We start from the raw sequence: 72,089 nt of genomic DNA on the forward strand, positions 1-72,089 counted from the left end.
TAAACACACATACACATACACACACACACAAAACCCTTTCTCATATATACACATTCGCAAGCACGCACCCTTTCATATATACACCCCACATCCCCACCAACCTCTAATAAACACACACACCCAACCACCCTCTCATATATATGCATACATACACACACACACATCCCACCACCCTCTCATGCACAGACACCACCCCACAACGCTCTCATACACACACACACTCACCCCTACCCCATCCTCTCATACAGATACTCCCACCCTCCCATACAGACACTCCCACCCTCCCTCTCATACAGATACACACACTCTCATACAGACTCTCCCAACCTCCCTCTCATACAGACACACACCCTCCCATACAGACACTCCCACCCTCCCTCTCTTACAGACACACAATCTCTCATAAAGACATCCACCCTCCCTCTAATATATACATACACCATTTCATATACACACACACATACACCCCCCCCCCTACCCTTTCATATGCATACACACCCTCTCATACACATTCACAAAGTCTCTCACACACAGGCACACACTCTCACACACACATTTTGGACCTTTTCTCTGGCTGCACAGCAAGGCCTTTTCTGCCGCTGACTGCAGGGAAAACGCTGGCAGCACCTCAGACCCTTTCCTGCTGCCGGCTGCAGGAGAAACACTGGCGGCACCACAGTGACTTCTTTGGCCGCTGGATCAATCTTCTGCTGGTGGGGAGTGGGAATCCTGCAGCACATCGTAGTTCCACTCTACTGGGTCCTTCTTTTTGCTGGCAGGGAGTGGAAACCCTGCCAGCATGTTGCTGCCCCACGCTGCCAGCACTGCAGGTTTTCCTGCCATCAGAGTTTGCCTGAATGAAGGGTGAGGCAGCTATGGCAGGAAGGTTTCAGGGGGCAATTTTGCTGCCTCAAAATCTTGCTGCCTGAAGCGGGTGCCTCACCCTGCCTCATTATAGAACCGCCCCTGAAGGTAGGACCTAAATGTCAAGAATTTGGCATAGTAGATATTGAGGGGCTCATCTCCTTCTCTGAAGAGTCAAATACAATTTATTTTTTTTTAACTTAGGATTGACAACGTATTATGGAACAGATTTTCAAAAAAGCCACTGAGTTGCAAGTTATGTAACTATCGTATATCCAGCTGAGGTTAAGCACATTTTCAGCTGCAACCAAGCCAGCCAGGTCTTGGCTGAAAATTGGCTTCAATCTAGCTTAACTGTCAGGCTTGGATGTAGGCACATACGTCCTAGGCAACTGCCTACAGCTCCAAATTTCCATAGGCACCGGAGTGCTGCCATTACTGTGTCACTGATCAGGGCCTGCAGCCACGACACTGCCCCTCCATTATGCCGCCTGCCCCAGTCCCACAGCAGCAGCAGGAGCAGCAGCAGCCACAACTTCAGCAAAGAAATTCAGCGCAGGGCCTGCGAGCCCCCCCAGCACTTCAAAGGGCCTACAGTGTCCCGCCCCTTGCATGGGCTTTCCATGGGATCAGGAGGCTTGTTCGGAAAGGAGGGCCATGCAGGGACTCTGAGCGCTGTAGGACTCTCAGGCTCTGTGCCACTGCGAGGCCAGCGCTGGCAGGGAAGGCAGCGGTGGCAACTCCAAAATGAGGATTTTGAGGATGCTGGAAGAGAGAGGGGAGGATCTGGACAAGAACAATCAAGGGGAAAGAATCCCCACCCCCACCCCCAATTACCTATGGGTGCCACATAATAAAGCCGATTATAATGTAGCTAGTCAGATTTAAATCAGTTATCCGGCCCCACAGAGGTACTGTAGCTGGGTTAATTTAGCTGGCTAGCACTTACATTTCAATGCTAGCCAGCAAATTATCCCCCCCCCCCCCCAAGCATTGAACCATGCTGCTTACTTTGCGAGAGGGTGAAAAGCTCTGAGGTTAGGCGGAGTCAGGGAAATGAGGTCTCTTGTAATCGTACCTGTAACCCCCCCACCCCCCCCCCCCCCACTCATCATCCGTTACCTGGGAAATGAAGGAAGCGTGGGCTGTGCAAGGGACAGGTCTTGAAGAGAAAATAAGGGGTGCCTAGGAAGTGATGTTAATCACTGGAAAATGAAAGGAATCCCTTCATCAGTCATACTGATGCTGCCAGGGACGTCATCCACCTCAGAAGCTGCAGTCACTTGCGCAGATAGTTGGATGTCAATGCAATCTACAAGAAATGTCACCTTTTAGTTATTTTCAATTTTCGGCCACTCTCTGGCCGAGCATCAGTCACTATCCGGCTGCGTATCAGCAGTTATCTGGCGGTCACGTGATGCGGTGACGCCGAGCGGACGCTCCTGCTCTGAGCTCTGCGCCTCGCCCTCCCTATATCTCTCAAAATCTCCGCCATCACGCTGATGCTCACTCAATCCACTTGCGGACCTCTCTGAACAAATGTCTATTGATCATTTTATGCTGAAAGGGACGACCACCATGCCTCTGAAAGGGGGAAAAAAAGACAAGCTGAATCCCGTGGGTTCCAAGATGGCGGACGGACCCTCGCGGCCTGCAACACCGAGCTCTCCGGCGCCCGCCCCTCCAGCCCATGATCTTACTACAACGGTCACCAACGCAGTAGTTGCGGCCCTGGACGTTAGATTCACTGAGCTATCCACACAATTTAAAGATCTGAAGGACTCTCTCTCCGAGGTCATTCCGCGGATTACAGCAGTGGAAGAGCGAGTCTCCGCAGCGGAGGACGGCCAGATTATTACTCAGAATAAGGTAAAAGAGCTGGAACAAGTCGTCCTAAGTCAGGCCGATAAAATCGACGACTTAGAAAATCGCGCCCGCCGCAATAATATACGTCTTGCGGGGTTTCCAGAGGAGGCAGGGGAACAGAATCTGGAGGGGCTGCTCGAAACTTGGCTCCCTGAGGCCTTGGGGCTTACAGACATGGGGTCCTCCTTCCGTATTGAAAGGGCGCACAGACTGGGGAGAAGGAGAGACGGAGATCAACGGCCCCGGCTTATTATTGCTAAAATACTCAATTGGGCGCAAAAGCAAAAAATCATGCAGGCTTACAGAAACCAACCGGCATTGAAATACAAGGGGGCGGATATCCGTCTCTTTCAGGATTTCTCTGTGGCCTTGGCACAGAAACGGAAGTTGTTCAGCCCTATATGCACTGACTTATACAATAAAAACATTAGGTTTCAGCTTGTGTACCCGGCGACATTACGTTTCAAGCATGGCGGCCAGGACCGCGTTTTCACCGAAGTGGCTCCTGCAAAGACCTATGTTGCTACTATTGACTCCTGAGGCGTTTGGGGTCTCTTAAAGTTTTTTTTTTTTTTCTCTACTCATCTGCCGCCAGTAACGCTACTCATCTGCCGCCAGTAAATCTTCTGTACTGCATCGACACCTTCATGGAGCGGAAGGATGTAGGGCTGTCATCTCCCAATTAAATAAAAAACAAAAACAAAAAACAAAACAGGGATGGGATCCATCAGGTCTAGAGGACACATATAAAGAGCAGGTAGTAAAATACTGCACGGAGCGGCAGTAGCCACAGAGGCATTCACGGAGCGGATGCCAGTGGCCAGTGGTAGGTGTCCATATAAAGAGCAGGTAGTAAAATACTGCACAGAGCGGCAGTAGCCACAGAGGCATTCACGGAGCGGGATGCCAGTGGCCAGTGGTAGGTGTCCACCTTCACGGAGCGGAAGGATGGAGGGCTGTCATCTCCCAATTAAATAAATAATAAAAAAACCCAGGGATGGGATCCATCAGTTCTAGAGGACGCATATAAAGAGCAGGTAGTAAAACACTGCATGGAGCGGCAGTAGCCACAGAGGCATTAACGGAGCGGGATGCCAGTGGCCGGTGGTAGGTGTCCACCTTCACAGAGTAGAAGGATGAAGGGCATCCATCTCCCAATTAAAAAAAGAAAAGAAAAAAAGAAAAAAAAACAGGGATGGGTTCATGGGCTTATAGGTATTACCAATTATTAGGCTTTTCAATATTTGATGATAGTTAATGTGACTTTCAAGGCATTCTTCACTTTCGGTGCATGTCCGGCATGACTCCTTGCTTCAATGACAGGGGAAAAGAAAAACTGATACTTCACACATTTCCAGCATTGCCCTCTGCTTCATGGCAGAGAGCTATGCTGCCGCTTACCCAACTAATCAAACTTAATATTTCACTTGGAAGCAGCTCCAGCACTGCTCTCTACATTAATGGTGGGGGTGAAAAGGGAATTAGAACATAAGGTTACTAAGAGCCAAGAGAAACAGTTAAGTATGAGAACAAATGTGTGAAGCTTGCTGGGCAGACTGGATGGACCGGTTGGTCTTCTTCTGCCGTCATTTCTATGTTTCTATGTTTCTATGACACTGAAGAGTTTGCCTGATTTCAACCGTTTTGGAGGCTCGTGACGTCCTGACCATCTTACCAGACAGGTTCTATGGAGCTACTCCACGGCGTCAGTTCAGCAGCCGTCTCTATTCTAGGGCCAGATCAGCGATGGACTGTCCTAGGGTTAACTCTTTACCAGGACTTTTCAGTTCTGCCTTATTTCTATGCTGTGCTACTGCCACTCTATGGATGTCTCAGTATCGTTTCTTCTTGCTGAACTCCTCCCATGTACCGGGCTCTCGAGCCTGTCTTCAGGTTGGTTAGATTGCTGGCAGGAGCGATTGCAGTGGTGATGGATTGTGTGCATCAGTTGGTACGGCTCTGTTAACAGGCCCATAATGTTTCCTTGTTTATCAACGGAGGTTCTACTGTCAATGTTGTTTATTTTTATCATGAGGTTTCTGTGGGGAGGGCGGGGCGCGTCGCATCTATAACGTGCCCCCACGCATTTGTGCCCCTAGAGTGTTTGGGATCATAAATGCGGACTGCAGGACACCAGAAGTTTGGGAATGGGGAGGGTTGGGGGGGGACTTGGGGGGTGGGTTATTCTTCACAGCAAAGCAATTTTCATTACAGACAGAGGCACTATGCATCTGACGTTAAGTTCGGGGCAGGGGGAAAGGCCAAGAGCGCTTGTGGCGCCCACGTGGTTTCTCTATTTTCCAACGGAGGGCTCAGGCTGGGGAGCCATCCGTTTACTTTCTGGATATACACATTATCTATTCTTATCAGTATATACCAATGGCTAAGTCTGGGGTAAAACTGGCGAGTCTCAATGTTAATGGCCTAGGTCATCCCATTAAGAGAACTAAAGTTCTACAACACCTTAAGAAGTCAAAGGTACATATTGCGTGTATACAGGAAACGCACTTAACTGCCATAGAGAGTGTGAAACTTAAAAGAGATTGGGTAGGCCAATGTTTCTACTCGCCGGCGGCTGGGAAAAAGGCAGGTGTGGCAATCCTTTTACATAGGAACCTCTCCTTCCAATTAAACCATGAACTGGTGGACCCCGAGGGTAGATTCATAGTTATTGTGGGAAAACTGAATGGGAAAGATATCACGATAGCCAATATTTATGGCCCAAATTCTCCCTCCTCTTTATTTTTCACAAACCTAATTAATCTTCTTCTTACCCACAAGGAGGGAGAGTTACTTTTGGTAGGTGACTTTAATGCCGTTCATGACCCTTCTAGAGACCGTTCTAATCCAAAGAACACCATGCAACGGGCCCCCCAAAAGACTAGTATCACTCGGATATGTAACTCCCTAAACTTGTTGGATTATTGGAGGGTACTTCATCCAGAGGAACGAGACTATACCCATGTGTCTAAGGCACATCGTACACTCTCTCGCATAGATTACATATTGGGATCTGAGAGATTGTTCCCCTTTGTTTCGGCGGCGGACATAGGCACTCCAGGGGTGTCCGACCATGCCTTAATTTGGGTGGCCATAAATTGGGATACCACAGTCCCTCGGTCTGCATGGTGGAAATTCCCCGCTTATATGAAAGCTGACAAACCCTTTCAGGAGTATCTTAAGACTAAGTGGGTCCAATACCAGGAGTTTAACTCCCAACACAGAGATAATCCTGCCCTATTTTGGCAAACGGGCAAGACTGTCCTGAGAGGGGAAATAATATCCTTCCTTCGCCATAGGAATAAGGTTTTAAATGCAGAAATTTTACATTTGGACGCACAACTTAAAACTGATAGAATGCTCCTCTCCCGCACTCATACTCAGGCACAGTGGGTAAAATACCATGATACTTTGGGAAAGCTACATGCCCTGATCCACCAAAGAGCTGTTAAGTTTCTGCATTATAAGGAACATTCCTTCTTCCGCTTTGGAAATAAGGCTGGGAAAACTTTAGCGAACTTGGTCCGAATCCGACAGTCAAAAACCTTTATTGAAAGGTTAAAAACCCCTGAAGATACTTGGGTACATAGCGGCGAAGCGATAGTGGAAGTATTGCAAAAGTTTTACAACAACCTTTATGCGGAGGATAGAGTGGGAGGCCCCAAGGAGGAAGATGAATTTTTTCGGTCTCTCCAACTTCCCACCCTCACTGATCTTCAAAGGGATCAATTAAATGGCCCTATTACTTCCTCAGAAATTTTGTCTGTCATAACAAAAAGTAAATCCGGAAAGGCGCCTGGCCCGGACGGATTTGCCTATGATTTCTACAAAATCCTAGGTCCCGAATTAGTAGATACCTTGCAGTCCTTTTATTGCAATGCCCTCTCCATTGACTCCTTTCCGGCTGATTTCAACAAGGCCTATATTACGGTATTGCCAAAACCGGGAAAGGACGTGAGTCTCCCTGCCTCTTATCGACCCATCTCTCTCCTGAATTGCGACCTCAAGCTGCTTGCTAACTTGTTGGCGTGCAGGCTGAGTCGGGTATTGCCGGGCCTCATCTCTGCCCCTCAAGTAAGATTTGTTAAAGGGCGCTCATCCAGTACACACATAGCTAAACTGCTTACTGCAATTCAACATTGTCAAATCCATTCCATCCCTGCAATGGCTGTGAGTTTCGACTCGGAAAAGGCTTTTGATAGGGTATCCTGGGGTTACCTGTTTTCGGTATTACGCAGATACGGCCTTCAAGGACCGATACTCACATACATCTCACTTCTTTATAAACAGCCTACCTCTCACATTCTAGCAAATGGACATATCTCTCAAGCGTTTATTCCACAGCGAGGCGTTCGTCAGGGCTGCCCCCTTTCTCCCCTTTTGTACATATTAGCGATAGATCCCTTGCTGAGGAAAATTAATCTAGACCCTATGATTCCAGGTCTGGAGTGCAAGGGACATATTTTTAAAACAGCAGCCTTTGCTGATGATATATTGATTTTCCTTACGAACCCACAGCAAGGCTTGCCAAGGGTATTGTCCCACCAACTCTTCTATGGTAGTTTCTCCGGTCTTAAAATAAATACAGATAAATCGGAAGCCCTGGAAGTTTATGGAAATCGCCAGCATGCATGGGGCACATCTTTTCCACTCAAATGGGCCTCGGGCCCCATAAAATACTTGGGGGTACTGATTTCTAACAGGCTAGATTCCATATATAATCTGAATGTACTACCCATGCTTAAAAAGTCGAAGCAAAAATTGCATCAATGGCAGGGTCTCCCCCTTACACTAACGGGACGGGTTCACTTGTTGAAAATGATGGAACTCCCGAAATGGGTATATCTACTCCAAATGTTGCCCATCTGGCTCACACGTCATGACATCTTGCAATTACATAGAGCCATTCGCATGTTTTTATGGAAGGGCAAAAGATCCAGGCTAGCGCTAAATTATCTTATAGCAGTTATCTGGCAGGTTAGCTGGAGAAGTAGATGCGTCCCAGAACACCCCATCCCGCTCCTCACTTAGCTGGACAACGTTTTAGTTAGATAAAAAGTTATCTTTCTGTGTGGCGGCTGCTAGCCGCAGCCGAATATTCAAACAGCGCCACTTAGCTGGATAAGTCAGACCTTTTCAGCTAAATGGTGCCGAATATCTGCCTCACTCTTATTATTATTTAGTAATAATTACTTGTGTAGCACATACAGTAAGAGAAAGTCCCTTCAGCTTGGAGCTTACAATCTAGCTAAGACAGAAAGGCAAGACACAGGTAGCAAAGGGGCTTAGAGTTAAAGCAGTGAGGCCATGATTAGGAGGAACTAAAGCAGGTGGGGTAATAGGTGGGATTAATCGAGGAAGGGGAAACGGTCATTGAGTGAAGCTGCAAGGAGTCGGGCCTCTTAAGAGTCTCCACAAGCAAAACAGTCAGTGGAGGGGATGGATAGGACTGTGAAGTCCCTCCCAAAAGGTTAAAGCCTCACTGTATTCTTACACTCTGAACTGACACCCGTAGGTTTCTCTGCAATCCTGCACAATCCACTGTTAAATCGGCAAGTAAAACTCACAAATTATCAGCCGAAAATGGCACCCAGCAATGACTGCAAACATGCTGAAATGTCAAGCCGAACTGTCTGCCTCCCCTTCTTATGTCTGAGTGTTGCTTTGACCTTCAAATTCCCACATGGCTCTTAGCCATGAGACATTGCATGTACTGTGCCTGAGACTTTACATCTCTCACCTCTAATGTATAAAGGAATGATCCGGAACTTCTTTCAGCTGGCGTAAGTGAGGTGATGTGGGGGAGGAGGTGGAGAATAGGTTGGTGCCTGTGTTTTCCCCAGGGGTCCTCTAGATGCATGCCTAAGATGTCCTTCATTATAAGAACTAAATATGAACGATTTACAAATACATTGGTAGTTAGCTGATGGATTATGGTGTCATATTGCTGCGCGTACTGCATCCCTATTTTGTCCATTTACACATGCCTGTCGGTATGTACTGTACATGTATTCCTACAGCTTGACCTGTCAATAACCTGTGAGCTAGCCAAGTGATATTTTTACTTCTTTTTCAGAATATTGACGTAAGATTTATTACTTACCTGGCTCTTCACAGTGCCCTTGATTCACTTAGGGAAATTAGTATTTGTACATATTTGTTGAATTTTCCCTTTCTATTATGGATCTTACAATTCTGCTGATAAAACGGAGTTGAGATATATGCTATAATACTTTAATGCAGTTGCACTGTATATAGACAATCATGATGCTGATTTTCCCCACTGATTGCTACAGAGCAGGGGAGACAGTATGCAAATAAGTCTGCACTGAGAAGGAAGTGCGAGCGAGTGTTTGGGGTTTTTTCGTTCTTATATCGTGCTGATACCATGGTCCAAGTACACCATGTGTATATCCTCCACATTTTTCCATGTTGGACCTGCATCATCGGAGTGACTTTGCATGTCAGAAAAGGGTAATGCATACTTTAATGCATTCCACACCTCAGAAATGAGTTGGCTCCAAGTGCCTCATGACTTGCCCATCAATTGTCCATTTGCTATTATTCGGCTTGCTGAGGCCAACATTTCCAAACTCAGAATAGGATATAAAATATTTGTTTGACCTTTTCAAACAGCTGTTTCACCATAGACTCCTTTCTGGGTTTTAAATGGGTGAATCAAGTCCCCTGTTCGATTTTCCCAAGTCTATTCTTAAATGGTAAAGTCTGATGAAAGCTTCAAAACCATGGAAAAATCTTACACTGCGCAAAAGGCAGACTATCAAATATCTATACATAAATAAATAATATAATGTAGTATAATGCCTGCCCATTTATATTAATGCAAAGAATTATCAGTGATGTGATTTTTAACGGTGCAAGCAACCTTGGGATAATAAAATAATCAGAATTCTCTGAGCTTCGTTAAAATCCAGTGACACTCACAAAGCATGGTCAAGGACAAGCATCCCTCTCTCCTTCCCAGGAGAGAGCCCTGCTATAGGAGGATTAGTGTTTGGCATTTTGTATTCATATGAGTGAAACAAAGTGAAACAGACAAAGCATGTTTTATTCAATAACAGTGATGCCTGTGATCTTATTGTTTACATTCATAACCATAATCCTCCATAATCCCAGCCCTGACCTGAGCCTCAGGAATACAAATCTTGTGCTCTTTCATAAAAGATAGAGATGGCCGCTTGAATAGAAGGTTACCGAATCCCCTTTGCCTCATTTGCATAAGCAAACCCCTCATTTCAGGACAGACCTGCAATTCACAGGTAACACTACATGGCACTGCACAGAGACACCAGTTTTGATTCTCAGCTCATACTCCTGCTGCCTATGCTGGTTGGGTCTGGACTGGTACAGAGACTGTGTTCAGGGCCTTTGGAGTGACTACCAAGCAGTCACAACACTGACAAGCAATGTCAAAATGTGTAACTGGACAAGATACAGAAAGATTGGTCCTCCCTACAGCTTTGCCCTGCAAGCTAAACTATCCTCTCTTGAGAGTCGGAGCTTCTTGCATGGAAAATTAGTTGATATCAGCCAGCAGGGGGCAGCAAACCATACCCATAGCTTACATATGAATACAGCCTCCAATAGCAGATACAGATTAGAACAAAACCAGGGAACTGCGGCATCCTACCTATGCATACTGGTGCAAGGTGAATAACGCTCAATCTGCACAGAAAGTCAGTCTATTGTACTGTAAAGCACTTTAATATCACAGCTAAATGTAAAATGCATATAACCTAATTATTTTATTTTTATTATGCCAAATAAAATGTCAGCCAATGACACTATTTGATTACTGACCTTTTATTGGTAAAAGTAAAACCTTAACCAATCTCAAAGCTGCTGGTTCTTAAAGGTACAGAATAGGGCTTTCTTCATGCCACCAAAAAGCGTAGTCTGCAGCTGACTCCCCCCCCCCCCCCCCCCCTCCTCCTCCCAGCACCAGGCTCTAGTTGTCTGTCTGCCTTCTCCCAACTCAGTAGCTGTCTCTCACACTGCCTTTAACAGTCTCTGTCCCGGAGGCTTCTTCTTCCCATGGCTTCAGCAGGAGAAATAAAAGCAGCATCTGTCTCTCTGAACAAGCTGTGCCCCATCAGAGGCAAGAAAGCATTGCGGTAGTTAGGCACTGACAAAAAAGAAATGGAGACCGGGGTTTTTATAGAGAAAGGAGAAAGTTAAAAGGAGATGCACTATAGGTTGTTAAATCATCTAATCTTTAGTGAATGGAGCAGGCAAAGGGAAGAAAAGGAAATCAGTAGCAATAACTTTTCTACACTTGCTCATTCTACGGGGAATTTAACTTCGCTTACTAATTCCTGGAAAAAAATGGAACAATGCAGAGCACTGAGGAAATGTAGCCAGTTAGGGGTCCTGTCACAGGTGTAGTCATGCAGTCAGTCAAACAAGTTACCTTACTTCCATCCTCCATCCCACAATAAATCCCCCAAACACAAAAATAAATAAAAACCTTGGTGAAAAGCAGTAGCTACTGCAACTGTGTATTAGTTTTGAGGTGTTGCTGGTTCTTTAACTTTGTGTGGCGGTCAGGACCTGAGGTGTTTATTTTGGTAGTGCAGGGCACACATTATTTTCAAGTTGGTAGTGCAGATGCACCACCTTGCACTAATGACCTTATGCCCCTTGCCCCTTGTTCCTTTGACTAACAGATCAGGTACTGGTGTGTTCACAACATAGTTGTACATTACCGCCTCAGCTACGGATGCTTGTGTTTGACTTCTGACATCCATGCTCATTCAAAATATGGGACAGAAGGCATGCGCCATAGAATAACACACGCTCCCAGCTTCCTCAGCTCAGCATAGTTTTTTCCTTTGCAATTTTCTTATGGCTCCACTATGCCATTTTTCCCTGATACTCACCCACTGCAAACCTTTAAAAACATGAAACCCACTGTCCTCATCTACATTCTCCAGCAACCAATCCATTCTCTTTTCTGTCGTGTTGGCAGCTCTGAGCTTCAGCGCTTTCTCCCTCTCATCCAGCCATCACCACTCTCCCTCAGAGTACCTCATGCCCATCACTGTCATCACACCTTTGCTCCTCTCCTATGTACCCTTCTTCTCATCCTCCTCCTCTCAGCTGGAGATCCCAGTTTCAATCCTGGTTCTTGAAAGCAAGATTCAACCCATCTGCAACAACAACCCATTTACCCCTCCTATCTTATGCCTACCTCTCTCCTTCCTCCTTCTTCCCTCCCTTTTTCATCTCTTTGGAATACCCATTTAAGTTCAAACACAATTGCCTGCATTCATGACCTCCTTTGTCTCATTTCCTTCATGTTCTTGCTCTTACTGAGACCTGAGGACTCTGCTTCAGTTGCTCCTTCCTGTCATGGAGGTTATCATCCCTCCTACAGGCCACAGTGATAATACTGGGCTACTGCTGTAACTTTTATCCACGTCGTTCTCCTCAATACTACTCCTTATGTTCCTCTGAAGTGTAGCCGGTCCCCTGTTTGTGCTTTTTACATCTTCCAGGCGTGCTACAGTTACAAGAGTTCAAGTCCGATGAGGGGGGTGGGAATGTTAGCTTCCTGGTTCCTTGGCACGGTCACTAGCTCTTGATTACCCAAACTCTCACTCCAGCTGGATGATGTCCACCAAATGCGCAAGGGGCCATAATAAGAGCAAGTAGGTAAAAACTAACAAAAGGGTTAAGGAGCAATCAATCAACCAAATGTTCAGCTATACAGCAAAGAGGCACTAGGAAAATAACCAGAATCCCGGATAGTGTTCAAAATAACAGTTTACTTTAACTTGAACATGAGTATTCAGGCCAGAACTGAAAAAAAAATCAAGAAAAGCATAAACAATATTAGTGATGAAAACCATAGTTTCCTTGCCCATTCCAGATCTCCTTACAGGTCTCCTTTTTCCCACACCAGCATCCATGTCGAAGAACCTCTTGAAGGGTAGGGAAGTGGAGTGTACTTCCAGCACGCTCAGATTAAAAGTGGGGAAAAGATCCCCAAGCTCAAAAAAAGTCCAATTGGTCAAAAACTCTCAAACTGTAATCCAACTCTCCAAAAACTGCAGGTCTTTAGCCAAGAGTCCCAAATTCTTCTCATCGTTGCTGTATTTGTTTGCTTAGGCATTAAGATCTTTCTGATTCCTGCTTTTCAGGATCCCAAGGAAACACCCTTCCCTCAAGCCTGAGTCCATCTTCTCCCAAAAATGTCTCTTCTCTTTAGGCCAAAATTCCCAACTGATGATCAAGACCCCCAGGGATGAGGAAAAGATCCAATAGACAAGTTCCTTCTTCTAACCCACAAATCTCCAACCCACTGAAAACTGAGCATGCTCCAGGGGATTTTATATTTTGCTGTAGACTTTCCCCCAAAAAGGTGGGGTTATGGCAATGGGAGGAGTCCCAAATATCAAAGCCCCCCTCCCAAGCACCATTGCTGGAAAAAGTAATTGGGAGCAAATGTTAGTGCCTGGCAAAGCCCTGTCGCAGAAGTTCATATTATTCATTTATTCACTCTCTTATCCATCTGCATAGCTGTTATCTATCATCTCACTGATAAATCCCCCTCCTCTTTCACTGACTTTGACTCTTGGCTTTCCTCCTTCTTTGACTCATCTTCCTCTTAGGGTAATTTAATTTCCATATTGATGATCACTTTAACTCCTATGCATCAAAGCTACTTGCCTTAATATCCTCATTTTTCCTCCAGCTTTGCCATACCACCTCCAATCACTAGCTAGGTCACTGCCTTGATCCAGTCCTTTCTTCCATCTCCTCTCTGTCAGGCTTCTCCACCTTAGTTTTTCCCCTCTCTAATCTCCATCTGAACCTTTGAACTCAATCTTCCTCTCCCCCTCCAGTCTTGCCCTGTCGCTGCTTATACCTTTAAGAATCTCCAGTGCATTGACCTTTGCATCCTCTCCACTACTGTCTCATCTCACTTATTCGCCAATACTTTATCATTTCAAATGCATGCTCACCTTCTTCTTTTCTGCTATTGCATTCACTAAGAAAGATTACTATATACATGCTGACTTCCTGCATTTCAAATTCATGCTCACCTGCAGCAGACTGTTATTGCATTCATTCAAAAAATCCACTCTGTCCATTGGACAGATGCTTTTCCCTCCAATCTTCATAAGAACATGCCATACTGGGTCAGACCAAGGGTCCATCAAGCCCAGCATCCTGTTTCCAACAGTGGCCAATCCAGGCCATAAGAACCTGGCAAGTACCCAAAAACTAATTCTATTCCATGTTACTGTTGCTAGTAATAGCAATGGCTATTTTCTAAGTCAACTTAATTAATAGCAGGTAATGGACTTCTCCTCCAAGAACTTACCCAATCCTTTTTTAAACACAGCTATACTAACTGCACTAACCACATCTTCTGGCAACAAATTCCAGAGTTTAATTGTGCGTTGAGTAAAAAAGAACTTTCTCCGATTAGTTTTAAATGTGCCACATGCTAACTTCATGGAGTGCCCCCTAATTTTTGTATTATCCGAAAGAGTAAATAACCGATTCGCATCTACCCGTTCTAGACCTCTCATGATTTTAAACACCTCTATCATATCCCCCCTCAGCCATCTCTTCTCCAAGCTGAAAAGTCCTAACCTCTTTAGTCTTTCCTCATAGGGGAGCTGTTCCATTCCCCTTATCATTTTGGTAGCCCTTCTCTGTACCTTCGCCATCGCAATTATATCTTTTTTGAGATGCGGCGACCAGAATTGTACACATTATTCAAGGTGCAGTCTCACCATGGAGCGATCCAGAGGCATTATGACATTTTCCGTTTTATTCACCATTCCCTTTCTAATAATTCCCAACATTCTGTTTGCTTTTTTGACTGCCGCAGCACACTGAACCGACTATTTCAATGTGTTATCCACTATGACGCCTAGATCTCTTTCTTGGGTTGTAGCACCTAATATGGAACCTAACATTGTGTAACTATAGCATGGGTTATTTTTCCCTATATGCATCACCTTGCACTTATCCACATTAAATTTCATCTGCCATTTTGATGCCCAATTTTCCAGTCTTACAAGGTCTTCCTGCAATTTATCACAAACTGCTTGTGATTTAACTACTCTGAACAATTTTGTATCATCTGCAAATTTGATTATCTCACTCATCGTATTTCTTTCCAGATCATTTATAAATATATTGAAAAGTAAGGGTCCCAATACAGATCCCTGAGGCACTCCACTGCCCACTCCCTTCCACTGAGAAAATTGTCCATTTAATCCTACTCTCTGTTTCCTGTCTTTTAGCCAGTTTGCAATCCACGAAAGGACATTACCACCTATCCCATGACTTTTTACTTTTCCTAGAAGCCTCTCATGAGGAATTTTGTCAAACGCCTTCTGAAAATCCAAGTATACTATATCGTCTCTTCGCTATACTCATGCCTTTCCTCCAACTGCCTCTTCCTCCTCTTGCTCTCCTTCACTCTCTACCTAGAGATTGACTGGTTTCCTTCATGACAAGGTTTGTGAGATTCATACTGAGTTCTTCACCAGACCCTCTCCACCTTCACTTCAAGCTTTTCTTCCCTTGGCTTCTGTTATGGCTTGTGGGTTTCGTGGATCCTTGGCCTGATGTGAGAGTTGTTATCGCCTGTGGGGAGGAGCCCCACAGGTCCACACCATCGAGAGGCGAGGTCAGATACAGCTGGAGCTCTGGGAGAGAATCTGTGGGAAGGTCCCAAGGAGCAGGGTGAGAGACACAGCAATGAGGATCCCCACAGTAAGCAGGTTGGGCTGGAGAGCAGTACCTGGGTGGAGACCTCTGAGAGGGTGTCGTTAGGCAGGCCAGAGGAGAGGGAAGTGCGAGGCAGGAAGGGCAGGAGGTATATTGTAGAGGCAACCCTGAGGGGCGGAGCTGCGTAGCGAGGAAGGTACTGATGCGATGATGTAGGCTAACCCATGGAGCAGGGAAGCCCAAGTCTGGTCTCCAGGTAATGACGTAAACAACCCTGAGAAACGGGGAAACACCGACAATCACCGGTATTTGAACATAGGCACTCCCCGAGGAGCGGGGAAACAAAGACAGTCTCTGGAGTAGAACATAGGCACTGCTCTGAGGAGCGGGGAAGCACAGACAGTCTCTGGTGTAGAACGTAGGCACTGCCCCGAAGAGCGGGGAAGCACAGAGATAGGTCTCCCAAGTGGTGAGACCGTTCCCAGAGGCAACTCCAAGGAGTGGGAAGCTGGCGGGTAGGACTCCTGGAAGGCGCAGGGCTAGCCCGAGGAGTGGGGGAAGCCAGGAGACCGGGTCGTGAGACAGCGCACACAGGCCCCTGAGGAGCAGGTACCTGAGCCAGGGTCCAGAGTCCAAGAAGGGTCTGAGACAGTCACCACAAGTCCGAGGAGACAGGAGCTAGTAGAGTAGCGATGGAACTCGTTGCCAAGTTGGCTAACAGGGAGCTTAAGAACCCTAACCCAGTGATGTCACGGAGTCTTCTAGGATTGAACGGGATTATATGGATCTTTCTTTATATTTTTCAGAGAGCGTAACTGATACCTGAAACATCGGGGATTTGGAGTACTGTTTGAAATAGTAAAGTCTGGTATCTGAAGTTGGTTGGGATTCAAGGAGAGTTGAAATTTGGTGGGTAGCTGTGGCTGTTCTGTGATAGTCGGTGTGGTGATTGGTATTATATAAGATATATATTGGAGTACATGTGTTTAATAGATTTCAAGAATAATACAGATATTGTTTTACAGTGAGCAGCATGAAGTAAGGTGTAAGGGGAGTCTCCGGAAATGTTGGTGAGGTTATTTTTTTTGTGTCATTGTATTGGGGAGAAATTGACTAATATGTATTTTTTAGATGCTCGGATTTGAGAGAGGATTTTGTGATATACCATGAAGTGGGTACAAGTTCCCCTGAGGAAACCCTAGTCGGGTGAAACAAGGAACCTTGTTGAGACCTACAGCTTTTCAACAGTGAACAAGCAATTATTAATTCATTGGTTGGAGTAAAAAGAATTAGCATTATATATTGAAAAATCCAATAACACAATGAGCATTTGAATTTTTTTACGTGGTTTTATGGGGTATTTAAGTGGTATGAATGTGTGAATGTGAGTGTATTTATTGTTATTATAGGGGTGTTGGGGGTGACATGTCCGGGGGATAAAATAAAGCAATTAAATATGTTGGAAAGAATTGATTGATTCTGTATAATTATTGATATGCTTATGATATATGATGTATGATATGGTATAATTATACAATATGTATTTGGTATGTGGGGTATGTGCAATATAATAAAAATGTATTTATGATTTATTATTAAAACTAAAAAGTTTTGATGAGAATCTATGTATTAATTGTAGTACAGAAATATAATGGTAATATTGATGGAAATAGGATGATGTATGATGTAATGATTCCCAGAGTGATGTTTAGGATATGTTAGAAACATATCCAGCTAACTTAGCCAGGATATTCAGTGGCACACACTGAATATACCCATATAAATTTTAGTTAGCTGGATAAGCTTATCTGGCTAACTTTAAACCTGCTACTCTAACACAGTGGTTCTCAATCTTTTTTCGGCCGGGACACACCTGACTAATGGTTCTCACATGCGTGACACACTGAACATGTGACCATCAAGGGGCTATATTAAAACATACACTCTGCATCCACGGGAACCCCCTCAACCCCCAACAATGGGTCAGAACAGAACTAGGTCATTACCCATACAACTCACCATACAAAAAAGATGTTCTGGTAACATCTCAGTAAAAGCAAAACAAACTCCCTTTACTACCAGGCACAATAGCCTTCCTTTTGAAAAGACCACTAATGCATATCCTATTGAGAAAACACAACAAATAAGATTGATCCAATGCCTACATGCTAGTAAAATACCTCACCTTGGTCACACACAAAGCCGACCTTCACCAAGGACAGAAAGACCACAAATTATAAATATGAAGACAGAAACTGGAATGGAAAACCAAAAAAGCCACTCTGCATGCAGTGCAAACCTGAATCTGCAATAATGCATACAAACTAATCTGCACAAAGTTACACCTGCAATTTGGCATGCACTCCAACAGTAACAACCCTATCTATGAAAAGGTAACACTATAAATATTAAACCAGGCCCTAAACACCAATATACTTCCTATTAGGAAAACAGAATAAGCCAAGCTGCTAGAGAACCCCATGCAGAAATAATTGTAAAACTATACTAATAAATGTTTCAAAACAGCTGATGAACAGAGTAACATCCAACTATTAAAAACTCATAAAAACTATTCAAAAATTGTCCAAATACCAATTAAATATTTCAAAACAGACAGATTTCATAATAGCCAATAATTAAAATGGCAGTCAATCAAGAAAAATAAACTTTAAAAGCCACCTTTACTTACCATCTCCAGCAACTCTCCTATGCCTTTCTCTTGCAGGCCAAAAACACAAGCAGCAGGGCCCACAACCAGTCACTCATGCACACACCAGTCTGTAGATCTGAGTAATGAAGCTGTAGTCAGTTGGTAATCTAAAAGGCAAGTTTTATTAATGAAAAGACAAAAAGAGGAAGAAAAAAAGAGGAAGTTAATTTGTTCCGGAATAGCGAGCAATACAGCAAGGGTGTCAGCTCTAAATCTATTCAGTGTTACTGCGCTGGGCACTGCTTTTTAAACTTTATATTGTGTCCAATAAGAATGCTTTCCCTGTTCCCTCTGAGGCCGCTTCGGAGTGGGAGAGAATGAGAGCCTCTGTGTGAGTGTGTGTATGAATGAGATAGCATATGGGGAGAGCCGGTGAATATGTATGAGAGACAGAGAGAGAGATAGCATGTGAAAGTGAGAGCCATATGTGTGTGTGAGAGAGACAGCATGTGAGAATGGACGCTAGTGTGTGTGTGAGAGAGAGAGAGCATATGAGAAAGAGAGTGCATGCAAGAACCTCTGTGTGTGAGAGAGAGCCTATGTGTGAAACAACATGAGAGAGCGGGAGTCTATGTGTGAGAAAGTATGTGAGAGTGAGATCGTGTGTGTGTGAGAGAGAGAGAGAGAGACAGACAGTGTGTGAGAATGAGAACCTGAGTGTGTGTTTGAGAAAAGAAGGGAAGGTGGAGAGAGAAGAAATAGGGGGAAAAAAGCGACCCTTTAAAAGGAATTGGTAAAAGAGTGAGAAAGGGAATGTGGAAAACAAAGCCTGGAACAACTGATTAGAAAAATAAGATCAGACAAGAAAGGTAAAAAAAAATATATTTTGAATTTTTAGTGATTGGCATATCTTATCTTTGTGAATATGCATTATATATTTGTATTTTGTTCTTTCTTTCAATATTCCACTGTTCAGAGTCTGGTTTCTCAGGCTTTCCATTTTATTTTTGTCTGTATGTTTCTGTTTCTAATTTGTTGTCCCTTATTCTGTATTAGATAAGGGTCTGTCTGTGTTCTGCATGTGTAACTGAGGTGCAGTATTTCTGCTGGCATATAGTTTTTCTGTTGGGCTCTGTGGCAGTATGGATTGTTCTGTTAACCCCAGTAGGTGGTGTATTAGTGTTCTAGGGCATGGTATAATATTTGCATTGCTGTTGTGTCATAGATATGGCTGCTTTATTTGAGTCCGAAGATAGTGGTGGTATGGTATGGCAAGGTTCTAGGTGGTTTTTTTGTTTTTTTGCAGGGGTTTGTGTTATTTCTCAAAGTACTTGGCAGTGAAGGGTTTGCAGTTACTAAGATGAGTGTGAGTGTGTGTGTGTGTGGAAGAGGAGGAGAACTGAGTGAGTCTGCATATGTGTGAGAGTCTGGGGAGTAAACGAGAGGAATGAGAGTGAGAGTGTGTGTATGTTTGTAAGAATGAGCATGTATGTGTGTGAAAGAGTATGAGTGTGTTAGTGTATGTGAGAAAGTTTGTGTGCATGCTGCTACCAATGTTCCCTCTAAGGACTGGGTTGCTGTGAGCATAAAATTGACAGGCTTTTTGCATCAAAGAAAGTAGTGCTCACAGGGTAATGAAACAAAAAATCTTTGCACACAGCAACCCAATCCTTAGAGGGGACATTGGTGCCAAACATGCCGCAGCACAAACAGCTCACAGATACCAAACTCATTACAGCCTCTCTCTTCATTGTGTACTCCTGGGTGCTTAAAGGGTCACAAAGCATGTGAGCTTTGCTTCGCCACTCACCAATATGTCTTGGCATCCTTTCAAACTAGGGGCCAGTGCCCCGCGTACTAATTCCTTAGGATGGCACTGCTCATTGGGATTACTTTTAAAGGAGGTACTTAATCTATTTAATAATAACATCCTGAATTGCTTAGTCACTGATTTACTGAAACAGGAGGCTAAAACAGTTTCAATTAAATAATTGCTTTCTATTTTTGTTTGCATAATTAACCACCCTCATATGTGTGCCTCTGTCTGCTGCTATGCTCTTGGTACTTCCTGGATGAGAAGTTCGCATTTGTCGTATTCATGCTGCTGTTGATTAGTAGCTTGAAAGCTGATAGCTTCCTGCACTAATTGGATCATTTACTTTTCTTTGTTTTTTAAATTTTTTGCCATATGGTGACTGCTTTTACAGCTCTAGAGTTTTTTGTTTTTTTTTCCTGAAGTTCCTGGAATATAATTGTATTTATGTTCATGATGGAAACAACAAAAACAAACACAATAGATCCAGCCATTCTCTGCCTGATGTAAATCAGCATCTCCAGTACCATCCATCACCATCTTACCTAAATGCTCTATTTTCTTATGCACCATGGACAATGTATTACCTGCCAGGATCCTTTCATTCTGAGATGTGGAATTTCAAACCCATGATGTTACAGCACTGTGTGTACCTCACGAATGCAGTCTTTGTTTCCAATATTCAGTGACAGATTTCGGCTAACACCACCTAGAGTCACTGCCGGTGTGGGTGCTATGCCTTTCTCCCGCCCTTCCCCCCCACCTCTGACCTCAACGGCAGCGCTCTGGTGACGACATCCTCAGATTGTAGTGAGCACAGGGAGTTAAGTTAGCCTGTGCTTACAGGTCCTGCCCCCCCAAAAGTCCAGAGGGGGCAGGGCCTATGGGCAGAGACTGGTTTGTTTATTTATTTATATATATTATTCATAAACTTAGATTGTGAGCCCTCTGGGGACAGAGAGATAACTGCACTACCTTAATGTAATCCGCTTTGAAGTGCCGAAAAGCGGAATATAAAAAATTAGATAATAAATAAATAAATGTGATATTCTGCCTTTTCCTGAAAGCAGGTCTAAGGAAGATTACATAAAGCAATAGGACATTGCATACATAGCTGCTAGATACACACATCCAAGGTAAATTGCAAGTAAACAGTTTAAGAAGTGGGGTACATTAGGTAGGCATAAGGAAGAATCTGCATTGGGAATAAGTTACATATGTTTAGTTAAGAGGTAAACTAAAGACCACTGCTTATCTGAGGACACCATTGCTAAAGTGGACACTTTGAGGTTGGGAGGACAGTGGGAGGGGTGGCAGTGGTGAGAGGGAAGGAAGGGTTTGGCTACCCGAGCAAAAGCTTTTCTGCCCAGGAATGAAGTGTAGCAAGAAATCAGCCCAGGGGCAGCATTCCCCTTAAGGACATGTGAAAAGGGAAATCTCTCCCTCTCCCGTTCACACTTTACTAGTGCCTCTTCTTCCCTTTCAAACCCCCCCCAATACCAGTTTCTCTCTCCACTGGGCCTGCGTATCCTGGCACACTCCTAATCTCTCAACCCACTCGCAGACCAATGCAATACAGGGATTAGTGCATCCATAACGCACGCACAATCAAGCACATAGTTAATAGCGCACCCAACTGCTTTTGGGTAGTGACTCTCTCGCTACAGTGGCTAAGGTGGCTACTAGGATATGGGGTTTCTGGTGTTACTCTGAGAACTACTAGGTCCACATTAGAGAAACTACGAGAGGAAAAGTTTGCTCTCCTTCCTGTTGGGTCTTCCAAAACCAGGAAACAACGGACTGAAACCCACCCAACCAGTCTCTCAGGGGTAGAGAGGGAAGGCAAAGTCTTTGAAAGTATAATACTCAGAAAAATTGAATGTAAACTTAAAGAAAACAGTTTATTTACCAAGAAAATCACATAAATCAGTAGTTCCAATTCTTGTGAGTTCACAAAAGAAACATTTAAGGCAGGAAGTATTATTTTACAATAGAAAATAGTATTAAAGAACTATTTTGTTTCCCATATCACCTTTCCTCTTAGGATTCTTTTTCCCTGTCTGGTACCGGTACCTGCTAATAGGGAATTCTTTATCAGGTAAGTAATAATTGCGCTATTAGTTGCTAACTTAATAGCTTATTCTGTCTCTGGAATATATATATATATATATATATATATATGAGTTTTTCCAAAGTTAATTATAAAAGAAAATGATCCTTTCAAAACTTTCTTTCCTCTGGTGTTCAAGCTGATCCTCAGGTATAATACAAAAAAGAAGGTAAATATGTTTGTTGGTTTATATTATTCTCTTTAATGTTCTCTTTGCTTCACTAAGGAAATAAATATCAGTAGTAGCACAGTTTCCTTATTTTCACTTATATGGTATGTGTGTGTAGCTTTCTCAAATTAATACTATATTGTGATGGCCAACAATTTTGTGGTGCACAATGCTTTCACTTAGTTGACCTGTAATCCTTCCATACTGGTTCCTATTTTCCTCGCTGCAGCTTTCCCTTTGTCTTTTCCAAGTGCTGGATGCAGATAGCTGAAGGCAGTCTGTCTCTTCTCCTCTTCTCTCTGTCTCCTGGTTGAGGTGTTTGAAGTCCTACCTGTCTTTAAATAAATCAAAGCATGTGTTCCCTGAATACACTATCCGTGACCCCCTCTTCCGAAGATGGTTTTAAATAATGTTTCTAAATGTGATGTCTTTGACATCTTATTGAACTGGTTTAACTTGGTGTGTAAAATAAAAGATAATCAGTCCCATCCTAAACTCACTAAGGGGGTCATTTTCCAAAGCGATCGCACACGAAAAGTCCCTTTTTGCATGAGATCACTAAATGGGGGCGGCGTCAAGACCGGAATAGGAGGAGTTGGGGCGGCACCGGGGCAGACGCCACGAAGACATCGCGGTCAGCGAAAAGGTAAGAACCCTTTTCTCTGCCAATTTCACGCCAATAGCACCACCTTTTATGATGGCGCTATTGGGTGCAAAAGCCAGCAGCGACCGCACTGCAGAGGTACGATCACTGCCGGCTTTCGCAGGTCCGCCCCCCGCCCCCCTGTACTGCACGATTCAAAGAGCCCGGTGGTATTAGTGAATCTAGGCCTAAAAAAGAGAAAATTATTTGGTTCAGGTTGGTTCCAAAAATCTTTTCATAGACACACTGGCACACCCAGAACTTTTAAGTAAAAAACAGCTTAAACTTACTTATAGTTCCTTTCCTCTGATCTATTACTGTTCTCAGAGGTTTTAGGTTAAAGCTGACTCTGAAATATCTAGTCCTGTTTCATATGGAACACTGAATAGTCACTTAAATTTCATAGTCACTCTCAGACCAGAATCTGAGTTAAGTACTTGCGCTGTAGAACTTCAAAAGGCCATTAACTCTCAGGTTCTATCAATTCATGCAGCAAAAGTTCACAGTCATGCCAGTCTGAAAAGTTTATTTACACTTTTCAGTTAACAAGTAAAAAGAATATTAAACACAGTGCATTTATTCACCTCAATTTCTCACACTCAGTAAATTTTCTCACTACAACAGTCTGACTGAACTAAGCCAATGGAAATCTCCGTATCTTGGCTGTAATGTTTTAAGTAACTGACTGATACTATGCTTATGATGCCACAGTTCTTACCGGGATTGCTCTAATATGAACAAAATTTTTAAATCACAATCTCATTCCTTCCTTTTAGTCACCTACACTCTACTTTGAGTATATTAACAACAATTCCCTCTGGATTACAATCTTTCAGACACAGCAAGGGACTATGAAAGGACCCAGAAGCAATCTGCCCTTCTCTCTCTCTAAGGGGCCGATACAATACAGTGCGCTCAGCCGAGCGCACTGTATAACCCGCACTCTGACGCAGATTAAATAGGTGCTAATCCACCCCCATGCAACAGGGGAATTAGCGCCTATTTAACCAGCGTCGGATGCTGAGTGAATGCATTAGCACTCATCACATGCAAATGCATGTGAATGAGGCTATTACTCATTCATTCCACATGCAAAAAAAAAGTGTGCGTCTCAGATGCACATTTTGCTCTCAGATATTAATGCCTGCCTGGAGCAGGTGAGTTTATCGGCGGCCATTTTTATTACTGGCAGACGGCCGGTTATGAAAACCGACGCCGAGTTTACCGGCGTTGGTCTTCATAACCGACAGCTGTGGCGGAGTCGCGTTAGCAAGGAGGCGCTAAGGTCACGCAATTTGGGTATTGCATGGCGCCCCCCTTGCGGGCGCCATGCACACATTAGGAAAGCGGGCGCTGACTTTTCAGTGCCCGCTTTCTGCACTTTTGATTGCATCGGCTCCTGTGTGTCTTATCTCTCCACGTGTAAACCCTCTCTAGCTCATGGGGACTGGTCATTAGCATATTTCTCAGCATGGAGTTCCCATAAGCCTTAGCTTTGGCAGGACTGACATAGCAAACTGACAATCAGAATCTTCAGTCTTGCTGTTCCTGCTGAGGTCCTTCTACTTCAGTCCCGCCCACCAGTTGAACCTGGACATGAAGTCAGAAAAAAAAAAATCCTTACAACTGATTTTCCCCACCTTCCCTGAGGCTTGTAAATCCACCCCAAGTTTTATTTTCCTGCCAGCACTGATAACAAGACACTGTCTGTTTGTTTCTTCATTCCCTACAGCTTGTCACTTAGACAGGCCAATATTGTAAAGTGCGCTCACCTGAGCGCACTGTTTAACCCGCTGTTGGACACATGTTTTTGATGCACATCTACTACTTCTTATGCTGTAAGGAGTTTAGCAGGTCAAAAATGCGTGTTCAGCCCTCGCTGAAGCTAATAGTGCTCATCACACACAAATGCCTGTTGTTGAGGCTATTAGACATTCGCCCAGGATACCGAAGAAAAAATCTGCGGCCGATCCGCACATTTTATGCTCAGAAATTAGTGCCGCCCAAGGACAGACATTAATTTCTAAGCAGCCAGAAAAAGTGTACAGAAAAGCAGAAAATACTGCTTTTCTATACATCCTCTGACTTAATATTGTAGCGATATTAAGTCTGAAGAACCAAAAGGTAAAAAAAAAGATTTAAAACATTTTTTTTTAAAATGTGCCGGCGGGGTCAGGTTAGGAAATGGACGCTCAATTTTATGAGCATCCATTTCCCTAACCCGAGGCTGTCAGCGGGTTAAAAAAACGGATGCTCATAAATTGAGCGTCGGTTTTCTGAACCCACTGACAACCACCTCTCCTGGGTTTCCACTACTAAGGAGACACTAGGGATGCGCTATTGTCCCTAGCCCCTCCTTTTTAGCGTGACCCCTCATTTAAATACAGGACTGCGAGCCCAGGAGAGGTGACTGGGCGCTCAACACTGAGCACCCGTTTTCCCACGCACCTTACAGAATCGGCCTGAATGACTCTTGTCATACAGCTTCAGGTTCTTTACTTTGAGCCACAACTTTTCCTCTCACCCCAGTCAGACAAACAACCAGAGAGGAAAGGAAGCAAAGCCACCTGCCAGCAATGCTTTCCACAGCCTCAGAACTCAGGTCAGAAAAAAACAAAAACAAATGTCTTAACCCTCTTATGGTATTTTTAACTCCTGGTTACAGATGCAAAAAAATTCCCACTTGGCCATGCACCCATTGCAATGTGACAAATTTTAGCCAACCCCGGGGCTAGCATAAAGTGTATGCCATGCTCAAGGGCTCACTGGGAAAAGAAAAATTCCTGTTTTCTGTGATTCCTCCATTTAGTATCGTCGTGATGCTGAGTAGGAGGAACCACAGAAAGCAGACTGAAGTAAAAAAAAAATTCTTGAAAAAAAAATTCTGGGCGCTCAATATAGACGCAAAAGATAGATGGTCTAAGCCATGTATCTTGTGCATGTATCTTATGCCAGAATTGGGAGAAAATGGATGCTCTTTCCCAGCTACCTCTCTTTGGCACCCGATGCTGAGGAGGCATGAGGAATGTGCAATTTTCCCTAGCACCTCCTTTTTAGCGTGACCTCTCATTTAAATAATGTATTGTGCGCCTAGGAGAGGTGGTTGTGTGCATGTTAGGAGAGCAGGCGCTCAATCATGAGCGTCTATTTTATATGAACTGATATTTCATCGGCCTGTCTGTCTGCTATTGCATCTGCTGTCACCACTGTTTCAACAACAAGCAGCAGTGTTGTAAGTCTGTCTGAGTTTGCCCCCTAAAAGGCTCATGGGTTTACGGTTCAGTGATCATGCCAATGTTACTGGCCTGCAAACCCTTGTGCTTTTAAGGAGATAGACTTCGATAGGAGGCCACTGTCACATTTCCTCCTGCACCACACTGGCCTCTACTGCTGCTGCCCAACCTACTGCCCTACACAAATTTTGCCACTGTAGACACAGGCCTAGTGACTTGTGTGTAAATCCAGGAATAACATTACTGCAGTATTTAAAAGCAAAGGTTTTATTTGCTCACAAATACCCTTTTGAGCACATCCAACAATAAGACACACCCATATTCTCCCTGTACTCCAGAGTATGCCTCTGTAACTCAGATTTTCTTCATCCTGTACATATCTCTGCCCCTACTGAATCTCTTACTCTGGGTGCTTATGAATTATTAAGGAGAGGCAGAGTAGCTAGGTACGGAGAGCGAATCCCATCCGTAAGGAGTCCCCTTGCTAACTCGAATAGCTAGCAAACAGAGTAGGCTTTTTGTATCCAGGATGCATGATGTCATCACAGGGGGACGCCCCTGAGGTTAGCGCCAAAGAAGGAATAAGAAGCACGCTCTATGGTAGCTGAACAACATAGCGGGATGCAGCGCCCAAGCCGGACCCGGGACGCCAGAGAAGACAGCAGGCAGACGCCGCGGCAGCCAGACGTCCATCAACCGCAGGAGGAGTCGCCAAAGAGGTAAGGAAGGCGGAGTGGAGACGTTGGGCAGCAACAGTCGTAACAGTACCCCCCTTCAAAGGGTGGTCTCCTCTGTGGGTACCAGGTTTAGGCTTCAAAGGATGTGCGAGATGAAATTGATGGAGCGTCTCTTTATCAAGGATGTTAGCCTGAGGCTCCCAAGAGTTTTCTTCGGGGCCAAAACCTTCCCAAGAAAAAAAGTATTCAAGTGTTTTGCCTCGTCTTCAGAAACCAAGAATCACTTCAACCTTAAATTCTAGGTCATCTTCTGCGTTGATGGCAGGTGGTTCCTGAGTCTTGGAAGAGAATTCACTGAGTATGAGAGGTTTCAAAAGTGAAACATGAAAAGCATTGTGGATGTTTAGTCCGGGTGGTAGCTTCAGACTGTAAGTGATGTTGCCAAGATGTCGGAGGACTGGAAATGGTACAACATAGTGAGGAGCAAAACAAGTGGAGGGTAACTTCAGTCTGAGATGTTTGGTAGATAACCAGACTTTGTCACGGAGTTTGAAGACTGGCGCTTGAGAATGGTGAGCGTCATAAAACTTCTTAGCATGGTCACTTGCTTTAACTAGCATGTCTTTCGTCTGAGTCCACAGGTTATGGATTTCATCAGCAGTAGATTGAGCTGCTGGGGACGTCACTGAGAGCTTCAGTGGAAGTAATGGTGTTGGAGAGCGTCCATATACCACTTCAAAAGGTGTTGATCAGTTGATGTTGCTGGATGAGAATTGATGGCGAATTCAGCCCAAGGTAACAGGTCAGCCCAGTTATTCTGACGGCAACTCACTTAGGCTCGAATGAACTTTTTTAAAGTTCTATTCATCCGTTCTGTTTGGCCATTTGATTGCAGATGATAGGCTGAAGTGTAGTCTAGAGAGATGTCGAATAACTTGCACAAGGCCTTCCAGAATCTTGCCGTGAATTGAGATCCTCGGTCTGAAACAATGTGTCTTGGTAGGCCGTGAAGGCGAAAAATGTGTTCTATGAAGAGCTTCGCAAGCTCCAAGGCTGAAGGTAAGCCAGGCAGCGCCACGAAATGGGCCATCTTGCTGAAACGATCAACTGTTACCCAGATGGTATTCATTCCTCCAGAAAGGGGTAAATCAACTACAAAGTCAGTAGTGATGTATGACCAGGGCTGTTCCAGAACTGGCAGTGGTTGCAGCATTCCCCACGGTTGGCCAGAAACAGGTTTGTGTTTGGCACAGTTGGTACAAAATGCCACATAAGATAGGGTATCTTTCTTGATAGTAGGCCACCAATAGAACTTCTGTATCTTGAGCAGGGTGCGACATTGATCAGGATGGCCAGCCAGCTTGGAATCGTGCGCCTGTTGCGACTGTTGCTGCCCGACGTCTTCACTCCGCCCACCTTACCTATTTGGCAACTCCCTCTTTGGCTGATGGAAGTTTGGCTGCTGCAGCGTCATCTTGCTGACCTCCTCCGGCATTCCCCGACCGGCTAGACGCTGCCTTCCGCCATGTTCTCCTGAGGCCTAAGGGCGCGTGAGCGGCGCGGCCCCGACTCAAGTACCATCTGTGGCGCGAACCTCAGGGGCTTCCCCCTGAGATGACATCATCATCACCAGATATTTAAGGTCTCTTGTTTTGCTAGCTATTCGAGTTAGCAAAGGGTTTCCTACCTAGCTGCCTCTAGGTATCGCTGCGGATGGGATTCGCTCTCCACTTACCTTGCTACTCTGCCTCCTCTCTTGCTTTTCAGGTCACAGTCTGGAACCGGTACTCGCTCCTCGAGGGCTCATGTTCCCGGACCTGCTACTGAATATAACTTCTGCCAGGAAGTCACCGCTACCAACAACACCAGTAAGTTACCATCTCTCTCTCAGAGCTTTCCCTGGAACCAGGTACTCGCTCCTCGAGGGCCTACTTCATTCCAGCCCCTGGGCTGTTCCAAGAGACTATTGTGTGAGTATTACCATCAAGGTTCTGTTCCTGAACTCTGCATACTCTGCCTACTCACCATCTCAGTTTCTCTACAGCTCAGCCATCCTGGGATCGCTGTTCCAGTACCTGAGGGACTACAGCCCAGCCGGGCTCTTCCAGCTCACTACTGCCACCTCTGGTGGTTCTTTAAAACAGTTTAATAAAAGAACTAGTGTGTGTCTGTCTCCCAACTCTGAGCCTGACCGGTGGTCCCTCTCGGGATCTTCCCGTGGGCGTGGTCATCTGCCACCAGCCCAAGGATCCACCCCCAATTATCACAAATAATAACAGTGCCCAAAAGAGCACTTTCTTCCTGAGGTGTTTAGGCACAATGGTCTTACCAGTGGGCACAGAATGTGTAGTCGCCAAGATGACTCTCTTCGGGTCAATTATGTGCTGAGGTACTTCAGGCACATCCTCTGAGAGAAAGGAGTGAGACAAGGCATCAGCTCTGGTATTTCTGTCTCCGGGATGATATTTAAGCACAAAGTCAAAATGATTGAAGAATAAGGACTATCTGGCTTGTCTGTGGTTAAAACGTTGCGCATGGCGGAGATACTCTAGATTTTTATGGTCTGTGAATACGGTTATTTGATGTTGAGCGCCTTCGAGCCAAGGCCGCCATTCCTCGAAAGCTAGCTTAATAGCCAAGAGCTCTTTATCTCCGATCCCATAGTTCCTCTCTGCCGGGGAGAAATGTCGTGAGAAGAAAGAGCAGGGACATAAGGATTTAGAGTCTCCAGTTTGGCTCAATACAGCCCCCACGCCGACATCCGAAGCGTCAACTTCTACAATAAATGGCTTGTTGGGGTCAGGATGCCGCAAACATGGTTCCGTGGAAAAGGCAGTCTTTAATTTCTCAAAAGCGAAATGGCCTCCGCAGACCATTTTGAAGCGTTGGCACCCTTGCGGGTCATCGCGGTCAAGGGTACTGTTAAAGAAGAGTAGTTCTTTATAAAGCTTCTATAATAGTTGGTAAACCCCAAAAATCGTCTCAGAGCCTTCAGGCTGGTAGGTTGGGACCAATTTTTGATACTCTCTAGCTTTTGAGGATCCATCTGGAAGCCATCTTTAGACACGATATAGCCAAGAAAAGGCATGGAGTCTTTATGAAATTCACACTTGGATAGTTTGGCATAGAGCCGGTGTTCACAGAGTTGGCGTAGTACTTGCTTGACATCCGCTAGCTGAGAAAATATCAGGATATCATCCAGGTATACCACGACACTCTTGTACAACAGGTCCCGCAAGATGTTGTTCATCATGTTCTGAAATATAGCGGGTGCGTTGCACAGGCCGAAGGGCATTATTAAGTACTCAAAATAGCCGTCTCGAGTGTTGAAGGCTGTTTCCATTTGTCGCTACTGCGAATGCAAAATAAGTTGTAGGCCCCCTTCAGGTCAGGTTTTGAGAATATTTTGGCCCCCTGAAGCCGGTCAAAAAGCTCTGAGATTAAAGGCAGGGGGTAGCGTTCTTTAATCGTGATCTTGTTCAGACCTTGGTAATCGATACAAGGATGTAAGGTACTGTCCTTCTTCCCCACAAATCAGAAGCCTGCGCCGGCTGGAGACTTCGATGGTCTAATAAACCCCTTCCGTAAATTCTCCTCGATGCATTCGGACATCACCTTGTTCTCAATCGCTGAGAGTGGATAGACACGTCCTTTAGGAGGTTCAGTATTTGGTTTCAGTCTTACGGCACAGTCATAGGACCTATGTGGAGGAAGAATGCGGAGGAAGAATGTCAGCAGCTTCTTTGGAAAACACATCACTGAAAGATGCGTATTGGGGCATCAGTTCCGGCATCACTGGAGTTGTAGGCATGCACAGGGGTGGATTGAGGGAAAATAGTGGCCCGGGGGATTTTTCTCCATACTGGCCCATGGGTACCCAATTACATATGCAATATAATTTACATATATATGTACACACCCCTATATTTCGGCATGGTCCTCCCGTATCAACACAGTACTATTTGCCAAAACTCAAAGAATAACAACCCCACCTATGAAAAAGAATACCACAAATATTACACCAGAATCTAAAATATCAATACACCTCCTATCAGGAAAACAAAACAGGCCAAGCTACTACAGATCCCTACAGAGAAACCACATGCTAAAAGTATGCTTCATCTCAGTCTTTGCATGCAGAACACAAACTCTCACCAAACACAGAATAAAGCCACATTAAAGTATAAACAGAAATGTACAGACAAAATCTAAACTGTAAAACGTATCACGCCAGACTCTATACAGTGCAACAATGGAAAAACAAAAATGTCACTAATCCTCATGAAACAATCAATACAATCAAGATATATAAATCATGAATCATAATTATAAAATCATATATAAAATAATTTCAAAACAGCTGATGAATAGAATATCCAATAATTAAAGACTCAAGCAAATTTTGAAACCTTTAGCAAACACCAATAAAATATTTCAAACAGCAGACACATCACATACTACTAGAGGTGTGAATCGTGTAATCGATCGTCTTAATGATCGATTTTGGCTGGGAGGGAGGGAAATCTGATCGTCGAGTTGTTTTTTTTCTAAAAATCGTTAAAAATCGTAAATCGGGGGAGGGCGGGAAAACCGGCACACCAAAAAAACCCTAAAACCCACCCGAACCTTTAAAACAAATCCCCCATCCTCCCGAACCCCCCCCCAAAATGTTTTAAATTACCTGGAGTCCAGTGGGGGGGTCCCGACGCGATCTCCTCCTGCTCTCTGGCCACCGCTGCATTGAGAAATGGCGCCAGTGGCCCTTTGCCCTTATCATGTGACAGGGCAAAGGTAGCGCCGGCGCCATTTTGTTTCCTGGCTCCCGACGTCACGCATGTGGGAGATCGCCCCCGGACCCCCGCTGGACCCCCAGGGACTTTTGGCCAGCTTGGGGGGGCCTCCTGACCCCCACAAGACTTGCCAAAAGTCCAGCGGGGGTCCGGGAGCAACCTCCTGCACGCGGGCCGTATTGCCAATCTTCAAAATGGTGCCGGCGCTACCTTTGCCCTCACTATGTCATACGGGCGACTTAAAAATCTTTTAATCCTTTACTTACCCTCTCCAGCAGTTCTCCTACTCCTTTCCCTTGCAGGCCACACCAGAAGCAGCAGTAGCTGCTGAAGCTGTCCTCACGGTCCTCTTCCTTAGGGACCACAACCAATCTCTTCTCTCTCTCTCTCTCTCTCACACACACACACACACCAGTCATACCCTCAAGACCAATTTCTGTCTCTCACACACCAATCATCTCCCATACCAGTCTCCTCCCTGATTAGTCTCACACATATACACATCACCTCTCTGGCTAGTCTCTCTCAATCACACAATGCTCTCGCTCTCTCTTACTTACACAAAGGCTTTCAATCACACACATGCTCTCTCTCTTTCACTTACACACAAGCTCTCAATCACACACATGTTCTATCTCACAGCCACAAGCCAGCAAAAAATTGCTCCATCTCTCTTGCACACACACATTGACACACAGAAGCACCCTCCCTGTCTCACATATACATTACACTCTCACAGAAGCACCTTGCTTTCAGACTTGCAGCATTTTTTTACTTTTACTAAAAGTGAAAGTGATGGTCCCAACCATTAAATAAGAAAACCACATTCCTATCAGTAGGCGAAATGACATCCTTCCTTCAGGTTCTGTCCTCCCAAGGGACAGCCACCCACACAGTACAGCTTCTCTTGTTTTGCACTTTCAGGCAATAAAGCAAGTGTCTTTCTTCAAACTATCACACTCCTTCACCTCTCCTCTCTCACACCCCCTCCCCTTTCTCACACCCCTCTCCCTCTCCTCTCACATACACACATTTATTCTCGCTGAGGCTTTCATCTTTGCTGCAAGCAGAGCACACTCTGTTCATGGCAAATAGGGGCCTTCATCTTCACCGCGAACAGCACGCAGAGGCCTTCCTCTTCGCCACAAGCAGAGTGCGTCCCACCGCACACGGGGGCCTTTATCTTTGCCGTGAATGGCGCGCCGGGGCCTTCATCGTCGCGCACTCCGTTCACGGCATGCCGGGGTCTCCTCTATCATTTTCTGTGCAGAAAATGGCAATTCTGCACAGGGGGGAAATTCTGCCCAATTCTACACTCCACAGTACTATATATATCCCAGGACTATGTATTCCACACATGACAAACAGTGATTCTCAACCTATTCCTAACAGTGTTTCCAAGTCCGGTTTTTAGGAGACCCAGTACATGAGATATAAGGGTATACATTTAGGTCTAAGAACTAGGTTACTTTGCCTAATTTAATAACTTGAAAACCAAGTCTGCTGGGTGAGGGGTGGCTATCTAGGTCCCCTTCTCTGGGGCTGCAGCACTATGCCAGTCATTCTGTGAAACGAGGAGAACAGAAGCCTGCTAACGAAGAAAGCTATGAGGCGTTTGACAAAGTTCCTCATGAGAGGCTTCTAGGAAAAGTAAAAAGTCATGGGATAGGTGGCGATGTCCTTTCGTGGATTGCAAACTGGCTAAAAGACAGGAAACAGAGAGTAGGATTAAATGGACAATTTTCTCAGTGGAAGGGAGTGGACAGTGGAGTGCCTCAGGGATCTGTATTGGGACCCTTACTGTTCAATATATTTATAAATGATCTGGAAAGAAATACGACAAGTGAGATAATTAAATTTGCAGATGACACAAAATTGTTCAGAGTAGTTAAATCACAAGCAGATTGTGATAAATTGCAGGAAGACCTTGTGAGACTGGAAAATTGGACATCCAAATGGCAGATGAAATTTAATGTGGATAAGTGCAAGGTGAGGTATATAGGGAAAAATAACCCATGCTATAATTACACAATGTTGGGTTCCATATTAGGTGCTACAACCCAAGTAAAAGATCTAGGCGTCATAGTGGATAACACATTGAAATCGTCGGTTCAGTGTGCTGCGGCAGTCAAAAAAGCAAACAGAATGTTGGGAATTATTAGAAAGGGAATGGTGAATAAAACGGGAAATATCATAATGCCTCTGTATCACTCCATGGTGAGACCGCACCTTGAATACTGTGTACAATTCTGGTCGCCACATCTCAAAAAATATATAATTGCGATGGAGAAGGTACAGAGAAGGGCTACCAAAATGATAAGGGGAATGGAACAGCTCCCCTATGAGGAAAGACTAAAGAGGTTAGGACTTTTCAGTTTGGAGAAGAGACGGCTGAGGGGGGTTATGATAGAGGTGTTTAAAATCATGAGAGGTCTAGAACGGGTAGATGTGAATCGGTTATTTACTCTTTCAGATAATAGAAAGACTAGGGGGCACTCCATGAAGTTAGCATGTGGCACATTTAAAACTAATCAGAGAAAGTTCTTTTTTACTCAACGCACAATTAAACTCTGGAATTTGTTGCCAGAGGATGTGGTTAGTGCAGTTAGTATAGCTGTGTTTAAAAAAGGATTGGATAAGTTCTTGGAGGAGAAGTCCATTACCTGCTATTAAGTTCACTTAGAGAATAGCCACTGCCATTAGCAATGGTAACATGGAATAGACTTAGTTTTTGGGTACTTGCCAGGTTCTTATGGCCTGGATTGACCACTGTTGGAAACAGGATGCTGGGCTTGATGGACCCTTGGTCTGACCCAGTATAGCATGTTCTTATGTTCTTATGTTCTCATGCCAGGAAAGAAAAGACGACTTATGGGATAAACAGGGCTGGTGCTAGCATTTTTGCTGCCCTGTGCAAACAATTTCTGTGCTACCCCTCTCCTTGTTTTTTTTTTTAACACAGAATACCCCACCTCAATTAAACATGCAGAACATAGACTTACCCTCAACAAATTCAGAATAAGGAGACAAGAAACAATAAACAGAACCTGAACTGCAAACCGAACCAAATCAGACTCTGTATGCAGTGCAGCAATGGAGAAACAGAAACATCACTGGTCCTCATACATCATTCATCAAACAATAAAATCAAAGAATATAAATAAATCACCATACTTATAAAAATAATATTTCCAATGATCTAAGGAATAAAATAATATCTAATAATTAAGAGTTCATAGAAAATTTTAAAAATTTCCCAAACAACAATAAATTATTTCAAAATGGCAGACACAGATATCCAATAAGTAAACTAATAAGGATGGAAAATTCACTGCTCTCCATACCTGAAAACTTTTTATTTCCAGTCATCCTGAGTAAGGCATGGCTTAGTGAGGCAACACAAGTTTTCTTCACACACACACGCATACCACCTAGGCAGGCTCCCATTCACACACACAAATAACCCCAGACAGGTTCCCATTCACACAAACACACACACACACACATACACACACACACACAGGAGGCTCCCATTCACACACACAAACAACCCCAGACAGGTTCCCATTCACACATACACACATCCAGGCAGGCTCCCATTCACACACACAAACAACCCCAGACAGGTTCCCATTCACACATACATACACACATACACACACACATCCCAGGCAGGTTCCCATACACACACACACACACACTCTCCCAGATAAGTTCCCATTCACACACACACACACCAGACAGGTTCCTACTCTCCCCCCCCCCCCCCCCCCCCACACACACAGATATACCAGTCAGGTATGCACCCACACTCCCTGGACAGGTTCCTATCACACACACAAACACATACACACACCCCAAACAGTTTCCTATTCACAAACAAACCTCCAGTCAGGCTTCTATTCATATAACAAACCCCCCCCCCCCCCCCCAGTAAGGCTCCCATTCACACACACTACCAGTAGGATAGACCACGAGTAGGATAGAGTCACCAGTAGGCCACCAGTAGGATAGAGTCCACTGGCAGCCTCACCGGCCTCCTCTACCTCTGGGTCGCCGGTGGGATGTGATCTACCAGCGGCTTCACGGGTCTCTTCCTCTTCTCGGCCATCAGTGGGACAAGTCTACTGGTGGCCTCACGGGCTGCTTCTTCCATCCACCACCCCTCTGGATGTGCCGCCCTGTGCAATTGCACAGTATGCACACCCGGTAGTGCTGGGCCAGGGGATAGAATGTCAGGGTGGACAATTTGACCACTAAAGCTAGAAGAATGGGAGAATGATCAACTTGAGTTAATAAAGAAGAAAATAAGAAAGAAAATCTCACATATAGTCATCTCAATTAAAGAAAAAAGAGCGCTGCAAGACTTTAGCAAAAGGTCATTGAAATGCAGGAGGTTAAAATAAAGTAATGCAAAGAGCTAAGAAGCCTTTTTTCTTCTACTGTGGATTTAAAGTGAACCTTCCAGAGAGGGGCTCTGGAAGTACCTACGAATAGACCATGATTAGGAGGAACTAGATGGATTAGTCAGTCACACTGAAGTGACTTCTAATGGAAAAGGAGACAAATAATGTGAAAACCTGGAGACAACTGAGAGAGATTTTACCTAATGCAGATAACCCTGAAGAGGAATGTGATATCAAATCCTGGAAAGGAAAGAGGGAGATTTTACTTACGCAGGAACCCGAACAGATGGAGGAGATGAGGATAAATCGTAATTATGAAGATATGCTGAGTACACTAATATTCAAGAATGTAACCGAGTAAAATGTGCCATGGCTTTGCCCTCCCAGCCTGCTAGGAGACTGAACTGATTTGACTGTGACAATCTACTGATGACAGAAACAGATTTAAGCTCACCCTCAGACAGAGAGTTTGGATGTGCCTGATATCCACTTCTTGTAGGAAGTTGAATTGATTAGTTTCCCATCCAAAGGATTAATCCCCCTCCCCCCACCCCCTGGACAAGTGGGAGACTCACTGCAGAGTACAAGACCAAAAGGATCTAGAATAGAGGGACTTAGATGACTTCATGACACCTGGATGTTTTGGAGGGTTTTTTTTTCTCTAATTAGAAGTTATTTTACTTTCCTTCTATTGCATTTTGTATTATGTAAATCCCATACTGTACGGCATCACAACAGACCAAGCAGAATTTTAAATTAAAGACTGCATTAGGAATTAAAGAAACAATGGACTGAGCATTCCCTTGTGAATGGCCGCAGTCTTTAATTTGGGACTCGGGAGTGCCCCTGACGTGTAACTTTTGTTACATCTCAGAAGTTTTCAAACCTCTTACAGGCAAATGGAACTAATACTCACGTTTAAAGCTGAAGACAAGAGAAAGTTTGAATGTGGCACTGTGAGACTCAATAGCGTGGCTCTGGGCGTGATGATGGTTTATTGTTCCTAGTGAGTACATTAACCCTATGCATTGTATAATGAGACTCTCCCTGCTCCATGGGAATCGGTGCATTGGAATAAAGGGCTTCAGCTTTCCTCTGTGGTTTGCACTTTATCACTAGTTTTCCAGGGTGAAAAGAGATAAAATATGTAGGATAAATCGGAGATCAATTTATACTGCATTCCTTACAAGTGAAATGGACTGACACAAGGAAATAAACTGCAAATTTGAATAATTACAGAGACTTAAGCCCTGATAATAATCTTTTTAATTGTTTGAATCCATAGACTGACAGTTGGCAGCACCTGGAAGCTGCTGTAATAGCTAAAAGGTCAAAAGCAACTTAAGAGCTGAATTCCAGTTCTGGGAGAAGTCAGACCTCATGCTATAGTTGTTTAGATATGTGTGTTTGAAAACTGATCTGCTTGAAATGCCGATCAGCGCAATTAATCCCTTTGTTACACAATATGAGAAGATACTGTATATGTGCTCGGGAATTAATAAAGTGATTTTTCCCTTCTTGTTTAAAGTTTCAAATTCATCTCATTACCCAAGAGATGATGATATACATTTAAAGTCAATATTTGTTGCCCTTGGTTACCCCATAAAGCAGATTGTTAAAAGTCCATTTACTGATCCGTCCAGGTGCACTGAGGCCATGGCTCATTGTCAGGGTCAGAACAGGGTTAGTGTCGAGGTACAGGCATTGAGCACCCTTCATTAAATATAGTTTCCTTGTGTGACTGTTTATCCTTTCAGACAGGCTTGATCGAGATGGAATAAGCCATTTGCTAAATGACCAGGGTCTCCAGGATTACAGAAGCGGCAGATCAGCGAGTCTATTATCTGAGGGGCGTGTGCTAGAGCCTTGCTAAGACCCAATGTGCCAAGAAAGCTTAAAAGCCACAGCTGGTGCAGCTGTTGCATTGATTTGGCAAATTGCACAACATTGAAAGACAGTTTGAATAATTTTATGAAACAGAAGGCTTATTTAAACAGAGGCATAATTATCTCTAAGGATGCATATATAAAAAAAAACAAGACTTGGAAGGTTCATATTCAGTCACTGGCCAGATTGCAAAGTTAGCCAGATGAACGTATCTGGAGAGATTCAGTACTGCAGTTATTGCTGGCTATCTTAAAAATAGCCGGATACGTTTATCTAGCTAACTTTAGGACAGCTCTATGGCATGACCAGAGTTAGCCAGATACATTATCTGGCTAACTCTGAATAGGTTAACTGCATAACTTAGCTGGCTAACCTAACTCCTTTCAGAATGCCCCTGGAATGGCCCTAAATTATCAGGCTAAATTTTAGCCAGATAATGAGATATCCAGCTAACGTTTAGCTGGATAAATGGGGGAAATATTTAAAAGTCAGCATTTAGCCAGATAACATATGAGTTATCTAGCTAACTGCTTCTGAATATGGACCTCATATTGTCTTTTTCTGCATACTGGCTAGCCAGAGATACATGGAGATGCCTTTACTCATCTACATCCATTTCTGTCAGGTGTTGACCTATTTTGCACAAACTTAACCAAAAGACAATTTATAGCCATGTGTGACATGACTTCATTTGAAATCTGAGCCTGGAAATTCTTTCAGAAATCAATTTATTATAGCAAATGGTTTTATGGCTCTTAGCAAGTCAGAATACATGCACCTACCAGGCACTCTACATTTAGAACCATTGCTATGTGTTATATTTGATTTCCATTTTGTATTTTGAACCTGGCTAGGACTTTGCAACATTGTTTTGGTAACATTTTCAGTGGGTTGCAGTGCAGTGAGGGGGAGATGTGCTTATATTTTTAAAGTGTAATGCTTTCACTATATCCCTGAGGAAGGATCCCTATCTAGCACCGAAAATATCAAATTGAATATGAACACTTTTTTTGCCTAGTAGTTTCCTGGGGATATTTTCTCTGTTTTTAATATCTCCCACCCAATTCAGCCCAACCATTGCAACAATGGTCCTTGGCGGCAGCCACTAACCAAGGCTCCATCCAGAACTCATCTAAGTCAGGCCAACCGCTATCATCATTGAGAGATGGCTAAAATTCTCTCACTCCTAGGAGCTGTATCCTCAGGACCAGCTAGCCAGGGAGCAGAGCTCTGGCTTGGGAATCAAACCCAGATTCTCTGTATGTCAATGCACATCACTTCCCACTGAGCCACTAGGCCAGCTCTTGGATGTTGAATATTGGAAAAAATCCTTTTTTCTATAGCTCAAACTGTGTATTCTCTTTACAAACACTGCTAAAAATTATTATTTGCTAGTTGTACAATGTTATTGTCCAGACCATTGTTGCCATTGTGATTCCTGGTTGATATTACTGGCCCTAGTGCTCTTACATATATACCTTACTGTAGAATAATGGTGATACAGTAAGGACAGTGTCAACTTCTTGGCTTTTATGACTGGGCAAAAGAGATAGATAGTGGCTGAATGAGTCAGTACTGCTATTGTCAGTGAATTTAAAACTAAGAACATAAAGACATGCCATGCTGGGTCAGACCAAGGTCTACTAAGCTCAACAGGTCACAAGTGCATAGCAGATTCCAAAAAAGTAGATCCATTTCTTGTTGCTTGCTGCCAGGGTGGCCAATGTAACATACTTTTAGCTTCTGGTGGCTCGTCTTCCACTGCACTGTGCTATTGGTCATTGTGCATCAAGGCTCTGTCCTTGACACTGTTCCCTCTAAGCTGTGCGCATGTGTACAAAAACAGGTCATGAACCCTACGCATATGTAAAAAACGTACTGCACACAAGAAATCACAATATTATTTGCATATATTGGCTTATAGCGCACAAATTTGAACCTAACATAAAAAGTTGCACAAAAGAGCATTTTTGCTCCCGTAGCCTTTCAAAGATTAGACAGAACATTGGTCCTTGGCCCTCTACTCTCTACACTTCTTTCCTATGCTCTGATGTCCTCTCATGACTTTCAGTACTGATTTTATGCTAATCTACCTCTTTATACCAGAAATTTCACCATGATTCCAGTCCCAAATTTTAGCCTGTTTGCCTGACATCACCATCTGGGTGTTCTGCTGCAAGCTTAAACTTGTTGTTATTGCCGCGTCAAAGACCTTTGACGCGGCAATAACAACCATAGCAGAGTTTATGCCATCTAAAGCATTATAGGCTAATGAAAGCTCAAGTAATCCATTCAAGATATCCTGAAGCTCCCTGAAGAAGGAGTGTTTTACACTCCGAAACCCTGCAGAGTTGGAGGATTAACTTCAGGACCCAGATAAGTGCACATTAAATGTTGTTTAGTGCACTATCTTATGTTCATCATAACTAAGCGATTTTGAGCCTGTACAAAGACTGTGGTGAGGAATGACCGATGATTAAACTGGATATTGTGCATTAAGGCTATATCATATAATTAAGCCTGTTGCATCACAAATACCAGGTCGTAGTGTCATTATAGGCTTTACTAGTGAGCCAGTGACAAGACACATATGATGGTCATCCACACCTTTCATATGTAATATTGTATGAGCTATTAGTAGCAGAATTTATTGTTTATTGATTGTTTCAAAGTTTCTGCTTTTGCACAGGGGTTTATGAACTCTCGCAAGCTTAAACTTAGCACGGTCAAGATGGAACTTCTTGCTTTTCCCCTCAAGGCCTCTTCCTGTCTTCCCTCTTTTTCTGTCTCTGAAGATGGAAGTCTCATCCTCCTGATCAGGGCCGAATTTAGAAACAGGCATGTGCCTTGGGCACCAGATTCTGAGGTGCCAAAAAACTGGGACTCCTTCTGCTTTTCTCTGCCTTCCAGGGGTGATACTCTCCACTCCTGAGCCTTTGCCTTTGGGCACCATCATCTTAAATCTGGCCCTCATCCTGGTTCTTTTGGTCGGTAGCCTCGGGGGTCATCTTTGATGCCTCTCCCTCCTTCTCTAAGCACATCCAAAACACTGTTAAAGCATGTCTTTTCTTCCTCTATAACATCACTAAAATCCATCCCTTCATTTCTGAGCATGCTACCAAAATGCTCATCCACTTTCTCTTTACCTCCTGCTTAGACTACTGCAATTTTCTGTTCGCAGGTTTCTGTCAGTGAATCATCTTACTCGACGGCAATCTATTTAAAATTCAGCTGCATGACTTACCTTCCTTCAGTGTCACTATGATGATGTAACTCCTCTTTTCAAGACGCTTAACTGGCTCCCTGTCCACTTCCATAAATAGTTTACTCTTCTGTTACTCGCCTATAAATGCATTCATTCTGCAGCCCCTCATTACCTATCTTCTCCCTCCCTACACTCTTCCTTGTGAACTCCATGGGTCAAGCAAGTTGCTCTTATCTGTGCCTTTCTTCTCCACCACTAACTCCTGGCTCCGCTTTTCCAACCTGCTGTGCCATAGCCTGGAATAGACTTCCTAAGACGGTGCATTGTGTTCCCTCTCTGGCCATATTCAAATCCAGTTTAAAAACTCATCTTTCTGAAGAAGCTTCTAAATCCTAAGCACTTCTCTACAGTAAATCCACTTCCCATAGACCAGTGGTCCCCAAACCTGTCCTGGAGGGCCACCAGCCAGTCGGGTTTTTGGGATATCCACAATGAATATGCATGAGAGAAAATTTGCATGTTATGGAGGCAGTGCATGCAAATTTTCTCTCATGCATATTCATTGAGGATATCCCAAAAACCCGACTGGCTGGTGGCCCTCCAGGACAGGTTTGGGGACCACTGCCATAGACTCTTGTCATGTATGTTTGTCTTGACTAGATTGTAAGCTTCAAGTAGCAGGGACTGTCTCTTATGTGCATCTATGTAGCTCTGTGTATATCTAGTAGCATTTTAGAAATGATACATAATAGTAATGGTAGTAGTAATTTAATTCAAACATGGTTGAGACAGCTAAGAGAACAGTGGCAGGAACAGAGTTGACGAATTTAGTAAAAGATACGGGGAAGCTGCTGTTGGTTTAAGTATAGGAATTTGTATGCGTATCTAACGAAAGTTGTAGGGAACTGGAGAGGGAAGCAACTGGGTGGACTGGATGGGCCATGTGGTCTTTTATCTGCTGTCATTTATTGTGTTACTGCGTTACTATGTACTGAGATTAGCGACTCTACCAAAAAATGAACAAGTTGGATCCTGAATCCTAAGGAAATAAGATCAGTTTCCCTGAGGGATAAGAAGTCAGAAGTTAATGGAAGCAGTGAGTGTCACAAAGGGTAATGGGTGGTGAAATTACTGAAACCCGTGAGATATTAAAATACAAAAGAAAGTAAGTATGTGGGTATTAAAAAAAAAAAAGAATGGCAATGAGATGACTAAAGACTTCTCTTGAAAAACTACTATAGATATATATATATGGTTTCAATGACCTGGGAAATCAGGAAACTATTCAGATGTCTTATTTAGTTCTTAAAGAAGGCAATTTTCAAAGCCTTTTACGTGGATAATTTACCCACCTAAAGCAGCCGTCATCCTCCCTCAATGCACGTGAGCACGTAACTCCAGAGAGGAGGCATTCCTGGGGGCGTGCACAGGTTATTAAGGAAAAACGAATGCATGTAGATTCCATGTTCAGCTCTACATGCCTTATTTTCCATGCAGAAAGAGCCCAAACAAAAAGCAAGTGTAAAAGTCTGCAGCTGTTTACTTGAGGTAAGTTTTTCTTTGAAACTTGGGGGGTAAAGAATGCGAGTAAAAGTGAACAGTTTGAAAATTCCCCTCATCGTAAAGTATTCACTGTTCAAACTCGTGCCAGCATGGAACAAAAGAACCTTATTATTAATGCACAGAAGCAAGAAAAATGAATCCATTACTTCATTAGTTATATTTATGCAATATCTTTATTCAGTTAATAAAAAAATACAAAAGGATGAAACAAAATTAGATAAGCAGAGCTACCAAATGCCCCACTTTCTGGAGAGAGATTTTAGGCTGGTTCTGGCTTTCTTGACATCTCCTGCAGCTGCACTGTAGTATCTGTAGTGCTGATTGCAGAAGAAAAAAGTAGGGACTACAAATACCATCACACGCTGAGACATAGTAGCCAACGTTTCAAAATGATTGGGAGTGTGAAACTCAACCTTGTTTACCACATGCCCAATTACCTCCCAAACCTGCAATCCTGCCTTCATTCACACACTCTCTGGTGTCAGTCCCCTCTCTCACTTTTCCCCCAGCCAATCCTCTCGCTCTCAGCCTCCTTGGGTGCTAATCTCCTCTCTCTTATCCTCCTCCTAGTTGATCCTCTCTCCCTCATCACCTCCCCAGCCCTCCGTCATCTCATCCCCTCCATCCCTTCTCTCATATGGCCCCTCAGCTGAATCCCTTTCTCACCCCCATAGCCCCTCCCTTATATCTGCAGCTCCTCTCTCACACCTCTCGATTTTTCTCCTTTTCAGTCTCTGCCCCAGCCTTTCCTCTCCTTCATCCCCAAGGCGATCCCCTCCTACCTCTCCTGACCCCTTCACTTCCTCTCTCACATCCATCATCTGATAAACATCTCTCAAACTCTCTGTCCCGAACAGTTCCCCTTCTCACCTTCCCAGCCTCTCCATACCCCTTCAGCCAAGCCCCTTCTCCCACTATCATCCCCATCCATTCCCCCCCCCCCCAATCTGCAGCTGCTGGAGACAACAGGAGGAGGGGGAGGAGAGAGATAGCAGCAGACCCTCAGGCCATCCTCTTCTGCTTCAGTTACACCTTGAACTGTGAGAGGCACCATAGACCTCAGGGTTCCACATGCAACACTCCAGGTCTGGGTGACAGAGGAGGAAGAAACAGACTGAGGCATCCCCAATTTCCTCCTTCTCTTACCACCTCTGATCAGCCCTGGCAGGCGAGATGGGAGATTAGAAGGGGGAGGAAGGAAAAAAGAGGCCAGCCCTTTTCTATCTTGGGGAGGAGGGGGTCCTCAAACACCCCCAGCACCCACAGAGCTGGTGCTTATGCCCTGAGATGTGAAATCAAAAAGCCAGGATTGGCCAATGGTTTCCCTCTGGTTTCCAGGGTCATTTGTCAGCTCTGAATAGAAGAAAATATGTAGGATTGTTGCCAACAAGGGTAGTCTGGGCCAGTCCTGGCTTTGCCCTTTTGCAATTTCTCAGAGAAACTGTAAGTGCAAGTCCATAGATAGAGTGGAGTGAGTCCAGGAATGGGTCATATTGTCTCTTATGGAGCATTGTCCAGGAAAATAAAGTGAAGAATATGATTAAGAAGGAAGATTTAAAAGAAGTAATAGAAGAAGAAAAGGCGAATAGAGAGAAGGAAAGGATTGCACAGGGTGGGAATAAGGAGACAGAAGGCATGAAAGTGAGAGCATGTCATAGGGAAAAGGGACAGAGACCGAGAGAAGGGATTAGGAGTCAGTGCTCATATAGGCCCAGGGGTAGGCAACTCTGACCCTGTAGTGCCACAAACAGGTTTGGTTTTCAGTGCATCCATCATGAATATGCAAGAGATATATACAGGGCCCCCCAGTCTCCCGTGATTCCGCCGCTGTAGAAGCAGCTGCAAAATTTGGCTCTTGCCATGGACTAGGACTGGTCAATTTTCCACGGGAGACTGGGGACCCAGATCTTATTCAGATGAAAACGGCACTGGATTCAGTGGGACAGCGCATGCCTCTTCTTCCTCCTTCCTCCTCCTGCCTCTTTTCCTCCCTCCCAGAAGAGAAGCGTCATTAGTGGCAGATGGGAAGGCCCATCACTCCCCTTCCGGCAACAAACCCATAACACTGGCCAGATCCCCTCACTCACCCTCTTTGTCTGGGAAGAGGAGGAGGCTCGCGGCCTTGCAGCACCTTAGACCCCATGCCCCTCCTCTGCTCCTGAAGCCTGATTGGCACACTTCAAACCATGTCATTCAAAACACAACTCAGGCTCTGGCAGTGGAGGAGGAGGATGTGGCCTGATGCACTGCAAGGCTGCGGTCTTCCTCCTTCTCTTTCCTGACATGGTTAGGGGATCGGGGGGGGCAGAGGTGGGAGAAAGTGAATGAATGAGTGAGTAGGGGAAAGGGAGTGAAGGAAGGAGAGTGAGGGGATCTGGGGGGGAGTGAATAAAAGAGAATAGGAGGAGGGAGCGTAAGAAAGTGAATGGGGGAGGAAGTGAATGAGAGTGAGTGAGGGGATTGTGGTGGGGAAGAGAATGATCAAGGGAGAATGAGGGGATTGGGGAGAAGGGAGAAGGGAAGTAAACCAAGAACAGTGAGGGGATCAGGTGGGGGGAAATGAATAATGGACAGTGAGGGGATGGAGGAATAAGAAGTGAATAAGAAGAGAGGGGATAGTGGAGAAGGGCAGTGAAAGAGGGAGAGTAAGGGGATGGGGATAGTGAATGAGGGAGAGTGAGGAGACAGGGTTGGGTGGAAGAATAAGTGAGGGGATCATGGTGGAAAGGAGATAATGAGGGGAGAAAATGGATGAGGGAATGTGTGTCGGGAGGAGGGGGGACAAAGTGCCAGGAGAAAGTAAATGAGATATAGTGAGTGAGGGCTCTTGGGGTTGGGTGGACTGAGGGATCACAGGGATGTAGAGGGAGAAGAGTGAGTGAGAGAAGAAAGTCACAAATCTCCTACATTTTTATGAAGGGGTTAATAAACATGTGGATAAAGGTGAACAGGTAGATGTGGTGTATTTGGATTTTCAGAAGGCATTCAACAAAGTCCTACATGAGAGGCTTCTAAGAAAACTAAAAAGTCATGGGATAGGAAGTGATGTCCTTTCGTGGATTACAAACTGGTTAAAAGACAGGAAACAGAGAGTAGGATTAAATGGTCAGTTTTCACAGTGGAAAAAGGTAAACAGTGGAGTGCCTCAGGGATCTGTACTTGGACCGGTGCTTTGAAAGGATATGTCGATATTGATCGGATAAGGTTACCTGCTTTATTACCCAAGGATTACCAACCATCTATCCAGTTATTACACTTGATATGACATAGTTTCCTATTTTGAACATGAACAACAATATACACGCGTACAGCCCCTGAAGCAGCCCCTTGTAAGTGGGCAAAACTCTGCCAGAGTTGGGCAATTTTTGAGAAACTTATCTCATTGCAATGAAGTATTTTAAGGACTTTCAGATCTATCCCTTTTTTTGTTACCTTCATAGTGGATAATACATTGAAATTGTTGATTCAGTGTGCTGTGGCAGTGAAAAAAGCAAACAGAATGTTAGGAATTATTAGAAAGGGAATGGTGAATAAAATGGTAGATGTCATAATGCCTCTGTATCGCTCCATGATGAGACAGCACCTTGAATACTGTGTGTAGTTCTGGTTGCCGCATCTCAAAAAAGATATAGTTGCACTGGAGAAAGTATAGAGAAGGGCGACCAAAATGATAAAGGGGATGGAATGGCTCCCCTGTGAGGAAAGGCTAAAGAGGTTACGGCTATTCCACTTTGAGAAGAGTTGGCTGAGGGGGATGTGACAGAGAACTACAAAATTATGAAAGGATTTGAATGGGTAAATGTGAATCAGTTATTTACTCTTTCGAATAATGCAAGGACTAAGAGGCACTCCATGAAGTTAGCAAGTAGCTCATTTAAAACAAATCGGTGAACATTCTTTTTCACTCAACACATAATTATGCTCCGAATTCATTGCCAGAGGATGTGGTTACAGCAGTTACTGTAACTGAGATTTAGAAAAGCTTTATAAGTTCCCAGAGCAGAAGTCCATAAACTGCTATTAATCAATAAGGATTAGTAGCTTGGGATCTATTCATTTAATATTTAGGTTCTTGTGACTTGGTTGGCCACTATTGGAGACAGGATGTTGGGCTTGATGGACCCTTGGTCTGACCCAGTATGGCAATTTCTTATGTTCTTCTATGGGGGGATGGGAGAGAGTGTCATTGTGAAAGTGAAGGAGGAAATGTGGGAGAAAGTGAGGAGAGTGGTGTGGGTATGGATAGTGAATGAAGAGATCACCATTAGTGTGATGTAGAGTGAGAAGATGGGAGGAAGTGTAGATGTGAGAGGATGTGAGGGGGTCAAAGTCTGGAGGGGGCTATAAGGGAAAGAGAGTATGGGGTTGTGACTGGGGGGGCTGTGGCCTCTTTTCTTCTCCATCCCATCCCAATCTTCCCTCCTATTCCTCCACCCTCATTCCCAGTTCTCCTTTTCTTCATCCTGATTGTCTCTCCTTTTCTTCCACCCCATTCCACAATACTCCCTTACTTCCCACCGCCTCCTCCCTGATCCTCCCTCCCCCTTCCCATTCCTGAATCCTCTTCCCTCCCCTCGCCCCTTTCCTTATCCTCTCTGATTCCCCCATCCTCTCCTCTCTCTGTGCCTCTATCCTCCCCCATCCCTTATCCCTCTACCCCTCCTGCCCAAGATTCGTTCTTCATTTCCCTCAAGATCTTCTCTCTCCCCATTCCCAGATGCCTTCCTCTCCTTCTGCCCCAGCCCTAATCACACGAAGATCCCTTTTCATAACAACATAAGAACATAAGAAATTGCCATGCTGGGTCAGACCAAGGGTCCATCAAGCCCAGCATCCTGTTTCCAACAGAGGCCAAACCAGGCCACAAGAACCTGGCAATTACCCAAACACCAAGAAGATCCCATGCTACTGATGCAATTAATAGCAGTGGCTATTCCCTAAGTAAACTTGATTAATAGCAGTTAATGGACTTCTCCTCCAATAACTTATCCAAATAAAATAACTGGACATAGAAACGTCACAAAATAACTTTATTTTTATAAAACAACAAAAAAAAAATACCAAAACATTATTTACAATGCAAACATATATAAATTTGCCACATAATTGCCAAAGGATTTTGAAAAACATGCCACACAATTTGCTAACTCTTGCCGCAGAATCTTGAAGAATCTGCCACAGGAAACCGAAGGCTCTGGATATATATTGCCTCATGCATATTCACTGTGGAGACCCTGAAAATCAGGCCTGTTTCTGGCACTCCAAGATAGGAGTTGTTTGCCCCTGAACAAGCTGGTCAGAGGCAGAAACCAAGGAGGGGCGAGAGCCTATTGCAGGATAGGTAAAACTGAGAAGTGTATATTCAGTATGGAAATTGAGAGGAGCCGGCACAGTGAGCGGGTAAACAACAAAGGGCTGGAAAGATGAGACAAGCCGCAAAATATAGAGCTAGAAAATTAAAGAAGAGGCAACTAGAAGCAAGCTGGTGCAGTACTTTTCAAAACAGAGATTTGCATTTGACCCTAGGACTGGATTTGTTAAATATGTAGGCGGCTGTGCTTTGGGTTCCAGACTCCGGGTTTTCCCTTTCGATGCGCCTTATGCCTGCAATAGACTTCCCGGGTCCTGCTTCTGCTCTAGCCTTCTTAAAATCCTGTCTAAACCCACCCCCCACCCCTTTCTGAGGCCGCTTTTAAAGCTTAACCCCTGGTTCTCCTGATCATACCTTTGCTGGTTTTAACCATTTTCCGTAACAAAATAATCTAAGCTTCTTATTGATCCTGTTTGTCTGTCTGGATTAGGCTGTAAGCTCTGCGAGGAAAAGGCTGCCTCTCATGTGTGATTGTACAGCGCCGCACACATCACGTCGCGCTGCAGCAATGACCAGTAGTCGTAGCAGTCTTTGAAATTCGTTGCAGATTTTCCCACCAGAGAGATACATTTAGAGACCGAAATCATCATGTTCTAGATCTCGAAATGATTATTCCATTGTTCAGTTTATCTGTACAGAAATCCTCCAGAGATGGAATTAAGGTGCATGACCAAAGAGACAACATAATGCTTATTTCTGACGATATGACTCAGTATGAACCTATTAGTAATACTGAAACCAGAACTCTACCCCAGAGCAGTGAGGAATGAAACCCAACCAGAGTTTGAGTTTCATTAGAATCAGTCAGCGATATTTGGAATACAAGATGTGCTTCATTCTTTGCCATCATGCTCCTGGGGCTGGGTTACAAACAGTCCTGTGCCTGAGAGAAACATTACATGAAAAATAGGGCAGATAGTGTGTTCTAATTATTAGAATGTTATCCGAGATAAGAAGGCATATCAAGCTGTGAAATGCTGCAAGCTTCAAAATTCATATCTGGAGCCAGTCTGGACTTCCAGTGGAGGAACATGATAGCCCCACGGAAGAGGGTCACGTTTCAGTTCTTGGCTCAGGTGCCTGCCCACTCCTTGGTCAGCAGGAGCTCAGGCTGTGGAGAAGGTGGCGTGCTTTCGCAGCCAGCAGGAGGGAGGCTGAGAATCTCAGGTGGTGCTCCATCGTAACATATGCTGACTGGTTTAACAGAACAGTGGACCAGTCTAGTCCCCTCTGTGAGAGATATCAGGTATCACTGCAACACCAAACCCTGATGCGGGTGATGTGGAACAGGGCTGGGATGCGGGGGGTGCTGGGATGCGTCCCTAGCGTCTCCTTTTTGACAGGAGCAGCGGCTGTCAGCGGGTTTGACAGCCGACGCTCAATTTTTCCGGCGTCGGTTCTCGAGCCCGCTGACAACCATGGGTTCAGAAATCAGACGCCGACTAAATTGAGCGTCCATCTTCCGACCCGCGGCCGCCGGCCAATTTAAATTTTTTTTTTTTTTAATTTTTGATTTTTTTTAAATTTTGGGGCCTCTGACTTAATATCGCTATGATATTAAGTCAGAGGGTATACAGAAAAGCAGAAAAAACTGCTTTTCTGTACACTTTCCCGGTGCCAGCAGAAATTAATGCCAGCCTTTGGGCAGGAGTTAATTTCTGAAATTAAAATGTGCGGCTTGGCATTTTACTGTATAAGGGGTAAAGCTAGCGCGTCGAAAACGCACTGTACTGTTTCGGCCCGATTATTAGCTACACTGTGAGTTACTTTTCCCTATGTGTATCACTTTACATTTTGTCCACATTAAATGACAACTCAGAATAATTTTGTGTCATCTTCAAATTTGACCACCTCACTGTTCCCTTTTCCAGATCATTTATAAATATATTAAAAAGCACTGGTCCCAGTACAGATCCCTGAGGCACTCCACTGTTTACCTTTCTCCACTGAGAAAACTGACCATTTAATTCTACTCTGTTTCCTATCTTTAACCAGTTTGCAAAATGCGGTAAGGCGTTTTCGCATGCGTTAAGGGCTTATCACATGTGAAAAGCCCCGTTTTCGCATGCGATAAGCCCTTAACGAATGCGAAAACGTGTTTACCGAATGCGATCGCACCATATCGTATGGTGCGATGCAAATTCCAAAAATAGGAGGAGTGTGGGCTGGGTTAGCCTGCCTGCAAAGAGCTATTGCACAGTAGAGATGTGAATCGTGTGCCTGATCGTCTTAACGATCAGGTTCGGATGGTGGGAGGGAAAAATCGGATCGTTAGAGATTGTGAATTGGAATCGGAACGATTCCAATTCACATTGTTAATTTTTTAGTGAGGCCTGAGCAGATAAACAAAACCCCACCGAACGCCCCCCCCCCCCAAAATGTTAAATTACCTGGTGGTCCAGTGGGGGGGGGGGGGTCCCGGCGCAATCTCCCGTTCTCGGGCCATCGGCGCCATTTTGGCTACCACTGATAAAATGGCGCCGATCGCCTTTGCCCTTAACTTGTCACAGTGAGCGACCGTCGCTCCTTGTGACAAGGTAAGGGCAAAGGCGATCGGCGCCGTACTGGCAGTCGATCGCCTTTGCCCTTACCTTGTCACAGGGAGTGACTGTCGCTCCCTGTGACAAGTTAAGGGCAAAGGCGAACGGCGCCATTTTGAAACCTCCAGCACCGGCACCTGCACGATTGAAGGGATTGCTCCCGGACCCCCCGCTAGACCACCAGGTACATGTGAAAGGTTTTTGGGGGGGTCGGGAGGGTGGGAGAAGCAAAGGCGTAATTTGAAAAGGGTCGGGGTGGGGTTTTTTTTTCAGGCCATCGGCCCCTTTTTATCAGTGGTAGCCAAAATGGTGCCGATGGCCCGAGAGCGGGAGATCGCGCTGGGACACCCCCCCCCCCCCCCCCACTGGACCACCAGGTAACTTAACATTTTGGGGGGGTTCGGGAGGGTAAGGAATTTCTTTTAAAAGGTCGGGGTGGGTTTAGGGGTTGTTTTGGTGTGCCAGTTTTCCCGCCCTCCCCCAAATAATTCCCGTGCCCTATTTAACGATACAATATAAATGCTCCTGACGATAAATCATGGGCATTTGTATTGTATCGTGTACTCTAACTGTAACTGAAGTGACAGCATACTTTGAATGTTTTTCCTATGGTGAGTAGTAAGGAGAAATATTCTAGTTCACCCCAGTCAGCTAGTTCAGAGATTACCTTCAATGCAATATGAATTCCATTTAATTGGTAGAAGTAGCTATTTCTTGGGATTTTTTTTTTTTTTTGCAGTCTTATCTCCAAAAATCACAAAACACACATTCATCAAACACTGTGACATGATTTCTGAAACATAGTTAAATTTTATATAAATACTAGCTGTACCCGGCCACGCGTTGCTGTGGCTCAATCTGGTTAAATGGAAAAGAAAAAAAAGAGAAAGCACACGTTTCTAATATGTTTAATTTCACAATGCTTGTGGGTATACAATATTTTTTGTTGTTCCATTGTCTGTGCAGATATAGAGATTGTCTAGTTTGCCGACTCTAGAACATGCAACATATAATTGTCCATGTGAGAAACAATCTGTGTCTAGATGTAAACCGCATAATTCTAGAAATGAAAAAGAATGAAAAAAGAAAAAAAATAAACTATACTCACTAAATGAACGGTATGGTAAACTACACAGCTCAATTCCAACGCAATGTCACACGAAATAATTAAATCAAAATGAAAATAAATCAAAATCTATGAAAATTCAATTTAACAATGCAATCGGAAACATTGAAATGGAATCGTAAAATATTTAGTACAAGCCGTTAAGCCCGTTAAACAGGTGAGATTTTTGTCCCCTTTCCTCCTACGTCTTTGCTCTGCTCCGCTCCTCTCCCCCCCCCCCCACCCCAGTACCATGAAGGGCCAGAGGCGGCGGCGGTGGTAGGAGTTGCAGCGGTGGCCGAGGGGGATTTCGCGAGGCGTAATAGTCCTGCCATCCCAACTCCCTCCCCCCTTCCCCGGTGGCGGAGGGACAGGCTCAGACCCCTTTCACTCTATCCTTAAAGGCCCCAACTCCTTTGCCCTCCCATTCCCCTCTACACTCAACCCCTTCCACTCTAACCTATAAGTGGAGAGCTGGGGGGGGTAGAGACTCTCTCTTTCATACAGCCCCCTACATAGGCTTCCTCTCTCTCTCTCTTGCACATACACTCTCCCTCTGTCCCTCACACACGCACACCCAAGCCCTCTCACACTCATAGACAATCCCTCACGTAGTCTCCCTCTCTCTCTGGCACTCACACTTGCCTTCAGCGCACATTAACACACTTCTCTCTTACACAGTTAAAACGGGTGATATTTTGTCCCCTCTCCACCTAAGTCTTTGCTCTGTACTCGCAAGAGCTTGCAAAGTTCCCACACCTGTTGTGTCTGGGAGAGTGAGGAAAACACTCCGTCCTTCCCCCCTCGCAAAGGGCAGGCAGCAAGCACTGCAAAAGATTTGGGACACGTTGCCTAGCTTACTTTGCTCTGGCTTTCACTTTCATCACGGTGCTTTGCTGGGAGTGGGGGTTGGTGCGATGCCCATGTAAACTCTTCCCGTGGTGGCTGAGACCCACGGACGGCTTGTCAGCACTGCCTTCCCCCTCCCCCCCCCCCCCCGCAGTTGCGGGATATTTACTTGACTTCTCCTTATCTGCAGAACTCAGGAGGCGGGGGAGGAGGGTGAGCTGTTCTCTGTTCAGCTCTTTGCGCTTTGGCTGCTGCAGGCTGCAGTTGCTTGTGATCTCTTCACAGCCGCTTCCTACTGCATTTGCTCTGCTCCGGCCGTCCCAACTCCCTCCCCCCCTTCCCTGGCGGTGGACGGACTGGCTTGGCGACTGTTCTATCCTTTCCTCCTCCTGTTGTAACTGTCCAGCAATCCCTACTCCCTCCCCCCTTCCCCAGCGGCGGAGGAACGGGCTGAGGCATTTCTCGGAGCGGCGACTCGTCTGCCCTTTCCTCCTCCCCTCTGTGACACCCGGCACGTAGCACAGAGCTCTATGGTCCGCACATGCGCGGTAGAGCTGCTCTCTACTGCGCATTTGCGGTCCGTCGGTCAGAGCCCATTTATATTGTAGATAGCGTGTGTTGCTTTTACGTCCAACAGATGGCGCTGTTTTCCCCCAAAAAGCATGTTTTTACCTGTCACAGGTGTGACATCTATATAATATAGGTATATAAAAACATGCGCGTATTCGAATGCAACATTGTGTCAAAATTTCAAAGCAATCGGTGAAGAACTTTCGGAGATTTCAGATTTTGAACAAACGAACATTTACATTTTTATTTATATAGATATGTATATTTGTTTTTCAGAACAAAGTTTAATATTTAAAAGTATGATTTGGTTAATATTCTGCCTTTCAGGCATTTCAAAGTGGATTATATTCAGGTACTATAGGTATTTCCCGGGCCCAGAAGGCTCACAATCTAAGGACCTCATTTACTTAGCTGTGGAATTTTTTATGGAGGGGAAACTGTCATGAGACTTGCAAAGCAGCGGTAATTCACCCCAAAATATAATGTGATGGCAGCCACCATGTGTTAAAGGTGGCCACAAAAAACTCCCTCCCCTAAGATGCAGTAAAAAGACTTGGAAATCTCCATGGATCCCCTGTTGCCCCTGGAGACAGCCAAAGGTCTGTGGCAAGCCACATCTCCCAACCCCTCTCCTTAAACAACTAATTACCCCCTTGAAGGCTGGGACCCCTACTATCCAGACCTCTCCTGCACTTATAATGTCAACTCTGTTGGTGTGATGGGAGCCTGGAGCGCCCCCTAGGCTCTAGGCTCAGCAGTGGCCATTTTTGAAAATGACACTGGCCAAGTGGTCCATGCCTTTGCAGCTATCACATGATGGGGCAGCTGGTACCATTTTGAAATATAGCCTTCATTGGGTTTGTGCCTAGGGGGTGCTCTGGAACCCCATTACATCATCAAGGCTGAAATTGTAAGTGTGTGTGTGGGGGGGGCGGAGACAGGAGGGTAATTAACTGTTTAAGGGAATGGTTGGGGGTTGGGGATGGGGCTTGCCACAGACAAAATTTTAATTTTCTTTTTTTTATCACACAATGGCAACCTCCAGGGGCAGTGGGGGAGGGGGGCTATGGAAAACCCCCAGGGTGTTTTCTGCATCTTGGGTAGGGGGGATTACTCAGAGCTGAGCGGCCTCTTTAAAATAGGGCCCCAGGAGCATTAGGACGCTCCCAGGGGAAGTTAACTTCTACTCTTGAACTGTAACTAATTTCAACGCAAATAATGCAGCTTGGGATTTTTGAGGCAAGCCACATTATTTGATTTGCATGGTTTAGGGTAGTAATGAGCTGGTTAGCATGTATTCACATATTAATCAGCTCATTATACTACGTGCAGTACTGAAGGCAGAACCAGTCGCGCCCCTACCCCCATTAGGGGGTGTGAGCCATGTGGGGCCGCGAGCGGGGCGTCGTAGCGGCCAAGAGGAGTGGAAATTGCCAAATTTCCACACCTATTTGGCGCCGCCGCTCACAGCCCCACATGGCTCGCGCCCTCTAATGGTCAGCGCCCTAGGCCCAGGCCCTAGTTCACTTAATGCTTCCGCTGGCCCTGCTTACATCTGGTCCAATCCAACACCTTTTCCTTTGGTGCTGGCAGTTCCAGCAAAGCACCCCTCTCTCTCTCGCCCCTCCTATCCAGCACCCCTCCTCGTTCCCTTACCCCACCATGTGCCAGCGTCCCCTTTCACTTCCCCCCACTCCTTCCCCTGTATCCCCCAATCCAACCTGTGCCTTGCCTTCCCCTATTTCTCCCCCCACACTTTGCCCTGCATACTCCCTAGGTGCCTAGGGCGCCTAATTCCCTTACACCGGCGCTGAATGCAAGTCAAGGGGAGGGGCATCATTCTGTATGTCTGCCCTGGCTGCAGAGAAAGCTGGTCCCAGTACTGATGTGGAATAATGTAGGAGCCAAAATGCCTGCTAGCCTAAAATGAGGGGCTACAGTGTTCTAACTTCGGGAGAGCAGGAGTTTTAAATTGGACACAAAGCCAAAGGATGATGGAGGAAAGTAACCATTAGGGATGTGAATCGTTTTAGGACGATTAAACTTATTGTCCGATAATTTTAATATCGTCTTAAACCGTTATGGAACACAATACAATAGAGATTCTAACGATTTATCGTTATAAATCGTTAGAATCGTGAGCCGGCACACTAAAACCCGCTAAAACCCACCCCCGACCCTTTAAATTAAATCCCCCACCCTCCCGAACCCCCCCCAAATAACTTAAACATTTCCTTGCCAAATCCTACCTCCTTCAATCCCCCACCCTCCCGAACCCCCCCCAATGACTTAAATTACCTGGGGGTCCGGAACATCAGCGGTCCGGAACGGACTCCTGCTACTGAATCTTGTTGTCTTCGGCCGGCACCATTTTCCAAAATGGCGCCGAAAAATGGCAGCGGCCATAGACCAACAGGATTCGACGGCAGGAGGTCCTTCCGGACCCCCACTGGACTTTTGGCAAGTCTTGTGGGGGTCAGGAGGCCCCCCCCCAAGCTGGCCAAAAGTTCCTGGAGGTCCAGCGGGGGTCAGGGAGCGATTTCCCGCCGCGAATCGTTTTCCGTACGGAAAATGGCGCCGGCAGGAGATCGACTGCAGGAGGTCGTTCAGCGAGGCGCCGGAACCCTCGCTGAACGACCTCCTGCAGTCGATCTCCTGCCGGCGCCATTTTCCGTACGGAAAACGATTCGCGGCGGGAAATCGCTCCCTGACCCCCGCTGGACCTCCAGGAACTTTTGGCCAGCTTGGGGGGGGCCTCCTGACCCCCACAAGACTTGCCAAAAGTCCAGCGGGGGTCCGGAAGGACCTCCTGCCATCGAATCCTGTTGGTCTATGGCCGCCGCCATTTTTCGGCGCCATTTTGGAAAATGGCGCCGGCCGAAGACAACAAGATTCAGTAGCAGGAGCCCGTTCTGGACCGCTGCCGTTCCGGACCGCCGCTGGACCACCAGGTAATTTAAGTCATTTGGGGGGGGGTTCGGGAGGGTGGGGGATTTAATTTAAAGGGTCGGGGTGGGTTTTAGCGGGTTTTAACGATTTTAACGATATATCACGATATTTTACCCCCCCAAACGGCAACAATACGATTCCCTCCCCCTCCCAGCCGAAATCGATCGTTAAGACGATCGAGGACACGATTCACATCTCTAGTAACCATGGTATAACTGCACCCCCCCCCCCCACACACACACACACACACGTGCTCCCCCCCCCCCCCCGGGTCCACATACACACACAAAACCAAAGCTCATACCTGAGCATAGTACCTGAAATTCAGGAACGGGGACATTATGTTTCCTATGTTCTGTTTTATTTGGTGATAAAAGTTCAAGCAAAGAACGAGTCAAAATAAGACAAAGGTTTTAGCCTCTAGAAAGCTGCCTCAGCTGTTTGTGAGCCTGAATGCCAGTATTAAACAGATAGGGACCTTCGTTTATAGTTTTTATCTTATGTTTCCTGGGAATTTCAATGTTATAACAAAAAAAAAAAAAATCTGAGGAAAAATGACTTTTTCACTCGTTTTCTCCTATTTGTTATAAAAAAGTCATTTTTTCACTGATTATTTTTTATTACATTGAAATTCCTAGGAAAAAATAAACTAAAAGCAGAAAACGAAGGTCCCTCTAAACAGACTACGCAAAGGTTTCCAAATTTTAGTTAGCATATTACTGCAGCTGCAGCTCAGAGTGCTTCTGTCAGTTTCTGGGGTAAGAAGCTAACATGCTTTGTCTCACTTATTATAAACTGGTTAAGTGGAAGCATCTTCTGACAACTAAGCCTTATTTTTTTTTTATCATTATTATTTGGTGAGGAGGAAGGAGAAGCCTGGGTTCACTTTTTTCTTTGGGCTTGCTTGCCCAAATCCAATCCAGTCGCACACCGATATACTGTATTTTTGTCCCACCTTTGATCGTCCAACCTTAGTGATCTCTAGCCCAGATCATGGACCTCAGCTTCTTTCAATGCACCATTACCCAGGGTCTTCAAAACCGAATAGAGCACGGTTTGTTAAAACTTTAAGGAAGGAAGGGTGCCACAGTTTCTTCTTGGTCGGGGGGTTGCCTGCTCCACTGGAATTGCAGTTCTAGAAAAATCGAGCCTTCAGTTCCGAACCCAGAACCCAAAGCTGCTAACTTGGCTATGGGGAATGTGCCTTCAAACATGCTGCTGCATTCCAGAGTTTTACCATGGAGCTATTTCTTGTTCGAGTTAAGAGCAGTTAGAGCTTAGTCAGGATTGCCCATCGATTCAGTTAGGCTTTGAGGCACACCTTATTTTGTTGAAATGCGCTGTGCTACTGCTGGCACTCAAACCTGCTTACGCCTTTGTAACATGAAGCTACAAATGACCTGGCTGTAAGCTGATAGTCTAGTGTGCTCTAACCTGCTTTCGGTGAGCTTCGTATTCAGAAAGGCAGGTATTAAACCCAAGTAATAAATACATAAATAAGTGGAAGTGTTTGTCCGCAGACCGGGCGGTGGATGGATACAGGGTATAGTCCTCTCACTAGAGGTGGTGGAGGAACGACAGCAGAATTCAAGAAAGAATGGGGTAAACATAGAGGAAGCCCCTAGATACAAGGAAGTGCGGATCGGTTAAGGCTCTGTAGTATTGCCTCAGGAATGGGTAGACCAAACGGGCTTCACGGTCTTTACCTGCTGCCATTTTCCATGTTTCTCTGAGCCTTCACTAGCAAGGACCAGGGTTTTTCCCAATATGCCACTCCCACCACTGCAGTAGCAATCTTCAGACAAGGACCACAGACTGGAGCTCCCTCTAGACCCCAGTATGAAATGAGCTTCCCAAACTTGACCTGGGGTCTCTACAGGATATCCACAGCGAATTTATTTATTTAAAATTATTTACAAACCACGTTCTCTAACAACTGAAGCAGTTCACAATTAAAAACAGGCATAAAATATACAGTATATGTTCAGTGCATTAACTAAACATTCTCATATTGCTAAACCAGGAAGAAGAGCCATTTCTACCTCATCACTGTTGTATTCCCACTTTCAATTATATTAAAACAGTGAATGTGCATGAGATCAATATACAATACACCAGAGACTCAGCAGGCCAAATTTAGGCCTTAGGCTATGTAAGCAACTGCCTCTGACACCAAATATTTATATGAAAACATTAACTAGTCATATTTAGAATCTTTGCTGTAAGAAATCACTGCAATTGCTTTATGTTAATTCTAACTATTAAAATCTATTTCGCCTTTACTTATTGTCATAATTATTCAATAAAAATTGAATAATGACAATAATAAATATGACAATAAATAAAGGTGAAATAGATTTTAATAGTTAGAATTAACATAAAGCAACTGCAGTGATTTCTTACAGCAAAGATTCTAAATATGACTAGTTAATGTTTTCATATTGATTACATACTAGTTATTCCCGGATTTTTCTGTCTATTTGACCAAATATTTATAAACAGAAGAGTGGCGCCACCACCACTTCCATGCCTAATTCCGAGCCTGCCACTGCGGCGCCGCTTCTCTCCTCTGTGGTGCCGGCTCCAAATCCTGCAGCCCCTTGCATGCTATGAGGCTCTTGCCCTTGCACGGGTTTCTTTGGTAAACAGGATACTTGTGGAGGAGAAAGGGGCGGGGTGCCACAGAGCCAGTCAGCCTATGACCCCTGACCTGAATGTTCTTCATCTTCATTTGCTGATGCAGACCTGGAGTCCGTGCCGCTAGAGGAAAGAAGCGGTGCCAGGACTAGGAGGTGAGTGTGGAACTCCCTGATAGGAAGATTTGGGCAGGAGGGCTTGTCCGCTCCCTCCCTCTCAGGCCGATACAGTATGGACGCGTAAAAAAAAGTGCGGCAGTGCCGGGTGCCCACGCGTTTGATGCGCGCACATTTTGATTCACAAGCCGCTCGATTCAGTATTCAAATTAGACGCAAATCCAAGCAGCGGCAAACGAGTGTCCAAAGCGTGCCTATGAAGCGGTAGGCGTTCGCAATCCATTTTACTGTATAGAGCGGTATACAGCACCTATACAGTATCCATGGTGCGCTGGCGCCATACTTGCCATTTCAAATGCCATTCCACCAGGTAAGTGGATGGTTCTTTTCTACAGACCCCATATGGACACCAGGGCCCTGAGCATCCGGACGTCCTCTTGTTCGGAGGCCACCCCCAACCTTCCACGTCCGGGCGCCCGGCCGGACGTCCAAGGTCGGGGCTTCCATTCATGGACATTACCGCCTCTATCCGGGCATCTATGATCGGAGGCCCCGATGCCTTCCAACGTCCATGGCGCCCGGCTGGACATGCAAGGTTGCAGCTTCCATTCATGGATGTTCCCACCTCTATCCGGGCATCCATGATCAGAGGCCCCGCTGCCTTCCAATGTCCATGGCCGCTGCCTTGAGCGCCCGGCCGGACGTCCAAGTTCGCGGCTTCCGTCTCCCATGGCAGGTGGGGCAGGTGGGGCAGGAGAGAGGTGGGGTGGAAAAATAACTGGGTGGGGCTCATTAAGGGGGGGTGCATCAATTATGGGGGGTGGCTCAATCACGGGGGGGGGGGGGGGCAACAATAACTGGCTCAGGGGACATGCGGGGTGTTGCTGCGTCCTCCATGTCATCCTCTGCCGATGTGTCTGAAAAGAGAAAAAGTAAAAGCGTTACTGCTGTCGCACATGCAAACATCCACAACAGTAGGAGGGAGAACTTAGCAACATTTTAAAAGGAACATAACCTCTAGCATTACAGAGAGTATGACATTTACAAATGCACATTTCATAGGCGTGCCAAATGGCATTAAACATACACATATTTTAAGTATGCCGATGCTATTAAAGGCTCACCGTGGCGTTCTTCAGGAGGAGCGTATTCTTCGCCGCTAGAAGTGTCATCTGTGGTGCTCTCTGAAAACAGAAATAGAAAAATTGTCACAGCTGCGCATGCAACGATCAAGAATGGTACAAAAGTTAAATTTCTTCATGGCATTTGTAAAGAAGACCTTGCCGCTTGCAGGTCAACCATGACAATTGCTAACAGAACATACCTTCCGCTCTGCGGTGGGCCCGCAGGGTCCGCAGGTACTCCGGCTCCTCCCTCCGGATGCGCCTTGCCCGCGTTTTCAATGCCTCAACCTGGCGGTAATACAATAGAAATAGGAAACACAAGTTGAATTAAAACGTTTACTTTGCTTTTCAATCAAAAAAAATTTCAAAACAAACAAGTCTAACAAGTGAAGTGTCTGTTTTCCTTTTGTTACCCACAGCAATACAAAACAACTACCCAAATACTAAATGTAATTTACTTCAAACAAGTCAACTGTCAGTTTTCCTTTTGTGACCCACAGCAATACAAAACAACCACTCAAATACTCAATGTAATTTCCTTGCTTCAAACAAGTCAAGTGCCAGTTTTCCTATTGTCGCCCACAGCAATACAAAACAACCACCCAAATAAATGTAATTTCCTTGGTTCAAACAAGTCAAGTGTCAGTTTTCCTATTGTCACCCACAGCAATACAAAACAACCCCCAAAATATAGTGAATGTAATTTTACTTGTTTTTTTACCTGCGTGTTAGAAGATAACAAGAAACAGAGGCCTACGAACTTACCTCCCTCGGGTAGGAAGCCTGGGCGTTGAATTGGGCCCTGAGCGCCCTCCAGGCCTCGTTGGCCCTGTCCTGGTTCTGCGGGCACCCAGGGCTGAAGTAGAGGTGCCGTTCGGTCTCCACAATTAGGGAGGCCAGCAGCCTCACATCGCCTTGGGTGAAGTTTGGCATTCTCCCTCTGGGCTTCTTGGATAGCATTAAGAAAATGGCCGTCCGGGCCATGGCATTACACGTGCAAGCACCCTGCCACCTGCTCCCGGCATCCGTTGAGGCGTCCCTTTGGTTCCGCCATGTCCGTACTGCAACAAACTGTCCAAGCGCTCAAGGCTGAAGAAGCCTAGAATTAGGCGTCCCTTTGGTTCCGCCATGTCCCTACTGCTACAAACTTGTCAGGCGTTCAAGGCTGAAGCCTAGAATTAGGCGTCCCTTTGGTTCCGCCATGTGCGTACTGCTACAAACTTTTCAGGCACTCAAGGCCATGTTGGAAGATTACATGGCCGGCGAACATGGACGTTTCCGCCTTTTTCTCGCCACCCTTCATGTCTGTATTGTAATTATGTTAGTGTATCTCATTATAATGCTTTACATCTATTCTTTGCTTTTCTCATTGCTGCTTGGAACATTATTGATTTATTGAATAATACATATCTACATCTGGGTTTGTGTTATCAACCCACATCTTTTGGAGATATGTAACCTATAGCATCAAGCAGGTTCCTCAGCTTCACTATTGTTTCTCTAAATGTACCTACCTTTGATTATGACATCATACCTCTCACTGATTGATTGCTACGATTATCATGTGACTTGACGTACGCTTTCAACTTTGAGGTCATCATTCAATCTGATTGGCTGTCTTGGATAACATTTGGATCTAGTTTATTGACTAGCTTCTTGGCGCCAATTTTTTTGCCATCTTTAAATTACTTAGGGTTTACAATGTAAACGAACTCCTTTGAATTGAAGAATGTGTCTGTAAGAGGTATGTACTTGTAAGCTTTGTATTATGTATCCCAATGTGCTTGGTCCTTACTTTAATATTATTATTTTATTTGTTTTTTAGTGCATGAAATCCAGATTTCTGTCCCTCCTGAAGCAACCTTTGTGGCGAAACACAGGGTCCATGTCAGGGGACTACCTTCGCTATATCATTTGGATATTTTTAAGATTTTGGAATTTCCTCTTGAATAAAGAAGCGACCTATTACTAACGTGTAAGGAGTGTCACTTTTTCTGCACTCCTATTTTGCTGACTTGTTTGATGTAATAAGACACGTGTGAAGAATGTACATGAACTTCAGTGCACAATTTCTTCACTCACATGCTAAAGAAGAGTTAACTCCTGATGGCAGTAAGCTAAAGGTGTGCTAATGCATCAGGATTTTAAAAAAAAGCATGCTAACCTGCCAAATCCAATCAGATTCTTTGACTGGGTGACCAGAGAGTTTGATCAGGGGAGAGCACTAAATGTAGTGTACTTGGATTTCAGCAAGCCTTTGTTTCCGCACAGGTGACCTTTAAATAAATTGAGCACCCTTGGTATGGGCCCTGAAGTGGCTAACTGGGTTAAGAACTGGTTGAGTGGGAGGTGACAAAGGGTAGTGGTAAATGGAGTTCAAGCCAAGGAAAGGAGCATTACTAGCAGTGTGCCATAAAGTTCAGCTCTCGGACTGGTTCTTTTCAACATTTTAGTGAGCAGCACTGTGGAAGGATTGTTGGGAAACGTTTGTCTTTTTACAGATAATACCTAAATCCAGGGCCGGTGGAAGCAGTAGGCGAGCTAGACCTGGGCCTACGGCACCAGCCATTAGGGAGCGCAAGCCATGTGGGGCCACCTGCTCATGGCCCCAGAAAACCAAGTGGAAGGATACGGGGCCGTGACTGGGAGGCGTCAGCACGACTGGGGGCGGGGGGCAATGCAAGGCAGAAGGTGCCTAGAGCGCCTAATCCCCTTGCACGGGCCCTTCCTAAATCGCAATAGGATAGAGAGCCATAAAGGTGTGAAAAACATGAGGCCGGCAGATAAGATTTAAGGCTGTAAAATGCAGTCGTGTATTTGGGCTGCAAAAACCCAGGGGAGCAGTACAATATAAGGGGTAAAATTCTTCTAATCACAAAGCACGTGCGGGACCTGGAGATGACCATAGTGGCCAAACGAGTGAATAAAACAATGGCAAAAGTAAAACAGAAAGATGCTAGGCTACAGAGGTAGAGGAATGATCAGGAAACACAGGAGGTGATATCGCCGCTGTATAAGTCCCTGGTGAGATCTGTATTTTTTCTGGTTAAGTGCAAGTCTTCCCATGGGCCTCCCGGCTTTTGCTGGTCCCCACTGGACTGAATTCTGGTTTCTGTCTGTTCTGAAGCCGTAGAAGGGTCGCTCACCACCCCTGCAGCCATCAAAGGAGATCCCCAACAAAAGGGGGAGGGGGGCATACATGTAAAATAGATTAAAATTTAACATTTTTAATTTTAAAATAAAAATGTAACTTTTTGAGCCTAAAAACACTTAGGGCATGTAAGAGTACTTCCCAGGTACAGAAAACAGAAAAAAATGCCTTTATACAGTGGAATATTTGTTCTTTCTCTGAATTACAGTGGCTTCTAGTTCAATAAGTAAATAATATTCATCTGCTGAAAGAAGATTGCAAGGGCCAACGATAGAGGTTTACAGTCAAAATTAAAGCATAATTAATTCATTACCATTTTAATTTTCTCATGCTGATTGAATTACACTTTTAAGGAGGAGCGCGGCACAATTTGATCTGACATTCTCCCCCACTTTCTTTTTCTGTCCTTAGCCCCTGGGCAAGCTGAAAAGTATTTTTTACAGTTAAATATTAAAACGACTAATGATTAGACGAAGGAGAGATCTTTGATTTCACCAGTGATCATGCAAACAAGGGCCAGATGTTGCAGCTGAATTACAAAAGGCCCTCTGACAGGGCAGCTCTCCTTACCAGAGTTAAACTCTCTCCTCTTCCCCCCCTCCCTGTGCTTGTCTCCTCCTCCTCTTGTCAATTAACACATCAAAAGAGGTACTAACTTTGAAGGCAAACAAACAATCAGAGAACAAGAACTGCTTTTGTTGGGTGTGTAAAGTATACAGCACCTCCTGAGCAGTAGAAAATGTGGCCTTCTGGCAGGATAGGTCTGTCACCTTCCCAACCCCACTAGACGTGGACACTCCCCTCCCCTAGCCGATTCCTAATCCATCCAGGCAGGAAAGTCTTCTCTACACCCCCCCCCCCTCGCTTTAGTTTATAAAATGTAATCAATTTCAATCAGCCAAACCCACACACAAAATAAGATCAGGGGCCCCTGGTCTCCCATGATGCTGGTCCTTGCTATGGAACTGGTTAGTCCCTTGTGGTACCAGAGGAGAGGGGGAGAGGGAGACCAGTGGCTGACTGGGCACACGGGTACGCATTGCTGTCCTTTCCCCATTTCCTTCCCCTCCACCCCTGCCCGGGCAATGCGTCCCTGATCCCCCTTACACCCAGGCTGACTCCCTCTGATCTGGGCCAGCCAGCAGAAAGAGGAGAACGGGCATGTCTTGGGCTACATCGTCTTCCCTTGCCTCAGGGCCCAGCTTGCGCTAGGAACCTCACGGCCCTACAGTTCAAATCGCAAGCTGAATCCCTGAGCAGTGGAGGAGGAGGCCGGGTCCTGAAGCGCCAACGCTGTCATCCTGCTGGCCTGGATTGGCATGGAGTAGAGGGAGAAGAGCGAGTGAGAAAGAGAGAGAGAGAGCGCAGGGGCTAGTGAGGGAGAAAGAGGGAATAAGCTTGGACTGATGTGGGGGGGAGGATGTGGGGGATCAGTTAGAGGTGGGTGAGAGGGGACCAGCTGGAAGATGTGAAGAAATTGGTTGGGGGGGGGGGTGCTGTAAAGGGATAGGCTTAGGGGGGTGAATGTGAATGGATCAGCTTGGATGAGGGTGATGCAAGGATATCAACTGGGAGAGGTTGATAGATCAGCTGAGAGGGGTTAGGAGTGAGACAGAGAAGAGAGGAAAGGAGAGGAGACTGACTTCGGGGGAAGTTAGAGGTGATCAGCATGGGGGAAGATGAGAGGGGCTGCGAATACAATCAATACTTCTCTCATACACATCCACGTCCACCATGTTTTTCTCCCTCCTATGCAAATGCTTTTCTTTCCCGCCTCCCTGTCTTCCTTCACCTTTCCTCCTTCCCTCCTCAGACAGACCAAGTCTGATTTACAGATTCCAGGGAGATAGGTTGGGGTTTGCAAGGAAGAAGAGCAAAAGTTACTGCGTGTGCAACATCCCCAAGGACTGTTTTGAAAGCGGTTTATTCAGCTGAATGGGTATTTACTTGGGTAGACTGTTTTGGCGAAACTGAAACTGTTACCCCCTCAGAGAGGCTAACAGTGCCCGCAGGGTGCAGGATTCATAAGTTATATACTATACTCTAAGCTGGAGTGCAATGCATGAGAGCTTGGTTAGCACATGAAGATCTGATTTTCACAACTCACAAAAATTAGGGGGTTATTTTCCAAGCTGCAAAAAGCTGAGAAAAGATGAGAATTTGTAAAATGTTCTCTCAACCTAGCTTGATGGACTCTCTCTACCTGGGTTAACATCAAGCTAGGTTGAGAAAACATTGCACAAATCTCATCTTTGGTTGAGTTTCCTCACTCCGAAGGACAACAAACCTTCACAAGAGTGCACTATATGGTTCGTACGTCTCACTCTGAATGTCAAAGTGGCCCCTAACCCTTACACTAATACCTAAACCTCACCTCGAGCTACTAGGTGGGCCTCCTATAGAGGAATAAATACTTAAGTACTAGGAAGGCCTTAAGGGTAGTCTCTCTCTCTCTCTCTCTCTCTCTCTCTCTCTCTCTCTCTCTCTCTCTCTCTCTCTCTCTCTCTCTCTCTCTCTCTCTCTCTCACAGCCAGGTGATAGTTTGATGAATCTAGCCCTTAGACAGTTAAATCAGTCCTCTCATCCCCTACTGAAGCAGCTGTAATGCTGGCCAACATCAGCTATGGATTTAGCAACCTTTTCAGAGTAAACTAGTTCAATGGCACCCTTTGTGCTTTAGCTTTTCAGATAAGTTTCTTCAGTTTTATTTGTTCATTTGGGAGGTGGATTATTTGGAATTTCAAAATTATAAAAATATACAAAACAACTTTTTCTCAAGGATTTAATAAAGGGTCTTTGTATGGAGGGTTTTTTTGACCGATAATTATGAAAACCCTATCTGCTTAATTCTCTATGAATATGCAATTACACACTGTATTTATTTTTTAGGCCTTTCCTCCATATTATATATATATAGATATATAGATATATATATATATATTTAATATATATTTATTTATTTATTTATTTATTTATATGAGCAGCACCTGTTTAATGTTTTTGTGAAGACTGATTTTGTTTTTTTTTTACTTTATTTGGATTAATTAATAACTAGAAAGAGATCTGAATACCCCCAAGGAGAAGGATTAAACAGGATAAATTGGGAGCCATTTTAGGGTGTGCAGATATAGGGACTGGAGTTCTTAATTCGATGGTTATTGAAGTGGCATTAAATAAATTAGGACTTGCTACTTTGCAGCTACGGAAGTGCTAGATGCCCAGTCACTCTGCACCCCTCTTTACTAGGTACAGTATGAACTGTATTCCCCACAGCATACCTGGGAACTCTATGGATTTAGCTCGGAGACTCTGGAAATTTAGTCAAATTTCCAGGTCCAACTATAAAATCTCTGGGCCACTGTGCCAACGGCTTCAATCAAGGGGAGAGAGAGAGAGAGAAAGAGAACTATAAGAAGGCAAACACGATGACTATATATACACCACAGTAAGAGCACACTTTCAACTCAGGTTGGGTTGGTTGGGCAGGGTTTCATTGGTCTGCCTGATGGATTGAAGATTAATATTAAATATTGATATTGATTACATTGATTGAATAATAGCGAATTGAATAATAGTGATGAATATATGAATGATAACTAATGTTGGTGATAAATGGCTGCTCCCTCCCCCCCCCCCCCCCCCCCCCCCCCCCCCCCACACACACCTTCCCGCTAATCTTGAGAAATCTCAGGGTGAGGAGGATTCAAAAGTTCCCAGGTATGGGTTTATTTTATTTATTTATTTATTTTAAATTTTTACATACCGGAATTCCTGTATGCAATACAAATCAGTCCGGTTTACAAGTAACGAAAGAGGTTGCCCTGGTCTGGGAAGTTAGACCTGGGTTTTTTTACATAGAACATGGAACAATAACAATAAACCATTGAACATTATTACAAGTAACATAGAATGTAACAATAGCATTTAACAGATTTAACCTTTTTTTACAAAGAACTTTAGAAGCGAATATGGTCTGCAGTAGACGGTTATATAAAGGTGAATAATGACTGTTAGAATTGCGAATAAGCAAGTACGGTATGAAAATTAAGTGGCAAGGTGTTGGTGACACCCTGCAATGGTTGGATCTGAAAGTCAGGAGGAGGTGCCTATTGGAAAGCTTGCCTGAAGAGCCAGGTTTTTAACCTTTTTTTGAACTCTAGTAGATTGGGTTCGAGTCGAAGGTCTGGTGGGAGCGCATTCCATTGGTGTGGTCCCGCAGTGGAGAGTGCTCTTTTTCTTAGTGTTGATTTGGCAGGAGCTGCGGCTAACGTGCCTTTGTAGGCGCTTCTGATGGGTCTGGAAGATAAGTGTGGACGAAGTTGGGTTTGTAGAGATATAGGTGCGACGTTGTGAATTGCTTTATGAATGATGGTTCCAGGACTCTACAGCGGGTAAGGCCCAAGGTCTATTGAAAGCTGCTGCAGACCACAAATTCCATCCCCACTGTGGCTTTCAGTTCACATTTTTCTCCATCATCATAAGGGAACAGGAGATTTCCTGAATGGGCCAATGACGCAAAGGCTTCTCAAAGGGCCCATGCTGGCTGAAAGGGTACAGGAAGGGATGGAGGAGGCAGTGACAGCCAATGGGAAAAGAGACAGTGGCAATGATTTAATTTTCCATGCACTAAGACAAGAGGAAGCGCTATTGATCCTGGGCCACGGCTGGTCTTCTGCATTCCCCTTGCAGCGGACCACAGTAAGAGACACCGCTGTATGGCAGAAGGGGGTAGGGGTTCAGTGGCGGCTGCTGCTGCTATATGGGAGGGGATTCATACATTGCTGAAATGGGGAGGGGTGAACAGATCAGAGGTTGCTGCAGGGAGATTGGGGGGTCAGAGGCTGCTGCTGCTATTGGGATGTTAAGGGAGAAGCTGTGTCTGCTGTGTATGGGGGACAGGGATTAAAAGAGAGGGAGGCTGATGGAAGGATTGAGAGAGAGGGAAACTGCTAGGGATGGGTAGGGGAGTTTAAAAAAGACTGGATACAGGGTTGAGATAGGATGAGAATGTGTTGGCACAAGGTAGAGAGAGAGAGAGAGAGAATGGTAGGATCATGATGTCATTGGTATGTGCCAGCTGGTAATGTTGTTGGCCCCTGTCCCTGCACAGGAAACTTGGCCAGCCTCCTTTTCTAGCCCCTTTGTATCGAAAATGGCGTCTACTTAAAAATTAGTGAAGACCACTAATCTACAGCATACCTGGGGCCCAAGACCACATTACACCCAGTCATACTGATTGCAAGCTATTAAGTCCTCGTGTACCTATCAATGACACTATACCCCTACATACGGCATTCTTGTGTACCTATGACACTGTACCTCAGTTTGCTTTATTTTTCTTTTACCTAATTGTTTGCGCATTTATTGCCTCTACTGATGATTACCCACCTATCACACTGCAGCTCTATGTTATTTATTCAGATTTTAGCATCTTAATGAATTAAGCCATTGTACCATGCTTTGGGTGAAAAATCGCTCGGAAAGGCAGGAAATAAATCCTAATATATAAATAAATAAAAGTTGTGGACATCCTTCTTGGGCCCTGCCTTCCCTATTATCACCAAAATGATGACCCAGGATGGTTTCTATATTCTTGCTTAAATTGGTATTGCTGTTGGAAATGAATCACACAAGCCCAACACGCCCAACAGGTTCTTATTCAAATTATCTCATTTGGCACGTAAGATCATTCGCCTCTGGAGAGCAAGAAATTTGGTTTATGTCCCTGCATCAAAATAAGAGCAGCAGCTTGTGGAACGATTGAAATTGGTATGTTTTGCTTATTTCAATGCCAGAAATATGTGTATTTGTACTTAGTTTGAAAGCATCTCAGATCGGAACCCTCTATCCTTTTGTATCCATGGGCATTACAGTTATTTCTGGAGTTACGGTGCCATGTATCCTGCTCTCCAAAACCACAAATCAGGATAAATGGAAGTTACTGAAAGACAATCTCCAAAGAGATCTAGCCAGATAAATAGCTGGCCAGCTACATTTGCCTGGTGAAAACTTCCACCCCATTCAGAGTGGCTCAAGGTTGCTGTGAACATTCACAGCTTTCTCACAGGCCGATGCAATAGTCTGCTCTCTAAGAAAATGTGTGCTGGCTTTCAGTACACATTTTTAACGCCCAGATCTTCTTTCTTAACTCGCGATGCGGTAACTAATGAAATGCAAATGCATTGAGAGTTTTAAAAAGCGCACGGAGTGTAAAATGTGCATTGGGATCAGGTCCAACACACATTTTAACTCAGGAAGGGTGGGGAGGCATCCGTGACAGGCCAAAACTGACGGCAGCTGCTACTTATCCGTGGACATTGTAAAACTTCTTAAACATTTCCCCCCCTTTTTTTTAGGGTTTTTAAGGGCCAGTGCAGTAGCGCTGGAAACTTAACTCCAGTTCTGACCTGAAGTTAAGTTTCCAGCATTATAAAAGGTGCACTGGCCAGATGCAGTCTCTCTGCATCGGGCAGTACTTCTTAACGCCCCTCATTTGCATGGGATTTCCATGTGAAGGCGCTAAGCAGTGCTCCCATGTAGAAACATGCATATTCTACACGCAAAGCTCCTTGCTGCATCAGCAGTTAAGTTTTGCGCAACAGAAAATGCACAGTGAAGTGCAGTCAAAATGGCACGTTCGGCTCAACGCACCTTTCTGCATCGGTCTGTCAATGTGCAGTGCTTTCAGCCAGATTAAAGAGAAGCCTTGCCAGCTGGGGAGGAAGGGGGCAGCGGGCAGATGAGGTCAGGAGATCACGCAATGGGTGGGCCTAGGCGGTTTGGCCCCCTGTCCCACTGCCCATAGAGAACGCACGGTGTGCACCTTGCAGGCAGCTTCCAAAGGGAACCTGCTCCAGTCGTTTCTCTTTAAAAATAAATAAATAAATTGGCTACAAGGTCCACTGGTGAAAGGCACCTGCATAGTTTGTAGCAAACCCGGGCTGCTGAAAATTTGCCCCCCCCCCCCCCCCCAGGGTGTGCACAGAGCTGTGTTCCCTATCCTAATTTAGGTTACGTTTATCAGGACAGTAGTTTTCCGGAATGTGACCGTTTCCGGTCCTGAACATTTTGAACTCCCCCTTCTTTTGATACTAGACTGGGAAATAAGATGGTGGTAGCATTCATTTGACAAGGTTTCATTCCACCCCCACCCCCTCTGTATTTATGTTATTGATGACAACATCATTTCACATCTCTCAACCGCAGGTCCTGATCAGTGGTTTTGCAACATAACTTCTATTACTGGGTGCAGTTTACATATCTGCACAATTAGCTCCTTACATTCCTCTTTGCATTTTACTCTGATGTGTAGTCTCTTCAGATTGGTAGTGACTGGCACGTAGCCAGCATAATATGCTTCCCCCACCTGCAGTTACAAGCTTTGGTTGCAGAAATGTAATCCAGAGGCAAACATTCAGGTCCTTGAAAGCTCTTAGGCGGGTGCCCATTTGGAGCATGAGTCAAAGCATTCGTGCTGTGAAACCATGTGGGCACTTTTGCGTCCGGAGGAGTGGGGGAGGGCAGTCCTCAGTCACTGATTTCACCTGGGGGCAGTTTTGACAGTGACAGGGAAGGTTGCTGGTTTGCAGCTACTTTGTACCCAGGGACCTGCAAGCTCTTCCCCCCCCCCCCCCCAAAGGAAAACACCCAGCAGAGTTTGCCTTTGAAAATGTGGGCCAGCAAGGCTCTTGGGTACAGGAGTGCTAGCAAACTTTACTTTACACCTGGTTTCCCCAGCAGGTGCCAAGCCCACCTGTGAAAGTTCCCATGGGAAGTTCCAAATGAATTCTCCAAAAGTATTTTCCCTTTCCCTACCGTAACCCCATCCCCTGGCTCTAACCTCTGCCCCTTTCTGGCATGGATACAGGTTGTGAGCTTTTTTTTCTCCAGGAAGACCCACTGCAAGATTCTCCCCCAGTTGATGAGTCCCTGCATATGGAGAACTGAACCTCTGGAGAGTTTCACAAATCAGGAATCCTCAGCAACAAGGCTGTCTGAAGATGTGGAGGAGACATCAGCTTTGGGCAGAGAGGAAGAGCCTCCAGAGGAAATCTGGGCATTAGCAGAGCCAAGCATGGGGGAAGCCGATATGATTACCCAGCACGATGCCATCCTGCATGACTTAAGAGTATTTAACCAAATCTAGGCTGAACTCACTTATCAGGTAATCAGAATAACAGATACCTCTGGTTACTCTCACCCAAAACTGGGGACCCAAATAGCCATCCAAAGCCCAGTCAAAATGCCGGCTTCCCCTCTTCCCCTCTGCAGTCTCCTGCCTGGCTGAGCCTTGGCCTGCCTTTACCCTGCAGTGCAGTAGGGATAGTGCAGAGGTCTTTGAAGGCAGTGGGGCCTCAGACCAGGCCCCACTGTGATGCAGTGCCAGGGTGGAAGGAAAGCACAAACACACTTCTAGAGATGGTGGGACTTCCAAAAACAAAAAAGTCTGAAAATTGTAACTATATTTTTCTGAAAATATTTTGTATATGTATTCATGAATAAATGACATATAAATACAGGAAAACATCGTAGGAACAATCTATTTCTAAAATAGAAATGTTGTATCTTCCCCAAATCATTTTCAGATTCAGAATCACTATCATTAGATTTGCTGCTCTCCCCTTCCAGAGGCACATATATGCCACGTTGATTTGCCATGTTCAACCAAGCATTCTCTTAACCCACATGTATATACAAGACATATGTATATAAATTTACTCTCCCTGTTCTTTATTAGTTCTTATCCAAGTTAAATCACCCTGTTCTATGTAAGACATTATAAACTAGTCTTTATATTGTCATTGTATTTGTTGAAATGTGAACCGAAGTGATTAGTAACTTTGTTACCTGAACTGCGGTATATAAAACTGTTAAATAAAAAATAAATATTATGCTGAATACAGCTTGTAAAGAAAATCCTGCAAGCCTTTTGGGGTTTATACGGTAATGTGCCATGAAACTTCTTCAAGTACAGTATCTAGCACAGTGTTTCCCAACCAGTCCGCCATGGCACACTGGGGTGCCTTCAGACCTGGTGTACCATGGAAAAATCACCACCGCCTGATGCCCGGATCCGGGCCAGAACCT

The sequence above is a fragment of the Rhinatrema bivittatum genome, chromosome 1 (assembly GCF_901001135.1).
Source record: "Rhinatrema bivittatum chromosome 1, aRhiBiv1.1, whole genome shotgun sequence".
Classification (NCBI taxonomy): Eukaryota; Metazoa; Chordata; class Amphibia; order Gymnophiona; family Rhinatrematidae; genus Rhinatrema; species Rhinatrema bivittatum.